At 40.8% G+C, this 72,089-nt stretch overlaps 1 protein-coding gene across 1 annotated transcript; it reads right to left on the bottom strand.

Annotated features, from left to right (window-relative positions):
- Positions 1-16,946: 16,946 nt before the first annotated feature.
- SI (sucrase-isomaltase) lies at positions 16,947-60,307 on the bottom strand. The gene is made up of 47 exons (XM_054283066.1): positions 60,181-60,307; positions 58,683-58,756; positions 54,034-54,154; positions 53,253-53,362; positions 52,429-52,580; positions 50,839-51,010; positions 48,465-48,564; positions 47,748-47,860; positions 46,654-46,779; positions 46,045-46,176; positions 45,758-45,874; positions 45,037-45,150; positions 44,725-44,809; positions 44,012-44,129; positions 43,467-43,638; positions 42,778-42,894; positions 41,768-41,922; positions 41,408-41,492; positions 40,584-40,640; positions 40,090-40,214; positions 39,640-39,728; positions 38,361-38,410; positions 36,817-36,987; positions 36,196-36,345; positions 34,713-34,919; positions 33,742-33,896; positions 32,552-32,720; positions 31,606-31,702; positions 31,095-31,207; positions 30,883-31,008; positions 30,012-30,140; positions 29,800-29,907; positions 29,642-29,704; positions 29,257-29,388; positions 28,551-28,635; positions 27,436-27,574; positions 25,321-25,454; positions 24,758-24,792; positions 24,550-24,666; positions 23,241-23,389; positions 22,646-22,730; positions 22,496-22,552; positions 21,773-21,897; positions 21,444-21,532; positions 20,263-20,312; positions 18,942-19,109; positions 16,947-17,478 (listed from the first exon to the last, which is right to left on the bottom strand). The coding sequence occupies exons 1-47, from the start codon at positions 60,305-60,307 to the stop codon at positions 17,404-17,406; spliced, it is 5,439 nt and encodes a 1,812-aa protein (XP_054139041.1). The 3' UTR covers positions 16,947-17,403.
- Positions 60,308-72,089: the final 11,782 nt, after the last annotated feature.

Here is a 72,089-nt window from a genome sequence, read left to right as displayed (position 1 = left end):
CTGGCCTGTATTATCTTCTCAGTGGAAACACAGTTGAGAAATTCAGTTTTATTTCCTTTCTCTTGGGTTTGGAGTGCTGCTTCTCCCAGTGACCTTCAAGGAGCTCCCCATCCCTGAAGTTTAGTTTGAATTTTTGTCCTGCTGTAGAAATTCAGGGTCTAATTCCCATATTAGACTGACTCTCACAGACTTGGAGTCTGTTCCTTCACTTTTCTCCTGGAGGGCAGTCTCTAAGCTTGGTTTTTATTTCATTTTAGGTTTTCAGACCAATCCTCCCACCCTGGGGTTTGCTCCATCCCTCTGACCATCTTGGTGCCTCCTCTGGATTTGTTCCGGGTCCTTCCCATGCTGGACCCCAGGGGCAGAATTCCCAAATATTCCTGGCTTTGTGGTGTGTGGGTAAAAGCAGGGTTGCAGGGGTTTGTCCCTCCAAGGAAGGTGCTGAGAAATGAGGTTTTTGGTGAGGAATGATGTTTTTTGGCTGAGAGCAGCAGCTGTGACCAAGCTGCCTTTGTTGGAGCCAGACAGGCAGGCAGCTCCTTCCCAAAAAACTGCAAACCCCTGAGCAAATGGGTCATGGAATCTGAAAAGGAAAAAGATTTGGAAAGGAAAGGAAAGGAAATAGAAAGAGAAAAAAAAAACAAAAACATTTTAGCTCCCAAACTGTGCCATGTCCACCTCTGTGGCCCAGGCAGAGCAGTGAGTGGGAACCTCAAAAATTCAGATTTACTCTCCACACTTCTGTGGTGTTTTGTAAGGATGTTGGTGTCAAGGGGCTGTAGTTATAATAAATATGTATATAATAATATGTTATAATAATACAAATAAATTTAATTCAAATAAATATTATTATTTATATTACATAAATAATATAAATAAGAATGCATAGCAAACATGCATATTTGCATATGTATTACAGTGTTTAACACAAGTGTATAAACTAAAAGGTGCATAATAAATATTTAACTAATATATATATATATATAAAAATTTTAATATTCATGCCTAATACCAGAACCTGAATATCATCATAGACCAGCAGGTGTTTTCATGGATTCCTGTTATTTGATATTAACTCCATAAAAACTAAGAAAATGAAAACAAAACTTAATTAAAGTATAATTTGAGGACAGGGGTCACACACATTACAATAATTTATGATCATTTAAGTGTATTTTACTCATTTTACATTGTTATCAAGTGATGTGCTGTGTGTTCTCAAATTTAATGATTCCAGTTGAGTTGGGAAGTTCTGAAATAAATCAGTAAATGCTGCTTGCTTTGCCAGGTGAGCCCAAAATGCCTGAGACAGCTCCTGGCTTGTTCTCTGTCAGTCTAAACTATTTTCATTAGCTCCCGTAACAAAACAAAAATCTTCAAAATGTCTTCGTGTTTTACTCTTTAAGAAAGGAGTACTTTGAAATGAAACATGGGAAGTAAAAAATAGCAACAATTTTGCTTTGAAATGTTGAAACAAGGAAAAAAAAAGCCTTTTGATGTTTTTGCTCAAAACTTTTTTCCCCTCAGATGAGACAATCTTGTGAATTAGATATAAATAGTTCTGGTGACCTGGATCTGCATTTTTGTACAAATGTGTTCTTGCACCTGCTTGTCTGTGCTCAGCAGGGTTAAAAATCCCTTCTCACCCAGAGGGAATGGCACAGAATTCATGAGATTACAAATATTGCTGTTAATGGACCAGGTCTTCAAATACCTGTTTGTATTATCTAAATATATCTTAAAACACTGAATCTTCCTGCTCACTGCTCCTGAATTGGGTTTCCTACTGGCTTTAAATTTGTTTAAGCTTTAAATTTGAAGTTTTTTGGGTGAGATCTCTGAAAATTCTTGAACATTCCCAAAATGCTCTTCATTCCCATCACCAGTGTGGGAGGCAATTGTGTTTTCACAGTATTTTTTACTAATGAATAAACCCTGTTGGATTTCCAGAAATTTCTAATCATTTTCCAGGATATTTCTAGTAATTTTCCAGGATATTTTGTGCCCAAATTTTTCCTTTGCTGGGGATTTCCTTCCTGAAAGGTTGAAGTTCTGAAATTATATCATATATCAATTCCTGTGTCTGTCTGTCCTTCCTTTTCCTCCCTTTCCCTTCTGCCATTCCCATGGAGATCAGTCCAGGATATTCAATTTTTGCCTGATTTTTCCCAGGACAAAAGAACCAATCAACTCCATGGGTAATAAGGATAGGAATGTACCTGGGGGTAGAAATCTACCAGGATGGTAAAAATTATTCCCTTTGATGCTGCACTAAGTCAAACAGAATTGGTTTTAGTAGAATAAATAAATTTATAAGAAAAACAAAATGCAGAATTATTTTTAGTAGAATAAATAAAATTATAAGGAAAAAAATCACCATATAGAGAAGATATTTTGATCTCTCCATTAAATACTCAGTGCAGGAGGGGTTGATTTTTCTTTTTTTAAATTTGTTTTGAAGAAGAACGAGTAGAAATAAGAACAAATATTTGTTCTGCAGCAGGAATTGCTGCACCCAGGGTTTTGTGCACCCATTCAGATGTACTTTGTGATCTGTATTGACACCTCCTCTGTAGTGCCTGGAAATTCCTGTACCTCCAGCTCTAATTAAGGCTACACATGCCAGGATAAAAGACTCATTTGTATTTATGTATATGAAAGCAAATCTCTCCTTTCAAAGCAAGAGATTTGCTGGCTTTCTATTTTTTGGTTTATTTATTTTTCTTCTATTTTTAAGACTCTTTTTGGCTTTATGTAATGTATGTATCTGACAAGAATCCCTGGCTGAGGCTAATTTAGTGGGAAAGGCAGACATCTTTATATTTAGAGACCTGATCTGAGTAAATGTTGAGGAATGTCTGCTGAGCCAAGGTTTTCTCTTGCAGCATTTCTATTCTTGTGCTCCTCCAGAAGGTTTTGCCTTCCCTTGTGAAGCCAACTCACCTTGACACGTTGACAACTGGCAGGGTTTTATTGTTCAGGGGGACACCAAATGGCAAAAATGCCCACTTGGATGTGTCTCCCAGTCACTCCTGATGAACGTCACAAAGAGGATTTTTAATCTGTCCTTGATTGCATTGTGAGATTTCAATCTGCTGGAATCAAAATTCCATAAAATCCCTCTGCACATATGCAAAACCCTGTCAGAAACAGATTGATCAGGATGGCCCCAGCCTTGCAGAAGCACACGTGGAAATGCTGATTTGAAGTGACAAAAGGCAAGGGATGCCAGCCCAGGCAGCTCCAGATTTGCACATTGTGGAGCACATCTGTTTGTGCAGCATCTCACCTCCCTGGCCCAACAACACCTGCCCTGAACTGGAGCTGGGCAAGGTGGAGTCCCAGGGCTGGGATGGTGCCAAGGAGCAGAGTTTTAGGATTTGAGATCTTGCAATTTTTGAGGAGTCAAAAATTTTTTCTGGAATTGAACTGTATCCAAATGGTAGTTATTTTAAAATAATACTGAAAAATATTTTAAAATAGAGTTGTTTAAAAAATATTTCCCTTCAAATGCTTTCCTTTACAGCTTTGTTTGTGTTTTCAGGGTCCTCAGCAAAACCCATCCCATTTTTTCTGAATGTAGAAATGGAGAGGACAGAGGGGGAGCGCATTGTTCATAATATTGATTCTTTCCTATGTGCAAAAAATTTATTTCAACGTAAGGAGTGGACAAACATTTTCCTGCTTTATCCACTTTGGTGATTTTGGCAATCATAGCCACTGTCTTCTTTTATTTTACTCTTTTTTCCCAATTAATAATAGAAAAGGAATTTCAAAATCCATTTGGGCAATATCAATGTGAGATACAATTCAGTGCAAAAGTAAAGGGGAAGGTAATAAATAGGATTCTTTATCTTCTTCCTTTTACATGTGGGGATTTTTATATAATTTTGTTCAGAATATTATGAAAAGTTTAGAAAATTGCACCTGGGTTGGATCCACTCCACAGTAGAGCTGCTGGAATGGGATGGAATTGAGGGATGGGGAGAAGAGAAGCCACCAGCAAGGCGAGGGGGACTCCGTGTTGCATTTAGGCACTGATTAGTTCTAGATTTTAAAATTCCCATCCTACATGCACACCCACACATCTGTAAGATTGTCCTCTTCCCTCTTATTTACTTTTCTTTGAACAGTTTTAGGTTACATGAATTAAATAACATTTTCACGTATTTAAATGACCTGTCAAATCCCAGCATTCAGTATTTCAAACCTGCTGCCTTAGGTTTTTAATTTCCTTGAAATGTCCCTTTTTTTTCTCCCTTTCTTTCCCTGCTAACAGCAAGAATGTGCTAAAATGTTTATCAAGCCTTGCTCTTTTCCCTGAGAAACTCGAAGGATAATTACATTTCATAATTATCCACCGCTGCCTGGAAGAGCCGTGTTCACCCTCTGGACCTGTTGTTCTGTTGCTTTTCTATCTCGTGCTGCAAAATTCTCCTCAGCTCCCATTAAACAACATTAATCCCATCAAAAGTGGCTCAGATAACGTCTTCAGCTCTGACACAGCATTCTCAGAATTCCTGCCTCTGCTGAGGTGTAATGTCCTCTTAGGTGTAATTAAATTATGTCAAGAGGATTTTCTTGGTGGGAATAGAAAGGGAACGTTTAGGTACAAGATTGTTTCATTTCAGCCTGAATTTCAGCTGCTGTGGGTGATTGTTTATCTCCACCTCGTTCTTGTCAGAGCTTATCCTTCTCCAGACTGAATCCCAGAATGGTTTGGGTTGGAAGGGATCTCAAGGATCCTTCAGTGCCATGGGCAGGGACACCTTCCACGAGCCCAGGTTTGTCCAAGCCCCATCCAGCCTGGCCTGGGACACTTGGAATAATGAATCTGCAACTTGTGGGCAACCCTTCTGCTCCCCTTCTCCTCATGAGACACTTTGCTAAATCAGGAGAAATGATTTTTGCTCTAATGCTCTAAATGCTCTAATTCTGGCTGATTTCTTGCAGCTGGAGAAGCTGGGGAGCTTTGTTCAGCTTGAAGCTGTGTGAGCAGCTGAAAGGAGGTGAGGAGAACCCCAGAATGGGTTACTTCAGCAGGGACACAGGATGGAATCACTGAATCACTGAGGCTGGTGCGGATCAGGACAGGGAGGAGAGTCTGGAGCCTTCTCCTGGGAACGCTCCCAGAGGAACTACTCTGGGAATTTTGATTCACAATCCCTGAAGATGACCTCTCCCAATCCGCACAACATAATTTTAACTCATATTTGCCTCCAGTGTTCCAGACTTTGCTGCTGCCTTCCTCTTGGGAGTGAGTGACCCCCCCATTCCCGGGGAGAACATCACCAGTGGGGTGAGTAAAAGCGCCGGAATCCGGCCGTCTGTTAACTTCATTGGCACAGTAAATCCTGCTGCTCTGAGCTGTGATTTATGGAGCCCTGAGCACAGGAACTGCTGGATCTACTGCCTCTGGTTGCTTCATTATCTATTTAAGATGCAAAGCAAACCATTACTGTTTGTTGCATTATCTTCGTCAGACTTTATTGCTCTCGTCGCTGGCGAGAGCTGTAGCTCCGTTCTGCCACGTCTGTGGGAGCAATAATTCTCCACAGGATTTTTCCAGCCATATACTTGGTTTTTTTTGGAAGTGCCATGGAAGCCTGATAGCAGCAATACTTGTGCTCACTAAATCATTAATTTGATCTAAAATGTTATGGAAGGAACGGCTTCGTTTTTAACGGAGCCGTTGTCTGTTTTCTCCTGCAGTCAGCTTTTGTTTAAAAGCCTCTCAGGAAGGAAATGCACATTTCTGAGGGATTGGAGCTGTTTGAGCTTTGTTCTGGTTGCCTCTAGATGCATCCAAACAAGGAAAGAGGTGATGAGATCCAGAGGTGACACAGAGTTTCAGGTGGATCTGGAGGCTGAGTTCCTTCCTGCCCATATTATGCATGAGAGTTGAGTCTTTACCTGATGTGTTCACCTTCTCAAAGTCAGTAATTCCTGCTAAAAGAGCAAAACTTTGAATTTGCAGTGAAGGCAAACAAGTTCCTGGTGAATGATAGGCTCTGCCCATCTCCTTTTTGAAAGACAGGATTTTATTCACCTCATTTATTGGAGATCTACAGGAACTTCTGTGGGTGGCATTTCAAAACAATGCACTCAAACCTCAAGGCAGCTTTCATTCCTGTTCATTGCCTCCCACAGAACTTCAGAAATGGGTGAAAAATGTCTGAAGTGCTCTGGTATTGAGGGAAATACAAAGATTGACAAGGTGCATTTGTACCTGGAGAGCCCCAACATTCTCCCATCATTCCTCTGGACTTGCTCTCTGTTGTGATTTTCAGAATTGGGATCATTTTTTACCTGCCAGTGCAATGTTTTCACCACCTCAGACACTCCATAATTCTTCCTTTTCAGAACAGTTTATTAGAATGATGGAAAACAGTCAAACACTTCCCATCTTCTGACTCTGCATAGGGAAAAACCATTAATATTTGATGCTAATCTTTCTGCAGGAGACCAAACACAATTCTCTGCAAAGTGGAATAAAATACAGCACAGCTGAGCCTGCAGAGGAAATGCCCAGAATTTGGTGTGCAATTGTCATTATTTTTAATAATTTGCTAAATTGCATGATCACTATTCCAAAAAGCAAACCTGAATGCTCCATACATTATTTTTTGATGCAAACTACGACGTCTGCTGGCCTTTTTTCATAAAATTTTTCATTATTCCCGTGGCAAAATCATCCAAACTCCTCAGCCCAGCCTTTGGAGATTCAGAAATAAAAAGAAAGTGTCAGCTTTCCCCTAAACAAGGCAGATTTTATTGCCCCTCTAACCAGGCCGTGAGAGTGGGTTGTAGCATGAAACTGGGCACTAAAATCTCCATCAGTGCATTTTGTTTTCTATTATTGGCCTCACTGGTGGTAAGTTCATGGAGGATTGGTTTTTATGTGAGACAGAAATAAAAATTGGGGGGGAAAAAGCCACTGGAGCAGTGTTCTTGCATGTTAAGGTAGAATTTTAAGAGCCCTCTTGGTACAGATAGACACAGGATTATTGCTAAGTTAAGGGGTAAAAAGCAGCAGAGTATCTAATCTGGATGCCATAGGCTCTCTGATTATAATAAAAATATCTGATAAGAGACTGTTAAATCTTGAATCTCTTTTCATGTGATTTGTAATCATTTCAGCTGAAATTTCCAGTGTAAAACCCGAGGCTGGTTCATGGTTGCAGAGAGAATGAATTTAAAAAGGGTTAATAAAATGCTCAATATTTTTCAGATATTTTGCACAAGACAAAAGCTATTGGCTGCTATAATAGTGGGATTTATATCTATAAATCTGTATAATACATGGAGAGCTCTATAGCAAAGATATAAGGTAATTACTGATCTCAAAATGCTGCAAAAAAAAAGAAAATCCCCATTTTAAGGATTAAATTTAGCATTTATTATTAAAAACAGTTTAGGATTTATTTAAAACCAGTGAGTCAGCAGAATCACAGGATCATGGGATGGTTTGGGCTGGAAAGGGACCTTGAAGCTGCTCTGGTTCCTCCCCTGCCATGGACAGGGACACTCTCCATAGCCCAGGTTGCTCAGAGCTCCAGCCAGCCTGGCCTTGAACACTTCTGTAGCCAAAATTTCTGGATTGTTCTCCTAACAGGACTCCTGGGTGTGCTTCAGTGTCCTGAATCCAGAGTGGCTGAGTGCTGCCTCCAACATCTCACCCTCCAAACTTCCACCTTGAAGCTGTTCCCCACTTGGCTGTAATAATGCAACATCACTAAGCTGTTAAATAAGAAACCACAGAGCACTAAAAACATTGAAAATTCTGCTTTTTCAGCCTCCCTGGCTGCTCCTTGTGGGCCTTCAAACACACCTGGGTTGCCTCTTGCATCTCTTTGTGCTCTGGCAGCCAGATCCTTCTGCTCCCCCTCTCGGCTCCGAGATCAAACCCGAGCTGATTGCAGCTCCTGACAGGCTCCAGGCACCAGAGGAGCAGCAGAACTGTCTCTCTTTTTGTGGCTTTGTTTCCCCAAGTTGTCAATTAGCAGGAGGGAAAGTGTCACTCTCACCAGCACCTTCAGTTCCGTGCCCACATTTTTTGGGTTTGTTGGTTTTTATTTTGGAAGCGTTGTTTGTCAAAGTGTCACTGGTGGAAGCTTGCTGGGGGTTTTTATGTCTCTGGAAATATGCTTAAAAGATGTTCTTTCATTATCTGGTGTTCGTTTAGACCAAGTGCTTTTGAAGTGATGTTGTTAGGCATTGGAAATTTCTGAAGTTGACAACAATAAAGAAGGCTGGGAAGTTGAAATTCTTTGGTTTCAACAACAATGTTCTTTCCCCCTGCCTTGTTGTTAAAATCTGTGACTTAGCATTTAAAATAGAAGAAAAGACAGGAGAAGTTTTCCCAGTTTTTATATTTTTCATATACTACAAGCAAACTTTTTTCTCCTTTGTCTGCAGCTCTTGGTGCTGCTCCCCTGCTCGTGGCCTCATCCCTCCCATCCTGCTGAGGAGCTGCAGGGATTTAGGGATGTGGGGAGCCCTTGGGATTCAGGGACGTCGAGTTGGGATTTTGGGAGGACCTGGGCTGTCCCTCCTTATCTCTGTTCTCATGCTGGAGCATATCCAGGGAAGGGAATGGAGCTGGGAAGGGCCTGGAGCACCAGGAGGGGCTGAGGGAGCTGGGAAGGGCCTGGAGCACCAGGAGGGGCTGAGGGAGCTGGGAAGGGCCTGGAGCACCAGGAGGGGCTGAGGGAGCTGGGAAGGGCCTGGAGCACCAGGAGGGGCTGAGGGAGCTGGGAAGGGTTCGGGGCACCAGGAGGGGCTGAGGGAGCTGGGAAGGGGCTGGAGCACCAGGAGGGGCTGAGGGAGCTGGGAGGGTTTGGAGCACCAGGAGGGGCTGAGGGAGCTGGGAAGGGGCTCAGCCTGGAGAAAAGGGGGATCAGGGGGGCCCTTGTGGCTCTGCACAGCTCCTGACAGGAGGGGACAGCCGGGGGGATTTGGGATCAAAGACAGGAGGAGAGGGAACAGCCTCAGGCTGGGCCAGGGCAGGTTTAGATTGGATATTTGGGAAAATTCCTTCATGGGAAGAGTTGTAAAGCATTGGAAGGGCAGTGGTGGACATGCCATCCCTGGAATTGTCCGGTCGCCATCCCTGGAGTTGTTCAGAAGCTCTCTGGATGTGGCACTCAGGGACAGGATTCAGTGAGAGCGTGCTGGTGGTGCTGGGTCGTGGTTGGACCTGATGATTTTAAAAGTCTTTTCCAACATTACCAAGTCTAGAATTCCAAATTTCCTGCCCCTGCTCTTCCAGTAGGGTGGCAATAAACCTCTGATTGTCCCTGCAGGTGAAACCCCCTGGGTCACCTTGTGCTCCGAGCTCGTTGTGTTCCATGGGCTCTGCTCAAATTAAATATTTATTACGTATAAATATTATGAAAGTAAAGTAAACAAGAACAGAAGTGTGATCCTTGCAGGAGAGGCACTGAGGGACTCACCTTGTTTTTTCTCTCTCTGTAAAACATTTCTTGCTGCTGTTTGGTTGGAAAATTCTGTGTATTTGCTGCCGCACTGTTGGGTTTGCAGTTCTGCGGATACTCAGTGCTGTCTCAGGGAGCACCTCAAGATGCTCCCATACTTATTTTGTACTAAGAACATCTGTAAGATCTTCTCATACTCGTTTTGTAATAAGTCCACAGCTGCTGTTTTTACTTTTCCAGGATACTGAAAACAACTGAGGGCTTTCAGGGGTTTTTTTTCTATCACAAAAAATCAAAAATATGTGAAAAAAATTATAAAAAATCAGACTGCAGGAAAAGAAACATTTATTTTGTCCTCATTCTTGAAGGTAATTACCCAGATATTCAGTATATAGTATTTTTAACCTTGTTACTGCATGTGTGCTACATACTTTATTTTATTTTATTTTATTTTATTTCATTTCATTTCATTTCATTTCATTTCATTTATTTTTACTTTTTATTTAATTTAATATTTTACATTTTATATTTTATATTTTATATTTTATATTATTTTATTTTATTTTTAGATGTGGTCTTACATTGCTACTTTATTGAGGGAATTCCTTTATTATTTAAATAATTAAGGAAGCAGACTGCTTATATCCATCCTACACAGGTGAACATATGTGAACAGGGCATGTTGATGAAGCATAAATATGAATAAAAAATAAATCTGAATAAAAGTAATCTCTGAACGTGGTGACTTTCTACAGAGTCTCCATAGCATGAAGATTCTACCATTGAAAGATGCAGGAATTAATGATAAAATATATTTTATGTAATACACATTATATATTTTCTTTCATTTATAAAGAAAAGAAATGAGAGAAAAGAAAGAGGAAAGAAAAATCAAGAGTGGAGGTTTTTTTGTCTAGTACAAGTGGAGGTTTTTTTGTCTAGTACCCAAATATTTTCCTTTGACATAATCAGTTCTGCAGGATATGGAAATTTATGTCTGCACATGTAAATATTTATCATAACAAACACATCCTCCATAGGTTGATGCTATAGATGAGTGTGAAAGCCACTCACACTCAGCTGAAAATATTTCCAGGAGCTGAAAATATTTCCTCTCTCAGGTGCTTTTTCTACACCAGAACAACAAAAAAATAAAGTTCTGATTTATTCCTCAATATGGAATTTGAATATTGGAAATATATAACCTGAAATGAGACATTTTCACTGCATTGTCATTATTTTAAAAGCTTCTTTTAGTTTTTCTCCCCTGTTATTTAAGGAAAAAAATATATTTCGTTTTGGCCCATATATGCATTTGTATTCTATAAATTGCTTTATGCCACAGTGGGAAGTGAATTCCCTGTCTGACATCTAGAAGTAATAAATACAAAAATCTCACAGGAGTTATCTCACAGGATGTGGAGAATTCCAGCTTTTGTTATTCCCCTATGAGGAAATAGTGAATGAAAGGGAAATCTGAATTACCTCTGCAGAGCTCTAATGGAAGACTCAATAAGAAATGCATTAAAATGCTTTGTAAGAGGCAAAAAGCCTGACCCAAAATTATTCTCATAAGATATTAATGAGTGGTTCTGTTTTCTAGGTCCTGGGTATTTAAATCATGGAATTTCTGAAGTTGGGCACTGATGGCAACACTCACTCCTAGAATGGCAGGAAAGCAGAAAAAAGGTGAAGAAATAGCCAAAATTTCAGTTTGGGGAAAGTGAGCACAAGAAGGGCTGGAGTGATGTCCAGGAATGGGAATGTTGGGCTGAATTAAGTTTTTGGGGCACAGAGGAGACACAGCAAACTCTGAGAAACAGTCGGGATAATTTCTTATGGAAATGAAATGGAAGTTCTCTCCTGGTAGGTTTATCTGTGTAATTCCAGAGGTTTCTGGGGTGACCTGCCTTGCATAAGTTCTGGGAAAATCCAGCTCCAAGGAATGCTGAGGAAAAGCAGAGTTGTTGCTCCTGCTCAGTGCAGGATTTGCATTTTGCTGGTCTTGCTAAAACCGGTTTTATTTCTCTGCATCCCTGGGTAAGAAGATGTTCGCTTTCCATCTGGGATATGACAGGGAAAGAAGTGGGGTGGGATGTGGGATGTAAGGATATTCCCAAAGAAAAAGGAAAAAAACACTTTGGGATGTGCCCCAAGCCTGAGAGTGGCACAGGATTTATAAATCACTTAGGTCTGGGTAGCTTGAAATTATCTGGGGACAGAGGTGAGAGTTTGTTTATCTGTGCACCCTGAGTGCAGAAATTCTCTTCTCTCTTTGGAATTCATTTAGGAACAAATATCACTGAGGAAGATTTTTACCTGCATCACTCTGCAGCAACAAATCATTTAATGCAAGCACTTGAAATGAGGTAATTACATGATTTAGAACATTCTAAGTCATACTAAAAAAGGAACATTCAGACCATGACAAGATTTTTAATGTTAGTTTTTAAATTTACCCTGATTTTGAGTTTTTCTTTAATTTTTATTGTTTGTGCAACCACACATTCCCCCAGTGCTGAATTTGATTTAAAACTGTACAAACATTTTCATTATTGTATTCCAGATCTCTGTGGTGCTTACATTAAAAAACAAAAGAACAAAGTGAAGCCATCCCTGTGAACAAAAAAAAAAAAAAAAAAGGAAAAAAAAGTTATTTCAGCAAAGAGAGAATTTTATTTTGATTTCTGAGGTTATGCAAGAGCTCCAGGAGAAGTGGGACAAGGATAACAAGGAGGGGGATCGATATCCAGAGTTCAAAGGTAGGCAGCTGATCAAAGGTTAAATACAAGAAAAGAAATTATTCCATTCAAGTTAAATATAGGACATCGTAACCCAAATAGGTGCTTGGCTTCAATTAAAACCCTTGGAAAAGGCTTTTGTGCTGAGGGGAAGTTCTCAAAGTCAGGCAAACTTTGTTTTTCTTGCTTGGAAAGATGCGTGGGAAGGGATTAGACTCTCCAAAGGATGGGATGTCTCCATTTTCCCTCCAAAGTGGTTCTGGTTATAAAGGGCAGAGGGCAGAACTGATGGGATCCATTTGGGATTGCAGCGTGCAGAGGTGGCAAGGAAATATTTCCTGTTCTAATGTGTTTTGGTTTGAAAAGCCAGGTGTCTGCTAGGAAAGCAGGAACCTCTCTTGAAATGGAGAATGTAAACCCTCTCCCTCTGAAATGTTATAAAACTTTTGAAATTAAGGGGTTCTCAGGCAAATATATGGGAATAGGAATAACAGTTCTTTACTAGGAAAATTAAAAATACAAATGCAGTAGTTAAAAAAAAACAAACAAAAACAAACACAAACACTGCCAGAGTCACTCTGCAGCTCCAGGGCTGCTGGAGATGGGCCTGGGCTCCTCTGGGAATGCAGGGCAGCACAAAGCTGCTCCTCTGGGAATGCAGGGCAGCACAAAGCTGCTCCTCTGGCAATGCAGGGGGCAGAGGCTGCTGTGCTGTCCCAAAGCTCAGATTGTACCCAGGTAGGAATGCTTGGCTCCTCCCCTGGGCGGAGCATCTCCCCATGGGATGGTGGAATTGGATCAGCCATGCAGGGACACTCACTGGCCATGAACAGAAGGTAATTAATAATTGATGGCCCATGAACAGCAGAGATCTCCTGGAGGGAGGATTGGCTGTGGGAGAGATAAAACTGCCCAAAGAACAGCAGAGAACTGCCCCAGCTCTGACAGATGGGAATTGAACACACACCCAGCTAAACCTGAGATATAATGTAGAGAGATGGAATAGCAGAGCTTGGAAAAGAATTTTATCCAGCCTGGCGCAGCTCAGAGCACTGAACAGAGCCAAAGGTGGCAGGAAAATGGGAAAGGGAGAGCTGAGGGGAATAGGAGTGCCTTGGGGGAGGGATTTCATGGAAGCAGTTGGAATATTGTGGAGGAAGCAGGAGCTGCCTGGGTGGAAAACAAAATGCCCTTCCCAGCATCCCTGCACTGGAGCCTGGCTGGGAGTATTGGGTAGCACAGGGTAGTTGGAGAGGCTGTGTATGCAGAGCAGGAAATTCTGTTTTCTTTCATCATTGAACATGAGAGAAATGTGGGAGGAATTGTGTGGGTCAAAACGGAGAGGAAAGGAGAGGAGATTTTGTGGCTGTTTTCTTCAGGGGATGTCCAGAGTTGTGCTGCTCTGAGGAGAAGTGTTAATACAGAGAACATTATTAAATATTTATCTGACAGTGTAAACACTGATAAAAATGGCTTTTAATTTCTCATTAATCTGTTAGAAATAATAAGCAATATAGTTAAATCTATTAGTGAAAGCAATAACAAGAGGTTGGACTTGAAGCAGAGCCCAATTCTTTGCAGGGTTCCCTTTTTTAACTTAATTCAAACACATCCCAGTTTGTAACTCACCAGTACATTCAAATTCAGGAGAAAATAACACAAACCTGCCGACTTCTGTCATTTTTAGGCAGCAGCTCTTTTGCATTCCACCCAAATCCAGTACTCCTCAGTCCTAGACTTTTATCCAGTTATCAAATCAAGATCTCAAGGCCAGGTTGGACGGGGCTTGGAGCACCCTGGGACAGTGGAAGCGAAACAAAATGAGCTTTAAGTTCCCTCCCAGCCCAAACCATTCCATGATTGTTAGGAAAGCAGCCGTGAGGATATTTTTATCCATGCATAACAGCTTCCAGGGCATTGGAAACTGTTATATCCGCTCCTGGGCTCACCTGATTTAATGCCAGCTGCTGTGGCTGTGTCCTGATGAGGTGGTTTGGATTTTTTAATATTTTCTGTTTTTCAGAGAAGATTCTTCCAGTTGTTCCCAATGCAGGCAAAGAAACACACGGATCTGGAGGGATCCTCTTGAGCAGATTCTTTGCTCTCCTCCAAGCCCATGGTACTTTCAAGGCTCAGTCAATAATGTTTCTAAGGGTTACTTTTTGGATATTCTGCTTAAATGTCCTTTTATTTGCCTTTCCTGTACTGGGTACTCGATGCAAATTTTATCCATTTTTAAAAAGAGCTGGGATATTTCAGTATCAGCTGCTTTCTGGGCTGACCCTGAGTGTGGGGTTTGTGTCAAGGGGAGGAAATGCAGCTCTACATCCACCTGAAAGGTCTCCTGAGATGGTTAAAAGGGACCCACTGGTCAGGGATCATTTCTGAATCTCCTATTCCATAATTATTATAATGTGCATAATGCATCATATGCATTAAACATTCAGCTGAAATGACTCTGAATGTGAGAGCAACCATATAATAATGGGAAAAACCCCTTATTTTACATAATAGAATTTAAAATATTAATAATGTAACTAATATACATAGGGTTAGTTTAAGTGTGTATACTTAACCATGCAGTTATGAATTATATATGTAAATACAGCACACACAAATGTGTATTTAAACACTTAAACTTTCCACATGGGCTAATTTGAAGTTCACTGCATTGGATTAATTTTTTAACATTTTACTTGCAAATAATCATAACTCAAAAATTCGTATTGCAATATATTTGTATTCGTTATTGAAAACACCACCAAGCTTGACTGAATCACAGGAGATTGATATTTCCAGGAAGTTCTAACTCTGCATAATTTATCAGAGATTTCCTGGTTTAGCTGAAAGGAACCCAGAAGTTCCTCAGCTGAGAGGACAAAAATCACAAAAGAGATTTTTTTGTGGGGAGGGGAAAGAGGAAAGGAAAAAGGGGAAAGGAAAATAAAGGAGAAAGGGGTAAAGAAAGGGGAAAGGGGAAATGGAGAATGGAAAATGGGAAAGGAAAATCCCCAAAGGTGCCAAACCCTCTTTTTTCCTCAGCCCACCACGCTCCAGCTGTGCTGCCAGATGTTGCCATCCAGCTGCTCCTTCCAGCTCCAAGGAAAAATCCAATTTCCTGTGCATTTCTGGCAGCTTCATCAGAATAGGCGCAGCCAAGTGTGACATGGTTTTATCTTTTCCATGAGTGGAATTGTAATTCCAGGGGCATCCGTGGCTCTTCAGTGCAGCAATATCTGCTCCTGTTCTACCCCATCCAGTCTCTCCCAAAATCTGGGTCCAGGAGGAGCCTTTTCAGTGCAGGGATCATTTGGGAACCCTTTGATTTTCCATCATTTTCCATCATTTCCTGCCCACATCAATTAGTGGTGGTTTCCCTCCAAGCTGTCCCAAGTGGGAATTTCTCTTCAGCTTCTCTGAAACCTCAAGCATTCCAACAAAATTCCAAGAGTTCCAGAAAATGAAGCTCAGAAAAAAAAAGATTTGGAATGCAGAACTTTGTGTCAGGGAAGACTTTTTGCCTTGAGTGAGGATTTTCTGGTGGTATGTACAGCAGGATTGTGTCAAGCTGGGTATTTTTATTTTACAAATGCTGGAAAGTCAAAGTATGAGGAGAGTGAGAGTTAAAAAATTCCATCCCAACAGAAGCAGGGAATTGTGGAATTCTGTTGGAAACTCCCCCTTGTTCAGGATGATGGATTTTCATGGGATTTTCCGCAATGGGACACGTTGGGGCTGGATCCAGGGTCTCTGTGGGGCGGGACAGACTCCCAGGGGTGGCCAAGAGAGTTTGGAGCTGGGATTTCTCAGCCTGGGTGCGTTCCTCAAGAATTCCTACCCTGGGGACTCAATAAAAACTTCCCCAGGGCTGAAGCACAGGATTCAATTGATGTGCTGGGATTCTGAATGCTGGAAAACTTGACAAGAATGAGGTTCCCCAAATAAATAAGGAAAATGTCTTTTTTGTTTGGAAGGGTCTCACAGCTGAAAGAAAATCGAGTAACAAGGTTGCCCAAATAAATAAGGAATTTTTTTTTTTTATGGGTCTCAAAGCTGAATAAAAGCCATTAACAAGGTTCCCCAAATAAATAGGGAAAATTTGAGTTTTTGGAAGCCTTTGGCTCTCCCTGATGTTTCCAGTGTCAGAGGAGAGGGTGCAAAATGGGGGGACAAAGTGAGAGGGAGTGGGCTGAAGGTTCTGTACCCCCTCACCCCTCTCTGCAGCAAAGGGACACATCTGCAACAGCTCTGTGAGAAACGGGGAAGTTCTATTTGTCAAAATATAAAGGATAAAATTACTCCTAAATGAGCATTTTCTTTGCCAACATCATTATCATAGTGAAATTTCAATAAATCCAGCCCCTGTAATTGCATTAATCCACCTATGAGATGTTGGTTATTGCGTTTTGTACCCCAGAATTTTAAAGCAAAGAACAATCCTTGAAATGAATGTAAAGCTCAGTCACTGGAGATTGCCACTACCTCCTGCAGCATTTCTTCCCATCAAATTTAATTGTAAATATGTTTTCCCAGTCTCTTTAGTTCATATGCTGCACTCTTGGGATAAAAAGAGGCTTTAATGTGAATTATTATTATGGTAAACACACAACAACAACATTTCATTGAGTGAAATAAACAGAGACCAACATTCATTAATTAACCTTAAAATTTCAGGTTTATTTTTACAACTTCAAGTTAAAACACAGGGAGCACAAATCTGAAGTCATACAACCCATCAACTTCAAATTATTCTTTCAAGTATCTGAATATTTTATGGACCAACATCTTGAAACATTATTTCATGCTAAATCTGTCATCTCAAAACATTTGCTTCTACTTTATCTGGCCTTAAATTCTCCATAATAATGACCTGCATAGGTATAATTAAAATTAGGATGGAAGTTAAATATAGGCAAAATTACAGCTTCAAATCCACTTTGGTAACATCAACTGCATCTTTTTTACAAAATTAATCAGATATGAAGTCAGACGGGAATTCTACTCTAAAAAACAGAGTTTTTCCCTTCAGTTCTCACTCTGAAAGATGAACTTTATCCTAAAGTGCTCTGCTGGCTCATGGCTGCTTTGTACACAGAACACCTGGCTGTGGACTGACTGTACTGCTGTGTTGGGAAGGGAAAAAGCATTCCAGGGTGACAAAAAAGCACTTTGGAAATTGAAAAGTGGTTTTAAAAATATGGGAAAATGCAGAGGTGTGGCCGATTTTATTGTCCTTCCAAGCTCCACTGCAGGGTGTAGTTCTGGCCCAGTTTCAGCTGGAGATTGGTGATTTTCAGGACCTGGGAATAAAACACAAAAAATTCACATTTAGTAACTGAGCCCTGAAGATCCATGGTGTTTTTTGTGTTCCATGGAGAAACTGGATTCTCATTTAAAACTGCAAGAATTTATTTCCCTTTTTTTATTTAGATTTGTTTATATATCACTACACACACAGTTTAACCAGCACAGATTTGGGAGTCTGACCTGACTCTCTGATCCCTTCCTTCTCCCATGGGCTCATTTAGAGCTGAGATTCCTTTTGTTTTAAAAATAAAGGAATTTTTTAAAGTGGAAAAACTTGGAATACATTGCAATTCAACAGTGCATATGAATTTTTTTTCCATCAAAAAGTCAACAGCAGAATCTCAGAGCAGGTTTTTCTCCTGTCACATCTCCCAGGTTGCAAGGAGCAGTTAGGGAACAAAATCCATTGCCAAAAATGGCATTAAATGGTATTAAAGTGCCATTACCTGATGGCAGTTTGTGCCTTTTTCTGAGATATGGTTTATTTTAAATATGGTAAATACTTGCATTTTTAAATACAGTACATATTTTAAATATGCTAAGATAAAAATTCCAAATATGCTAAATAGATAGATATTTAAAATATGGTAAACATACAAATATTTAAATATGGTAAATATTTTAGATATGGTAAATATACAAATATGGCAAGTAAGATATATTAAATATGGTAAACTTATAAATATTTTAAATAGGCTAATATAAAAATTTTAATATGATAAATATATATTTTTAAATATGGTAAATAAAACTATTTCTAAATGGTGAATATATAAATATTTAAAATAGGCTAATATAAAAATTTTAAATATGCTAAATATATGGTTTTTAAAATATGGTTAGTAAAAATATTTTTAATTTGGTAAATATATAAATATTTTAAATATGGTAAAAATATAAATATTTTAAATATGATAAGTAAATTTTTTAAAATATGGTAGATATATAAATATTTTAAATAGGCCAATATAAAATTTTTAAATATGCTAAATATATATATTTAAACTATAGTAAGTAAAATATTTTTAATTTGGTAAATATATAAATATTTTAAATATGATAAATATATAAATATTTTAAATATGGTAAGCAAGATATTTTAAATATGGCAAATATATAAATATTTTAAATATGTTAAATATATAAATATTTTAAATGTGCTAAATATACAGATATTTAAAATATGCTAAGTGAAAATATTTTTAATATAGTAAATACTTTAAATAGGCTATTATAAAAATTTTAAATATGCTAAATATATATGTTTAAAATATGGTAAGTAAAGTATTTTAAATTTGGTAAATATATAAATATTTTTAAAGGCTAATAAAAAATTTAATATTCTAAATAAATACATTTTTTTAAATATGGTAAGTAAAAATATTTTAAATATTTCAAATCTCCAGAGCTTTAAGAGCACAAATGCAGGTTTTTAACCCTTCCAGCAGCATCTCACCTGGTTGTTGCTATAGCCGTGCTGGTGGTTGGATGGGATTGCTGCCCCGTTCTGTGTCACCGTCACCTGAGTGACGTTCCTGGGCACCCCCAGGACCCTGACCTCAGTGAACATGAGGTTGTTTGGGTCCATGTAATTCTGGTGTGTAACTGTGATCTCCAGAACGTTCTGGAAGGAAGAGGGAAAGGCAAATATCAGAGATTGGGATAAGGCTGGTACAAATCCAGAGCAGCTGGGACAGTGGAAGGCGTCCCTGCCATGGAATGAGAGGATTTTTGTGTCCCTCCCAACCCAAACCATTCTCTAATTCTGTGAAGTCCACTTCAGCTTTCCATTTGATGTTCTCACCCCAGGTTTGGTATTTTTCTCAATTTTTATTCCCTAATACCTGTGTGTTGTTATATATTTTTCAGATACTGAAAGCTTTTCTCCACTTTGTTAACCTGGGCTCTGCTGTGCTTGAATTGCCACTCAGCTGATTGATTTGAGGAGTGAAGAACAAGAAATTCTCAACCCCTGGCTGGGCAGCAAGAGCTGCAGGACAAAGCCGTCCTTCCCTGCCCTGTGTCACCTCCCAGGTGCTCTCAGAGCTGCTCCAGCCTCTTCTCCTCCTGCTTTTTTCCCTCCCAGAACAGCTCCTGCCTCCCCATCCCCTCCCTCAGCACTCACAGCCCCCCCTCATTCAGTTACTGGGATTTTAAGTAGATTTTGGATTTCTTCAGGATGCACCCAACAGTGCTGTGACATAATTCCATGTATTTGGTGCTCAGAGGGTGAGTGCTTCTCATTGTTGGTTGATTCAAGACCTCTTTAATTGGGCTTTTCCTTAGGAGGTTTTTGTAAGAGCCGGGAAAGGTGCTTTTATTTTATAATCTCCTTACAACTGCAAATATTGAGTGTTAGCAAAACAAACTCCTTTCCTCAGCAATTAACACCCTTTTATTTGACAAAGACAGAATTAGATGAGAAGAAGGAACAGTGTGGATAAAATTAGAAGACATTGTGGCACACTGGAAAATAATGAAATAAGAAAGTGTGTTTTCTCCTGCAATAGAAAGAGCTTTTCTTTTAAGCCAAAAGTCCCTGTAATTAGAGCCTAATTTATTTCCAAGTATTCCACTGGTTATGGAAATGAAATCTGACAATTGTGCTTAACAATACTCTTCAGATTCACTCCTAAATTCATTCTTAACACAATTTAATCACATTTGTAGCCTAGCACAATTTAGTATAAGGAATACTCAAATTGAAATACCCATAGTTAAAAATATGAAAAATCACCTGAAGTGACTATTAAATAAATATGAGCTAATGTGATTACCTGCTTAGCAGTAAATGATGTCAGCAGGTAAACACCATCTTCATATGCATCTGTCAAAAAGAAAGAATGAAAGAAATTGAATAAAATGTCTTTGCTGGTGACCTTATTTAACACATTATCAAAATTTCTGTCCACAGACAGCTTACAAATACAAGGGATGTATTTATATGTAAATAGCGAGAAGTTGTGCATTTCCAGGAGATGAATGTTATTAGACATAAAATACTTTCAGTGTATGTAAAGCTGAAATGAGGATAAAAGGAGAACATTTTAGGGGTGAGATATAAAAGCAGGCAAAGAAACAGCACTAGGGAGATCAGGGGAGTTTAGAGGAGGAGAAAAATGTTTGTTTGAAACATTGAAGGAATGAAGAGTCATTTCCACATCCCCCTCCATGGCCAGGTGACAATTCCAGGTGACACCTGATGGAGCTGCTGCCTCTCTGAGGTCCCTGCTGCGTTTCCCCAGCGCTGTGGTTCAGCTGTCACTGCCCTCTGTGCCTTCCCACACTCGAGATGCCTCATCCAAATTCCATTCATCACCAGCTTTCCCTAAATGTGGCCATCCTGTCTGGATTCCAGTGCTGGGAGAGGCTGTGAAGCACCTCCACATCCACCTCCAGGTCCCCATGCAGGGCACATTTCCTGCATTCCTGGTGGGAATCTCACTGTTATTACAAGGGTAGTGCTCTCTGGGTGAGGAGGAGAAATGCCAGCTCAGTGTCTCTCACCTGCAGACAATTCAAATTTAGCCATGTTGAGGAAATTAATGAGAGCCTCTCACATGATCTGTGCTTATGGTTCTCACAGGTTTGAGGAGGAATCTTTGTTACCTGCCTTTCCCCAGGCCCAGGGTATGAGTTCATTTATACAGCACATTAATTAATAAATCACAGCGTGGTGTGGCTTCAATCAGGAAGGATCACGTTTCTGTAATGTTGGCCTGCAGGTTTCATTTCAGTTTTGCCTCTGAAGGTGAGCTCAGATCTGTGCCCCAGAAATGGCCTTGGCCAAGTCCACCCCTTCCACCCCAGAGTTTGCTCCCTCTCTCCCCAGTTCACATCCGTGGGTTTGGTTTTGTCTGCTTGAACTGGGGCTTTGAATGTCCCCAGGGATGGAGCCTCCCTTGGCAGTATCCAGCAATAGAAAGGGTTTTATGGAGGGAAGAAGGGCTGGCCATACCAATGCGAACCCCATCGTCCCAGTAAAGGTGTCCTGCTGCAGACTGAGCATCATCCAGGGCCACCGTGAGTCCCATCGGGTTCTTCCGGCTGTGCAAACACAATTTCCTCTCAGTTCCCTCACCTGGTCACATTCCGTATTCCCCAAATGGTAATTCCTTTCCAGAAAAGTCATGTACCACCCAACTGACCTCCCATTTCCATCTTCCCATCCCATACAACTAAAGACCATTAGGAAAAAAAAAAAAAAAACAAAACCAGCAAACAAACCAACAAAACCAAAAACCCGCAAAAAGACAAATAAAATTCAAAATCTGCACTTGTTCCTACCTGAAAGCAGTTGTTCTAGCAGGTGCTTGCCAAGGCAGGATGTATCCACCTCGGATGTGCAGGTTGATGTGATCCAAAGGAGCGGATAGATTTTGGAATTGTTTCCTAAAGCCAGTATCTGAGTTCTGTGGACAAAAAAAATAGGAATTTTTACAGAGTTTTCCTTCAGAATAAAATGTAATATTTCTCTAGACAGGTTAATTAGGAGTTGTTACTACAGGAGTAACTATTAATAAGAGAAACACTGAAATTTTGGGTGTAAAAAAGCCAGGCCTGACCATGGGTGATGGCAGTTGAACCAAAGGGGCCAAGCAGGTGAAACACAAACCTGTGATTAAAGAAGGGAGTTTTGATCCTGCTCTTCCTATCTCCAAATCTTTTACTATTTTCCAGGAAAAATTATACAGCTAAATCTGGTTTTTTCTTTCTTCATTAGAGCATTCCATTACAAAAACCTTCTGTGTATCATTTGAGGGTTACAAAAAGTGAAAAGAATTCTAAATTAAAGGTATTAACTTTGCCTTTTCATTTCTCATAACTCTGGCCATGTTATTATACATTATTATGAAGGAATCGAGGATTTTTATTATTTCTTTTTATGTTTCTAAGAACTTATATTAAATGCAAATTAGGCAGAGTGTTCCCACCTCCCTGCCATGCTCAGCACTGTGAAAAGACAGAAGATCCCAAGTTTTAAAATACAGTTTTTTTAGGATGACTTACTGTGTGGTAATCATACCAGCGGGCATCGGGGAAGTAAGCCACCACACTCCGATCATTCTGCAGTTAAACACACAAATTTTAGGCACCTCAGATCAAAAAGTGAAGCTTATTTAAACTGCCTTTCAGTGATAAATCAGTTTAAGAGCTCACCTCTCTCATCACAGGGCTGATGAGCAGGGCAGGACCCCAGAGGAACTGCTCGTCGATGTCCCACGTGTTCCTGTCTCCCACAAACCTGCCAGGAGGAGAGAGCCAGAGCTGAGCTTTCCCAGAGAGCTCCTCCTTGAACACCCTTCTGGCACTAATTTCACCTACTCTTTCTAGGATCTGTTTCCTCATTATTGCTGTTAATAATTCAGAGATCAGTTAATGGCTGCACAAAGATCCTGATGTGACACTCAGAGAAATGAAACTTAGTGCTTCGATTTAGGGGTTTTGGTCCATTTCTCTGCTTTTGCTTTTCAGTACATTGGGACAACAAAATTCTCAAGGTCTTGCACTTATTATTTACAGTAATAAAATCTTGGACAGACCGGGACAGACTTTTTAATTTGAGCCACTGCTTTCTGAGCTTTGTAAAAAGTAAATCGCTACATGCAAAATCTCCATTTTTCCCAGCAAAGACTTGGTATTTTTTGATTGAAGGGTGAATGCTGTAACAAAGAGACAACTCTGTTGTTAGGGGTCACAAGTGGAGGAGTTTTATGGGAATTCTTGGTGATGAGAGCAGGGGAATTGCACTTACTCGTGGAGAACGGGGCGGACCACGGTGCTGCCATCGGCGTGGGCGTCGTGCAGCAGGGTGTATAGGTAAGGTAACAGGGTGTATCTTATGTTCAGCACATTCCTGGACATCTCTTCAAATTTTTTATCCCAGGAAGCAGGATCTTGCCTCTGAAAGAGAGTGTTGTTAGAGAAGCTGGGTTGGACTGCGTGAGAAAGCTAAAAAAAGCAAATCCACACAGCAAAACAAACCGAGGGAATTTCCTCTCTGAAGCAGAGCATCTTCATTTGTTTATTCTTCACCTCAGGAGCAAGTGAAAACTGTTGCTGTCACTGTCAGCCCCAGGAGGGGAACTAGAAAGAGGAAGGCTGATAAAAACCCAGGGGAAACAGTAAAAATGTTTAATGCAAAGTGTCCCCAGGGTGTGACACATCCCAGGGCACATCACCCAGGAGCCCGAGGCACCAAGGACTGGTGTCAGGAGAGCCTCAAGTCTTTATTAAATGTAGGAACAATACCTTGGCAAATTGGGCAGGGCTGGAAGCACCACGATAACCCTGAATCTGCATTTTGAAGCTTTCAGGGCCCGTGGAAGGTGTGTGCTGTGAGATAAAGCAGCTGCCTTTGAAAAGGAGACTTTAATCCATTAGATATTTGCCATCTAAATAGCTCCACTCTGCTGGACCTGAAGCTTTCCCTGCAACACAAGTGCTGTTTCCTTTTTTTTCATTTTCCCAGTTATCTTGTTTTACAGCTTTCTCCACTCCACTCCTTAGCCTACATTTAGGCAATTATTTCCCTTTCCTTTCAGCAGAAATACAATATCTGATGGTGGCAAACAGGCAGAGCACACAAATCCCTGAGTCTCACTGCAGCATCTTATTACACTGCCCCATTTTCTCATTTGTTCTATAATTATGGGCAATTAGGGCTGAGAGCACCGAGGTCAGTTGCCATAAAATCTCCATTTTAGCCCTGCTGTAGCTCATTGAAATCCAAATGGCACAGAGGGGAAAATATGCAGAGTTCAGATTCAGTGAAAGCAAACTTAGAAGGGGCTTCCTTCAAGCGTCCAAATCCCAGAGCAGCCCCTCTGTGGGCACAAAACCTCCCAGGTGATGGGGAGGCTCACAGCAGAGCCAGCATAGAAATGATGACAATTTTCATTTGATAAAGCGCCAAAAGTGTTGTGTTTTTCTCCATTTGACTTGGAATGTATTTTTTTTTTTTTTTTTTTGTGAGCCAGGGCAGTTGTGCAGTGTTCTGTCTGGTTTTGCCTGTGTGTTGCAAAGGCCCAGCTGCTAAGAACTATTAAAAAATTGCAACTCACCCGTGTTCCTTTCTCGTTGTGATTCCTGGAAAATGGGTAAAAGGCACCCAGCTGCATCCAGCGGACACACAACTCATACTGTGAGTCTTTGAAGAAGCCACAGATATCAGCTCCCGTCTGAAATATTCAGAATAACCCAAATGGAAAACTGTGTTATCATGTACAGCATCATGGTAATTAAATAGAAGTTAATAACTCATTAGCTTACATAAGATATTCCAAAGAGACTGAACTCCATCATGCCTGAAAAGAGAAATAAATTGGAGTTACTCGCTGGGTTTTTTTTACATTTTTGTTGCATAGACAGTGTTTATTACACTACTGATTCAGAAGAGAAAAAACCAAATCCAAGCCCCATAATTTCTCTAATGTTTTGTGTTTTCCTGCTACAGAAGGAGATGGAATGTGGGTGAACAGGAGCAAAGAACAAAAAATGAGTGGCAGGACACAGGGCATGGAAGGGCCTGATCCCAAGGGAATTCAAGGAGTTCCCAGCACCTGGTACAGAAGGAAGTAAGAAAAAATGAAAAAGGAATTGACCACAAATTCTGGTTGCTGAACAATTTTTTTCAGCTAAAATTCACAGGAATACAACAAGCAAGGAGGTGAAGGAGAAGCAAAGCCAGGTTGGATAATGCTTGGCGGAGCCTGACGTGTGCACGGTGTCCCTGCCAGGGCAGAACTGGATTTAGGGCTCTAAGGTCCCTCCCAACCCAAACCATTCCATGATTCGGTGCTCCCAGGCATGCAGCCCCTTTCCCTGGCACGTACCAATAATGGATTTGTGCAGCTGGTCCCAGGCTGCCGTGTTGTCCCCCAGCCAGTGTCCCACCCATCTGCCGCTGCTGGGGTACGTGGAGCGGCTGATGATGATCCCGCGCTCCTGCGTGGCAGCTTGCAGAGCCCTGCGTTGGGAACAGCACAGAAACGGCTTACAGAAGAAACACTGCACCAGAGCTTACTGCAGGAGAGCCTCTGAGAGGAAATATCTGGGTTTGTGTCGTCCTAGTGAAGGGCTGCATCATAAACATCCAGCCTTTCGTGCTTTTTGTGGCAATTCTGCACGATCCAGACACAATCCCGGCAAAGTGGCCAACCTCAGCTGCAAAGAACTGGAAAACGTGAGGGATTAAAAAGGAGTTTTCCAGCTCAGGCTAAGTCCTCTGTGGGAAAATTTGAATGTGGCAAAACTTTTCTAAGCGCTCCACAACATGTGCAAAAGCACGTCATTCCTTTCTTAAAGTACACAAAAAGTTGATGCAGCAGTCAGGAGTAATTTAGCAAAAATCCAACCAAAAGGCTCACAAGAGTGAAAACAGAGGTAGCAGGAATATTGGACCTCTCAGGATAAGTTTAGTTGATTAAAAGCTGCTGAAATAAAAGGAAAAAGGGGTCAGGGATTTTTAGTCCCTTCTTAAAGGCCAAGGTGACAGGATATCAATAAGAATATTAGTCAGAAAATCATCCTGATTAAGTCCCACTGCTCTCCAGTGTGAGAGCCCCATAATTGCCCAAACTGCTGCTTCAATAAGGCACTATTTGCTTATTTTTCTATAGGATTTGCAGCTTTAGTGACACCATAATTACAGCAAAGATGCACAAGTCACTTAAATTACCACAGCAATTAAACCAGACTAATGTGGCACAATTATTTCCTCCAAGACAAACAGTAACTCCTGGGATCCTTTATTCCTTTATAACATATTTTCCAACACTTTAATTCTCTGCTCGCTTTCCCTGTGTCAATAATGCTTTGGAGGTGGCAGCTAAAATTCCAGAAGTGAAGACAGCAAATGTCACGTGTGGAACTGCTCAGGGATGAGCAGGACCCGAGTGTTCAGTGCCTGGAGCCTCAGCCCTGCCGCTCCGTAGCTCTATCCATGAAAAATAATTATTCAGGTCACAAAGGCTACCTCCAAACAGTTCCTGTATTCACTAATAGGGACTCTGGCTATGCAAAAACCTCATTACAAAAGAACAGCATCGAGGCAATATCCCAAAGTTCTTGTGTCTAATGGATGGAGGACTGAAATGACACCAGGTTACATAAAATACTGATGTTCACTTCTCAGTTACAGTCTTTTGTGAGTTTTGTGTGCAAATAATCTTTCTGTTTGGGTGGTTTAGTATCAAAATAAATTATTGCATTTCTTCAGTTTCACAAGTACCCCTTCAGTTACTGCCAAAACATAAATTTGGGACTGAAATAGATGTATATATATATATATATTTTGTAGATAACATTTGCTATAAATTTCCAGTGTATCTGTGTGAGCTGTGAGATTTACTGGAGTGATTTCTGTTGCAGTGCCTCACAAAACAGAGGAAAACAGTTCATATTTAAAACACAGGAACGATGGTGATATTCCTTTTGCTATCAAATTCTTGTCTGCTCCACTGGGTGTGTACAACAAGGTCTTGGCAGGGGTGGCTCCGATGAGAAACTTCTGGAGCTTCCTCTTTTCTGACAGAGCCAAGAGGGACCTGCCCCAGGCTGAGCCCATCACTGAGTGACTTTGGGATAACAGGAATAAGAAAGGGAAATTCAGCTCCCAACAGCAACTGGAGCTGTTCAAACTGCAGGCCCAAAGCATGAACAACGTGAGAAGAGAAGGGCAGGCAAGCAAGGAGGATGAAACTTCATAATTTGAAGCTATTAATTGGACAGTTAACTCCTATATGCAAATGGACTAAAACTTACGAAAATATGAGATCTTGTGACCAAACCCTCTTGTGCTCCCATCTTGGAGCCATCCGGGTAGCCTCTAAAGGCTCTTCAATAAATATCCACTTTTTTTTCCTCCTAACTCCATCTAGCCTCTGTTCCCACTCCTTGAGGCATCAGAGCATATCCTGGAGGCAGCATGGAACATGCAAAGCACTTACTCCAGGCTGGGTCTGGCTTGGGACCATCCATAAAGGCTGTGGACGTCGTAGTGTCTGGCTGGGGTCCCATCTGGGAGGTAGTGCTGACCTTCCATGCATGGAGTTTTGTGGATTAATCCTACATCCCTATATCCCAAATCTTGTGGAGAGGGAAGAAATGTATTTATTATTATTAATAATAATCATGTTGTAATCATTTGAATTACTTTTTCTTCATTTTCATAATCTGTTAGGCATTCTGTCTCTTTATACTGTCATTTATTAATAATTATAAAAATAGCATTTTCAAAAATTGAATATTTACAATATTCCTATACAGGTGTCTGAGCCTGTCACTTATTTATAATTATAAAAACAGCATTTCCAAAATGGAATATTTCCAGTATTCCTATGCAGGTATCTGAGCCTAATGGTTCAGTTACAGATGCTCTTACTACAGAGGCTCAAAGAATAAACAGAGTAGATCAGAAAATACTTCAAGTCTTTTTGAACGCTGTCACACTAATCACATAAACAGAAAAATGGATGTGATGGGGGTATGATCTGTCTATATGAATATTAATTTCCTGGAAATTCATGAGAAACCACTCATGAAACCTGAATACAACAGTAAGCAGTGAGAGTATGCTAATAAACCATTAATAAATAATCCTAATTAGTACTACTTTACACCAGTACTTCAGGAAAGCCGAGCTAAGAAAGCGAAGCATTTCAAGCATTTGACTGCTCACATAAATGGTAATGAGAGGAGACACATGGATATTTTCTAAATATTTAATTAATTGCATTATTCATCTGAGAAAAGTGCAAAAACAGAGAGCTCAATTCTCTGGCATGCCTCAAGCAAAGCACTTAGACACAAAATAGGGACCAAAATCCATATGCAGCGAGGAGCTGGAAAGAACTTTTTTTTTTACAAAGTGCTGCACAGCTCCTGCTGAAATGCCTGGGCTTGCAGTGTGCCCATAATCTCAGGAATAAAGGGCCACGTTCAGTGAGGATCTGTGGGTTTATAAATCCATCTTTATTTCAGCTTTTTTGCCCCATATACCAGATAAGAATTTATTTGGGAACCAGAAAAACTTAAAACTCTTGTAAGGACGAATCAGACTTACGAGGCATGTAGGGAGGATAATTCAGGAGCTCGTTCCTACAGCCACCCATGGCACCATTCATAAATGCTGCTGGTTCATTCATGTCCTAAAAACAGAGTAAAACCCCTTAGTTTGCTACAGAACTCCATAAATTCTGAATTACACACAAGCAGCGTTGCAGGGTTCCTCAGGAGCCTCAGTTGGAAATCCCATGTTCCATAAAGGAGCTTGCATAAAAAGGCAGGAAAAGGACTTTCCATGAGGGCGTGGAGTGATAGAAAAAGGGGGATGGTTTTGAGCTGAAGGAGGGCAAGATTAGATGGGGTTTTGGGCAGGAATTGTTCTCTGTGAGGGTGGGCAGGCCCTGGCACAGGGTGCCCAGAGCAACTGGGGCTGCCCCTGGATCCCTGGCAGTGCCCAAGGCCAGGCTGGACATTGGGGCTTGGAGCAACCTGGGACAGTGGAAGGTGTCCCTGCCCATGGCAGGGAGTGGGAATAGAAGATTTTTAAGATCTCTTCCAACCCAGACTATTCTGTGACTCGGCAATTCTTTGTTTCAAGGGAACAGCCTCCAAGATCATCGATTCCAACATTTCCCTAGTGGGAATTTAACACAGGATACTTCTGCCAGAGCAGTGCAGATACTGGGAATCAGGAACTGGGGCCCTCTCCACCAGTGTCGGGCAGAGAAAAGCAATCCTGAAATCAGATGCATCTCCACACTTACAGTCCACAGCCCATCAAACTTGAGGCTTTTTGAGGGGTCAGAATTATTGTAAACCTCCAGGATTTCCCTCTTGTACCACTCCGTTGTGGCATTGCGGAAGAAGTCTGGGAAAGCACAATGGGATACGTAGTTCTGTAAAAACAGAAGGAAAACAAGACAGATGAGGAGACTGAAGGTATTCCATAGTTAGAACTCTGGAATTAAAAAAAAAAAATAAAATTAAAACACAACAAAAAATAATTGCTTGTTCTATAATTTTTTTGGCTTTTAGGAAGGCTAAACCAGTTTCTGCACTTTATTCCTGCCATGAGATTTATCAGTTGCTGCTATTTTAATTGATTAATGTCTATATTTGAGTCCAGAACCAAACCATGTCAGTATTTACCTCTACTTGGTCTTCATGAGGCAGTGACTCATTGATTTGGACATTGGGAAGAAACGACCAGACCTAATGGGACAAAGAATATTTTAAATAATCAAGCCACACTAAATACAAGCTGAGCACCAACAACACACAGTTAAATACTCATCCCTGGACAGTACCTTGGAATATAAAATTTCATTGGTACCAGGCCATTGTACAAAGATATTTTGCTCCACACCTCTGGTGAAGGCAGGATAATTGGTTTCATTCCCAGAAATAGCTGGATCCTACAAATAGAAACACTTTTACTCTTAGGCTCAAAACTCACATTGAATATATTCTCCATTTTGGGATGCTGCATTTGAATTTAAAAATGATATTCCAAACTGACCAGGATAATGATAAATCTCATTCCATCTGCTTTGATTTTGTTGATCAGAGCCGGTAATCCAGCAAAACGTGGGGAAAGGGTGAAGTCCAGGTTCCTTTCCATGTAGTCAATATCTACATATTGGACATCCTGCAGTTAAAAAAAAAAACAACAATTAATTTTAAATTATTTACTCCTCTTTTTTGCCAAATACTGAAAATTGGCCAAAATAAGTAAAATATGGAACTTTCAATGTGTAAAATTGGAAGCAGTGGTAACTTCAGGCTGAAGTTGTTAAATGAATATTACACAATCTGTGAGCAAGTCCAAACCGAAATAAACTTTTCACTGCTACATCTAAACTAAAGGGAGAAATTGATAACAAAATAGAGAAAAAAATTGATTTGTCTATACATATGTACACAGAAACTGCACCTGTATTTCCATAGCTATAAGGAAACTGTGGGAATACCTGTTCTCTATTGAATAATTGATATTATTATATTTAAAATGAATCCACGTTCAATTTATAGCCTAATTTTGTTAGGACTAGGTGCTATTCCTACTACCCCGACAACAACGTGGGCCAAATCACAGCTGACTTGACACAGAGCATTGTGGCAATGAAATTATGCTCTTCATTTTTCTCCCTGCTGGTTTTTCTTAATCACTGCTCCTTTCTGTCATTTTTTTGGTGTGAATAATTAAGAAAATTAAGCAGCTTTTAACACAGCCCAGAGTCTGTGGCACAAAACCTGCTCCTCTCTAGCGCATCAAGGGTGTTTTTGGGTGGGTTACTGCTTTAGTGTTTAAATGGATTTAGTCGATGCTATGAAGCCAAAAGCTCAGATTATTTGTTATTTGCTCCCAAAGTTATTTGCTGCCAACGTACATGGGGAATCTGAGCCGCCTTCATCTCCTCCACGACCTGGGCGACCTCGGAGTCGTTGGCGTACCCGTAGCGGCACAGCTGGAATCCCAGGGACCAGTAGGGTGGCATGACCGGGCGCCCAATCAGCTGCAGAGAGGAAAGGATGCTCATGGTGAGGAGGGGAAGAGAAACCAACCCGACCCAGCAAGGCCCAGCGGCAGCCAGGCTCCTACCTGGGTGTACTCCTGAACCACGAGCTCGGGCGTCGGGCCCAGCACCATGTAGAAGTCGAGGATCCCTCCGATGGTGCGGTAGGTCAGGGCAGGCGTGGGCTGGAAGGTCACATCTGGAAGTGGAGGGAGGGAAGGGAGAAAAGGAGGCCTGGATTTGCCGCCGGTGCAAAACACTCGCTGTAAAAATGGAGCACGCGGAGGAGGATGGGGAGAGACAATTTACACAGGTCTGGAGGGACCAGACAAGGGGTCCCTCAGACTGGCAGAGAGGAGGCTTAGGTGGGATATTGGGAAAAAATTGTTCCATGTGAGAGGTGTGAGGCCCTGAGGTTGCCCAGATCCCTGTTGTCCCTGGATCCCTGGCAGTGCCCAAGGCCACGTTGGACAGGGCTTGGAGCGGCCTGGGACAGTGGGAGGTGTCTCTGCAGGCAGGTGGAACAGGATGAGCTTTAATGTCCCTTCCAACCAGACCATTCCATGATTTTGTGAGATAAAATGGAGGTTTTCTTACCCATTGCATTGCTGTTAAGCAAGAGAACTCCGTGGGCATTGCCATCTTCTTCAAGAGCCATGTAAAATGGATGAACACCATAGGAATTCAACTTGTACTGCAAATAAAATATATTTTACTGGAAAAACATTCAAACATTTGCTTCTTAACATTTGGTAATAAGTTGCATAAAAGATGGGACAACTGCCAAACAGCAAATAAACCTTAAATTTATGCACCTAAACCCTCCCTAACCACAAAACAGACCTGCAGAAGGTCACTTGGAGCTTCACAATTTGTCAGGCTTGTATAGGCTGCTCAGGCAGGAAGGAAAACAAAGGCATTGCTGCACTTAAATTTCACTAATGAGAAGGTGCTTCCTCAAGACAAACCTTTCCCTTCTTTGCAAACAGAACCAGGTGTCTGCGTGCTCAGGAGGTGCTGGTGACATTATATTTAATTTTCTCAAAATGTATTCCAGCCTGAGCTGGAAGTTAGAGATACAATTAGCTGCTGCTATTTCATTGGCCATTCCCTGATAATTGGAAATTTGCTATCTTGTAGGAAATAAGACAAATAAACAGAGATAAGATTTCTGCTTTACCTCTGCAAGTACTAAATTAAACCCCAAGCAACAGGAATTGTTCTGACTCATGTCTAATTTTCAAAACAATGAGGAGAGGAGAATAAAAAAAAAGGAGGAACGTGCTGCCACTCCTAAGCCATCTGTCACCGTCCAACATCTGACTGAGGGCCTGAGCTCCTCACATTGTACTTGCAGGTCACAAATAATGGGTTTACAGAAGACATTTGCCATGGAGACACCATCTAAAATTGCAAACTCTGAGAAATATGCTCAGTGTCATTGCTCAACACCAGCAGACGTCCATTGGATTTTAAAGTCGTGCCAAACAGTTCTGCACTCATTGGTTCAGAAATCACATTTTCTTCTCCTTTGCCCACTCACAGTTGGAGGCTGGTCCCTGGTGAACATTCCCCAGGTGTTCCAGCTCATGTTGTGACGGAAGTTGCGGTGCTCGTGCTCCCCAAAGCCATAGATGTACTGGGATGCCAAGCGGGTGGAAATCTGGATGAACATGTCACTGAAGGTGAAGGTGGGCAGGGCTGAGTTCCAGCTGAAGTGGGAAGAGGAAAGGGAAAATCAGAATAGAGCATCCTCAGGGCCGTGCTTCTGGCAGACAATTCCTTTTGAGCCACTCTTTTTCTCTGGAGATCTCACTCTTCAGTAGAAGCAGGCTAAAACTGTTGTGGTTATCAAAAAAACTTAAAGGAGATGAAATGGGGGTGTGCAAGAATTGCTGAAGAGTTTAGGGACACCAAACCCTCTATCTTTCAAAAAGGAATAGCACATCGTGCCCAGCAAGTTGTATCATATTTTGACAATTTAGAGAGAAAATGCATTGCAGTACACTGCAATCCTATTTCTCTCCCAGACCAAGCACTGAAGCCACATGGAATATAGTAAACAAAGTGCTTTTTACAGTTCACTGAGCTTTCTGTGCAGATCACACTGGAACTGCATTTGCAGGTCACATTTATTATAAGTCAGCATCTTTGCAGTTAGAAATCAAACTGCAGCCTGGTGGGCTCTGCCAGACAATTTCATCATTCCAAGAGCTTCAATTGCATGTTGAATTATTATTCTGGTTGGCAAAGGAAACCCAATTCACAATTAAGTTTTGAGTACTTAAAAAAAATTAAATAAAACTAGCTTTTTGAATAAAAAAACCTAACACACTTAACTGTTTTCTGTGTTCTAGCTCTGACTTAATCAAGGAAAAATGAAGCTCTTGCCAGACTCATCTGTTGTGTTACCAAAACCCATCTTGACTTAGTTGGGACGCCATTTCTTTCTATTTTTTTTCCCTAACTATTCCCCAAACTGACCCAAACAGCCAATCCTTAATGAGCTGTGGTCAGGCCAGTCCTTAATGAGCAGTGCTGTGGTCACCCAAGGAATATTTTAGGAACTGCAGAAAATCCTTTTGCCTCCCAGAAACTCGGGGAGCGCACAAGGAGCAGCCTTCAGAGCCGCCAGTGTTCTTCACTCCAACCCATGCACAGAGAGAGGGTTTGGCATGAGAAAGGCCACCAAAACCGTGCGGCACGAAGTCCCAAAGGGTGGCAGTGGCTTACATGACCGCCCCCGTGCTCTTGCGGCGCACTTGGATCCCGAAGGGTTTGATCTGCACCGAGACGTCGTAGAGCCGCTCCTGGCTCGAGCTCGAGGGGGAGCTGGGCAGGTTCAGGGGCACAGGGACCTCGTACCGTGAGTTTTGGTAATCATAGATCTGTGAAGAAAAATCAGTTTATTTAAGCAAGCCAGTTGTTTCAAAATCTATATCAGATTCAGATTTCGAACACCTGCTGTGGTATTTTCTTTCGAATGCATGGTCTTGATCATTCACAGGATTTTGTTGGGAGGCAAAAGAATCCAAACCAACCAACGAACCAAACTCAAAGATTTGTTTTCTATCAGGAATGGCTCATCTAATTATCTACATGAATTTAAAGTATACACTTATATTCAGAATATAGGTGTATACACTTCATTGTGTATGCTTTGTACGTAGGTGTATAAACTTTGCAAGCGTGATAAATAATTTTCTAGTTCTTCTTTCACTCGACTTTTAGGATTCTTTTCCAGGTTTTCTGTATTTTGAAAGCTGATAGAAGTTAGTTTTTGATGTCTGACCACTTAGCTCAATATTGTTAAACACATGGCAATAAATTGCAGTCAAACAAAAGTGCGTGGACAATTTTAGAGTAGAAGTGCAATGGTGGATGTAAAAATAAACTGTAGAGTCATGAGAGCACATACAGATAAATTTACCTGCATATTAACAAAACACTTTCAGTTTCAAAGTTCCTGGTTGACATTACACATATACACTACTATTATACCTTTGATTCATGTAATTTCTTTGTAAAATTGAGTGCTAGGATGTTAGGACAAAAAAAATTCAAGCTAAGAGCAATAATAATTTCTTAGGAGGAGAGACATATTTACACAAGGCTGCTTCTGTCTGTGAAATATAAATTTGGCCATAAAAAGCCCTTTGAATTTCCATAAATAAAACATTTGAGGGATTCTGGGCCGGCTTTACCTTAAACTGCAGCATGTTGTTGAGATGATATTTCACCTCCAGGCGCAGGGTGCTGATTGGGGCAGTGTAAGCCTCGTTAGCCCTGACCTTGGAGTCATCCAGGTTGAGGGTGGCCACAATTCCAGTGTCGGAAAAATCAATTTTCTCTACCAGGTAAGGATTGCTGGAGCTGTAGTAGCAGGAAGGAATATCTGGATTTGATGTCTCCTGGTGCAAACAGAAAGGAGTTTCAGGTTAGCAAATCTGCTGGATTTTTTTATTGGGTGTTAGCATGGAATCCTTTTTTTAATCAGATCTGTGTCAAGTGTGGAACTGGGGGGGAAATTAATGGAATCCTGAATAAAGAAATAATACAGAATAGTCTCTATGCTGACTCAGGTGTAATGAAGCCATCCAGTGAAGGCTGCACAAATAGTTCAGTCAGGAAACTGACTCCTCGTGCAATTAAGGAGGATTTAATTTCCCCATCTCTGTGATCTTCAGATCAGTCCCTCAGCATGGTTTAATCTTGGCTTGTGGGAATTCCCAAACTTCGTCCCTTTTAATCCCATTTCTCTCCGGCCGCCTTCAAGGAGATGTGCCCAAAACCCATTTCATACTCAGGCAGCATCAGAGCAGACCTTTCACTGGCTTTATTCACACAAATTATCCTTAATATATCCAGTGAAAATTACATCCTACTCATCTGAGATCTCCTGACATTTGCAAATGTCCAAAATTACAAAAAATCCTTTTAGTAGTGCAACAAAACCAGAGCAGCTCATCAACTGCTTCAGCAGGTGCTGGTGCTGGAGCAGCCAGCACTGAATTTTGGATTTCATTCCTATACAAATGGCCCAAAAGGGGCATTTTAGATTTAGAAGAACAGGCAGTAATTTAGTTGGAGGCACCCTCTGAAGTTCAGCCCTGCCAGGCCACGTTGCTCCCACATGTTTATTAATAATTGATAATATTTATACATAAAACCGTGTGGTTAAGAACTTCATGTTGGAGATGAAGGTTTAGAAGTAGCTCCTTGATGCAGATATAAACAAGTTTACAAATGAATCAAGATTTTTTGTGGAATTCAAGGATTCCCTGTCAAACTGAGATCCAGAGGAATTAATTTGACTAAAATGTCCCTGGGTGACACAAAAGTGACAAAAAGGGGGTGAACCTTGCAGGCCATGGTGCCACCGAGGCAGAAGGGGTAGCTGAAGATGCTCTTCTGGTTTTTAATTAACTCTAATATTATTTCTGTTCATCTTTCAAAAAAATATTCATTTTTCCTCAACTCCTGATACAATGTGGTAGAATTTAAATGGTTGTCAGCTACTGAGGTAAATAAATTCCATCAGTTCAGTCCAGCTGAGGCCCATTTTACTGAAACCTGACAAATCTCCCAGAGCACTTTTGTTCTGTAACAACCACAAAGGAAATCCTTTTATTCTGGATTTTATTTCTTTTTTTTTTGTCTAATTAGTTTGGAGAAATAATGACTTACTTCCCAGGAACAGCCAAGCTGTTGACATTTTTCTAATGTTGCATTAGGGCCAGGATGACAATCAAATCTTTCATTGACATTCATCTTTAGAGTCCATTGGATTGTGTAAGATTTTCCCAGCTCAAGCTGAAGTCCTTTTATAACAGCAACCTTATAAATATGAAACAATAAACAGTTATTAAATGCTACATCCCATCCAGCTTTCCTTCAGTCAGAAGAGGTGCTGGTCCTTAAGTATAATATACTAAAAACTGAAAATGCACAAAATCCCATCCTGTAAGATTTGATACTGTCTCACTTTTACAAACACACTTAGCTGATATTTTTACAGATTTAATCTGAATAATTAAGACTCTAAAAATACGGAGTTAATGCCACAGCTTCATTGGAAGCAAACAGGAATAAATACATGAAATAAGCTGTCTGCTGCACTGTGAGCATAACTTAGATGAACTTCTATGCAGCAGAGTTGAATGCAATTGTACTTTTATGCTGTAATAAAATTCACATTGTATTTCATTGAAACAACATTGGCAGTGAGTACTGTCCTGTACAATATATAAAATAAAGTTGATGCAAGTTTAAATACGTTTACTTTCCATTTCCCTGTTATTGCTTTACCTTTGTTGCAGGATTATAGGAGATATCAGAGATATTATTCTGCACAGCATTGTTCTGAGACACATTAACTGATGCTATTTCCTGGGACAATCCCAATATCTTGATTTCCTCAAATTTCAGGTTGTTTGGATCAACATAATTGCTGTGTGTAGCAGTCATTTGTAGAACATTCTGAAAAATAATACAGTGGTCATATTCTTTTTAAAATCTGCCGAAAGTCCTCCCGATTTAACTTTTTTTTTTTTCTATTAATATTTTCACATTGTAGCATAAATAAACCAATATCTTTTTCCAAACACATTAATTGTTGCTCTGCTTGTTGTTATCACAATAAAGCTTTTATACCATGTATAAACCAATCTTCAGAATTGTGTTTCAGCTTTTTTTCCTTGCTTGGGAAGTAAAGAAAGGCTGGGGTGGGTCTGTGACAGGGCAGATAAACTCCAGACTCGCTGGGTTCCAACATCCAAAGGTTCTCACTTCTCTTGATATAAAAACACCACTTACATATAAAAAATACCACTTATATATAAAAAATACCACTAATATATAAAAATGCCACTAATATATAAAATACCACTTGCTATTCCGTGCCATTAGTTATTTTTCAGATGGAGAGAGCAAGCAGAGGAAATGCACCATGGCTGTGACACGTGTGTGGAACTTCCCCATTGCCCTCCCTGGGAACCCTGAGGTTAATTGTTAATTGTTAATTCAAACGTCATCACAGGCAAGCCATGAATTGGCTGCTGGGGTTTCAAACTCCAACAGCAACTGGGGTGTCTTATCTACAAACGATTCTTTGATTAGTTATGATTTAAAACATTGCTAATTTATGAGCTTCACTCATGTTCCTCTGCATTCTCTCATTTAGTTTATGTTCTTTCATCATGGCAAAGGAATGAATACCTTTACCCAAGATTAACGTTATTATTATTATTATCATTGTACAGATAATATGTTACATAATTATTACATAATATGCTCTTGGCAATCCTTGTTTGGTGATAGCTACTATCAATATTAGATAGAAACACTTTGGGGACTCCACCCTGACGTCCATGAACCCTGCAAAGGCACTTTCAGCCTAAAATAACACAATAAAACTTAATCCCAATGTAGTTTCTGAGGGTTCAGGCAAGGTGTGGGTCTCCCTCACTCTTTGGAGACATTCAGCTGTATTTTCACAGTATAAAAATATATATTTTTTACAGTGCCACTATTTTGAGAATCACACACACCATGCTTGTCCTTTTTGACACTGCTTTAAATGCCTCTTGTGCTTTAGAGTTCTCTTGTTCAGTGAATATTGCTGCTGAGTTTATCACTTGGAAGGAAATAGGAGTTATTTAGATATTTCTATTAAATGGGAGAAAAAAACACCACAGATTTCATCCCAGTTAAACGGGAGTATTTTGAACATGGTTCCTCTTGGCTTTGGCAAATGTTTTGTTTCCCAGCAAATCTTACAGGAGAATAAAGAGAGAAAAGAATGCTCTTAAAAGATCCTGGATAAAAATCAGAAATTAAAATCAAATACTTACGTTGGAAACTTTAAACTCATAGTAAATGTAGGCCTTATTGTCAATTGTGCCTAAAAGGTAAGGAAAGAGATTACAGTTGGAGTGCAGAAAAGAATAAAATTAAAGTAGGGCTGTGCCACTGCTAGAGACCAATAAACTTAATTATTAGGACTGCATTCAAAGCTGCACTAAGCAACTCAAATATTTGCTAATGTTTCTTTGAGGAACTGAAATGGCCCTTTTTCCTTTGGCCAGCCTCCCAGAAGGCCTAATTGTTTCCACAAAAATTCATTGAAAGCAGCTCTTCTAAAATGTAGTGGTTTTTTTTTTATTGTACCGTTATTTCTTCTTAGTTTGTCTTAAATACAAAAGTTTTGATCAAAACTAATCCTTTAATGTGATCTAAGTAAGGGTTCTTCATATAAAGATAATGGTGATGATGATAATAATAATAATAATGATAAATGCCATGGAACTATAACAGAGGAAATAACACATGACCAGGAAAAAGAAATACAAAATGTGGTCAAAGTCACTTTTTTTTTTTTTTCCCCCCTCCACATACGAAAAGACAAATCCTGCCATCACAAGCCAATTGCAAATGGTTCCCCCTGTAAAAGTGCAGCCTGTGAGTTTTGGGCAGGCCATAAAGTGATGGAATGTTTTATTGCTGTGCTGGGCAGCAGCAGGGAGGGCAGCTTTGTTATGGCTTTGTCACTCCAGGCCAGAGCAGCACGTGGGGCTGTGGCCCCCATGCACAGCAGCCACCCCAGGCCTGCTGGACTTATGGCAGCAATGATCAGCTGAATCACTGCTCTATTTCTGAAAAGCAGCCCCAGCTTCCACTAAATTCCAACAAGCAGAGGCCTGGGAGTTTTCCTGGGAGGTGCTATTGGTACAGGCCACTAGGGAAAGGAGATGTCCGAGTGGAATGTATAAAGTTTTCCAATATTGATGTTCAGACACCTCCCTGGGTGGGCAGTGGTTTGCCTAAATCCCATGGGTAAACCCCATCCTGTCACCTCTTGACAATCTAAAGATTTCTTCTGAAAACCAGAGGTTTGACCTTAGAGTAGAGATTTCTGGTTCTTTTTTCTTTACTTCTGCAGAATTAAGTCGTGACTTCAATCTTACATTAATAACAGTCACAGTTTTCTGCTTCAAAGTGATGAAAACCATTTGATTTATGAGCAAGTAGCAGCAGTGTGTTACAATATCTTCTCTTCCAGCAGGAACACTGAAATTTGAGCACATTAGGTCTTTGTTAACCGTATTTATTTCACTGTTGGTGGCTGCTCACCTGTGGATTCTCCATCATCCCAGAACAAATCCCCAGAAGCTTCATTGTTGATATCCAGGGCAATTATGAGTCCCATTGGATTCTTGCGGCTGTGGAAAGAGATTTATGTGTGTAACAAACACCTGAACATTCTTGGTGCACTCTGCACGTTCATGCAAGAGTGAAACACCCAACAGGGTCACAAATCCTTGGAGAATTGCCTTAATTAAGTTTAATCCTTGGTTTCCTTTCATTTTCATGCAAATGGATTAAAATACTCGGTGAATTTTAAAATTTCTATGCAAATAATTCATTGCTAAAGGTGTGGAAGTGAGGTTTGGATCACAGCTATTCCCACATTTCAAGGTGAAAATCCTAAATACAATGGGCTGCTGTTATTTGCAGCCTAGAAATCCTCAGCCCCATTATGGGGGAAAATAAATGTTAAAAGTGTTCTGTTTGGGATCCTACCTTGCCTCTGTGGTGGTGTTTGGTTTCTGAGTAGGGAAAATGTATCCTCCTCTCAGGTGCAGCCCCATTTTTTCTTCTGGGGTTGGTAAATCGTGCCACACTTTCTTCAGTTGCACTGGTTCACCCTGATGGACAGAGATTGAGAAGAGAGCAGGAATTTTGCATTATCCACTGCTGGGAATGTTTTCTTAAATCCTGAGTTTCATCAAATTGTTCCTTATAAAAAAGGCTTAAGTTATGTAAATATCTATGGGCTAATGGGGACATAAAATAATATATTTGCATATCATTCTGATTTAATGTCATAATCCGAGCCCTTTCTTGAGGTGTCAGTTCTTGTGCTTATCCCACTGACCTTCATCCCTTTTCTCCCAGATAACCCCAAAGTCCTTCCTTCAGGTCTCTGTCCCCAAAGCAGGGCTGACAATCCTATTTCATCACAATTCCATTTAGAAAATGATGTAATATCCCACAATATCCCTGCACTCCCTTACCGTGTCGTAGTCGTACCACTCTGCCTCAGGAAAGTACACACGAGTGGACTGCACACCCTAAAAGTGAATAAAGAAACAAGGTGCATATTTCAACTTAATCAGATAAACTCAATTTTCCAATAAAGCTGAAGTTCAGTGTGAGAGCAAAATCACTGCAATTCCTGCACTTTGCTGTTTCCTGGTGTTTAGGATGGTCCAGACAGGGGGAAGGGCAATCCAAGCAGATTTCTGAAAAGCTGCTGGGGTGTAGCTGAACTGCTGCTCTGCAAAGTGGCAGCTCATAGAAAGCCACCCAAAGCCACAGGGCTTCAAACCCAGTGAACCAGATCCTATCCACAGGTATCTCTCTATCTCCTTTATTTCCATTTATTTTGGGGCTGGCACCTTCCACATTCTCGCTTTCCCTTTCTGTCTTTAACAGATGTTTCATGTTTCTCCATGGCAAATGTGTTGCTGGCAGGAGAAATCATTATTTACAAGATTCTGCCACAGAATAAGCCACAACCTTTTTTGTTTTCTTGTTGTGCCACAGGGAAGCTGAAATGCAGCAAGAGGAGCTGACTCCAAAGAAAATTCAGAGAGGAATTCCAAAGGAAATTCAGAAATGATGTGAAGATGAGGTAAAGCAGAATATCAGACCAGATATCCCTGGCTCCATAGAAGACTGGAAAACAGGAGCAGGATTTAACTGCAGGATTTTCTGTTTCAGCAGGGATAAAAATGTGCTGTGGGCTCTCTCACTGGGAGCAATAATGAAGGAGAGGGAGCTGGTGACCCAACATGGCCCGTGGCCACCAGACAGATCCCAAACCAGCCAAACCTACCGGCTCAAGAACAGGGGAAATCAGCAGCCCAGCGCCCCACAGGAACTGCCTGTCGATGTCCCAGGTTATTTCATCAGAGTAGAACCTGAATAGAAGTGAAGGACAGAGCAGAAATTGAGTTTTTTTTGTGATTTATATCAGCAGCAACCCCAAGGTTTCAGGGTACTGATTGTTCACAGTCATGACTAAAGGATGCCATATAAAAATCACCTCCTGATTAGGCCAAGATGGGGTTTCACCAATTGGGAAGTCACCTACGGATACCCCAATGTGCATTTTCACAGGATAGAGGTTTAGAAAGTCCCCTAGCAGTATGAAATGAGTCAGATTTCCCTACTGATTATAAACTGCCAGACTCACTCGTGGAGCAGGGGCCTGGTGACCGTGTCCCCCCGGGTGTGAGCTTTGTAGAGCAGCGTGTACAGGTAGGGCAGCAGAGTGTAGCGGATGTTCAGGTAGTGCTTGGAGCTGTTCACCAGCGAGGAGTTGGAGCCAAACACAGCTGGATCTTGATGCTGCAAACAAATATCCACTGGTTTTATTGCCAGGTTTTCAGAAACACTTTGCCAAAGGTGTGAAAAGCTGTTTCAGAGGGGCTGGGGTGTGACCGTGGTCACAAGGGTTTTCAGGATGAGAGAGAAGAGAATGTTGACTTCATGATCAGAAGGCTTGATTTATTATTTTATGATATATATATATATATATTACCTTATAACTATACTAAAAAGAAATAGAAAAGAAAAGACTTCTTCAGAAGCTAGCTAAGAATAGAATAGAATAGAAAGAATGTTGACAAAGATTTGTGTCTCGGCAGACAGCAAGAGCAGCTTTGCCATGAGTAGTCAGTAAATCTAAACATCTACAAGAGATTAATCACAGATCTACCTGTTGCATTCCACAGCAGCAGATAACCATTTTTTACATTTGTTGCTGAAACTTTTCAGCTCCAGCAGGAAAAATCCTAAGAAAGGATTTTAAGGAAAAGATGTCTGCGACACTGGGGTTCCGTGGGGCAGCTCTGCACTGGGGCTGTGACCAGGTGTCCTGTCCCTCCTTGTCCATCAGGGTTATTCCAGGATTCATCCTGGCACCCATGTTCATGCCGAGGAGCTCCCAGGGCTCAGCCTGGTGGCTCACACAGACCTCAATGTTCCTTGGTGGTAGGAGCAACAAATATTCATAAAACTGTTGCCAAACAGCTGCATTCTCAATTAACCCTTATGGAACCCAGCCTCTCCCATCTATAATTTCATAAAGACAGCTTCAGGTTCTTTTTTCAAGATGGTCAGTGAGAGTGAGGATTAGAAGTGGTATTAAAGGAAATGTGGTCGTGCAACACAAAGCAGTTTTGAACAGAAAGCACAACTTACTATGACGAGTTCACCATTGTGGTTCCTGGAAAATGGGTAAAATGCTCCCAGTTGCATCCATCGTCTGCAAAGCTCTTCTGTGGTGTCTTCAAAGAAACCACAAATATCTGCTCCAACCTTAAAAAAAAAAATTAAAAAATCAGAATATGTTGGATGTACAGGGCACCTCAAAAGGTACAACGTATTTGTAACCTTCCTCTCCCAAATCCAGCTGTGCCAAAAATCAAAAAAATTAAACTGACTATCACTCACTAACACTGCCCATCATTCTGCTTCTTCCAAATTTTACCTTCCTATTTGGTGATCATATGCACGGGAAAAAAAGCTTCAAAGCCAAATTTAAATCACAAAAAGGATTCTGGTTATTTCCCTTCTAAGTGGATGTCTCTAATTTGAAATTATAAGAAAACCAGGAATTGTTTCACATCCCTTACTGGTGTTTAAAAATTACTAAAGCAAGAGGTAGATTGGGATATATAAGATAATAAGTGTGTTACCCACTTTTATGTCACCACAACCACAAAAATCAAACAGCCTAAATCAAAAACTGATGATTGAAAAGAAATGTTCAAAGGAGATTCCTAAAAAAGGGTTGATTTTGACGTGCCAGTCTAAGCGGTTATTTCGAGAGTGCTTGGTTAGGTGATCTGTTCTCTGATTCGAAAGGATGGCAGGAACTGATGTCCTACATAGGGAATTCCAAAGAGGTTGAACTCCAGCATTCCAGGGATTGACCATCTCAGCTGGTCCCACGTGGCCGCATTGTCCCCCAGCCAGTGTCCCCCGAACTTCCCTGACCCTGCAAAAGTGGACCTCGAGATGAGGAAGCTTCTGTTTCCTGGGAACAATGTGTCGAGGGCCCTGGAAAGGAATGAGGCTGGAATCACACAGAGGAAAACACAGCTCAAATATCGAAAATTCTGAACAAGGCACATTCACACCGATTCGCACTGATCATTCATCCCAAGGATGGGGGTCCCTTTGCAGGTGTGTTTTAGCAAGGTTCAAGAGATTAATCTGAAATAATCTCTTTACACAGCTCTGGCAGCCAATTTGTGGCTTTTCCTACCAGTTCCAGGCTGTGGATTTTGCCTTGGCTAAACTGGCTCGGAGGTAACACAGAATTTTCCAGGGATCTCGTTCCTTTAGCAGCCACATCTCGTGGTGCTTTTGAAAACACAGGTCAGGGACTGTTCTGAAACCCCCCTGCAGGATTTTAGCATGCATTCCTTACTTCCTAGTGGACAGGGTCATGGAATATCCATAAAGATTGTGGATATCATATTGCTTGCCCCAGCTCTGCACTGCATCCAGGCAAAGTGTCTTGGCGTACATGAGTCTGTCGAGGATCTCTTGAAGGAAGGAATACAAACAGCACTGATAAGGTACATTTTTATTATTAATATTTCCAATCTTTAATGCACATTTATGATATGCAAGCCCCTTTTTTCTCTTTATTCTTTGACTCAGGCAGTTTAATTACTCCAAAACCAAAATGCTGCTCCTGGCTGTTGGTTTGCTCTGTGATATTTCCACTCCTGAGCTTTGCACCCATCCAGGGAACTGGGAGTTGTGCTCTAAATTCCTGAATCACCATCTGACAGCACACTGGCAAAGGTTACTTAAATCTACTATTAATTCAAACTATGAACTCCATTTTAGTTCTGCAAATATCTGAAAAACCACTGACAGTGCAAAAGGATCATTGCATTATCAGATGTAATTAAGGCAATGACAATATCCAGTATTTATTTGATGAGATAAAAGAGGCAGCTCTATAAACCACACCTGAAGTATACAAATAGAAGCACATAAATACTGTTTTCTGTCAGTAGGAATGTCCAAACCCCACCCATAAGAACCACACTAAAATCATGTTGTAACCTTGAAGGCAAATTAATATTTTATTTCATATTTTATTATTCTGATTAAAGTAGGTGGACTTACTGGGAGTGTAAGGAGGGTAGTTTAACTTATTGTCTGCACAACCTTTGTTTGAGCCTGCAACAAAGCTGCACACTTCATTCATGTCCTGGAAAGGGAAGATGCAAGATGTAATAAAGTTGCCTTAAGTACATTTCCCTAAAAAAGTCTTCCACTCTATTCTGTCATCCTTTAAGGAACCACTAGTAGCTATTCTTCCATGTCTCCTTTCTGATTGCAAAAATGCCTTTCAATCCAATAAAAATTAAATGTAATAAACATCTGCTATCACCTATATTTTAAAAATAAAAAAAATTAAAATCTTGAATTACTCACAATCCATATTCCGTCATAGGGCACCATGTCATAGAACAGTTTGCACTCATTCACCCACCAGTCCGTGCCCTCAGCACTGGTGTAGTCTGGGAACACAGTTTCCCCTGGCCACACCTGGAATATTCAAAGGAAAATAATTAATAAAACCTCGAATTAGATTAAAAAATCCTGTCATAGGATCACAGACCTGCTCAGGTTGGATGGGAGGTTGAAGAGCACAAAGAGTATGAATTTCTTAACTTTGAATTTTTCAATTGCTTTTCTTGTGAGTCAACAATACACAGCCGAGAAAATTCTCAATAGAAGTTAAGTTTATAAATTAAAAGGATAATGTGGGATCTGACTCTTCAATTGCTACTGGAAATAAATAGGAGCTTGTTGATGAAATGTCCCTTGAGGCTTCAAACTACCCTTTGATGTAAAAAAGAAAGTTAATTAAAAACAAATAGGGTTAATGTGAGCAAATTAACAATTGTAATTGCTATTTTAGTTCTATTTCTCTTTAAAAAACTAAAATGAAAAAAAAAATTTTGATGTAAAATCCATGAAAAATACTTTTAAATGTAAACAATTGGGAAAAAAAGCTAAGAAAGGTTGAGAATTATCATAGCCTACAAGAGACCTTACAAACTTTGCTCTCACTGAGAGACAAATCCCCTGAGCTAAAGTAAATCACAACAGTGACAACAGATGAAATTCAAGTGTGTAAAAGCACAATTACCTCCCCAACCAGCACTTTTCCATCTGAGTGATTGACCCAGACATTCCTGTCCGATCCCCTGACGTAGCTTCCATAGGGACTTCCATCAATCATTTTTTGGGTGCTAATAGCAGGATCCTAAAGAAATTAGAAAACCACAAAGAGAAGAAGAAATCAGGATATTCCATCCATTATTACTGGCTGTAAACAAAGTAATTGCATAGAGTAAGTAAAGAATAATAATAATAATAATAAATAACTGTAATGGGAGTGTTCAAAAAGGAAAAAAGGAGTAAATAAGTGCTTACCAATATGATGACATATTTTTGTCCATGGGCATGCAAATAAGATGCAAATTGAGGGAGGTCTTTGAATTTCTCTTTGTCATAAGTAAAATCTTTCCTGTTCTCCATGTAATCAATATCAATGATTTGGATATCCTGAAAGAGAAGGGACTTCAGCTTTTCCATGAGAAGTGATAGGTAAGGATTTTTATTATTTTTCTTCCCAAATATTAGCTGAATATTAGGCTATTTTTATTCTATTGAAGACATGAGGTTCACGTCCCCTAAAGTCTAATTTTAAAAGTTAATTGTACTTTGCTTTTGACTGTCAATTAAGAATAATATACGGTTCCATAACTATCCACAGGAAAATAAAAAATGTTTCAAGAGAAAAAAAACTGGATAGAGTTGGAAAAAATAAAAGAAAAATTATTACAAGAAAGTGTTTGAATAAATCTAAGTGCAGTTAGATGGGATGAGACAATTCAATGTTCCGCCCCTCATCCAACGTTCTGATAATGGGTCTAACATCAAAATGAACAAAAACCTTTGGCACCGCAGGTTTCCTAACCCAAGCTCATGGAAGACGAGCCGGTTGTGGGATCCCAGAGCGCTCCCCAGCCCCATACTCACGTGGGGCAGTCCCACAGCTCTGTTCCTCTCCACGACCTCCTTCACCTCGTCCAGGGACGCGTACCCATAGCGGCAGAGCTGGAATCCCAGGTTCCAGTAGGCGGGCAGGGCTGGCAGTCCCACAAGCTGGGAGGGGAAAACACAAACCCCACGTGCTGCTGGACACCCCGGGTCACCTCATTCCCCTTCCCTGCTCCCAGTGATGCCTCAGGATTTGAGCTTTTCTATTTCCATCTCTCTGTAGCCCTGCAGTTCTTTAGTGTGTAACTCTGAGCTCCACACCCAGTGCCAGCTGCTGCTCTCCCATTTTGGGCAGACACAACAATTCCTCTCCAGGCCTGGCAATCAAGGACACCTCACTGCCTCAGGGCCCAGAGATGGGAACAAAAGTGAGTTGGGGCAGCAAACTGGGGCTCAGTGCCTTCATTACCTGAAGCTGGAATTGGGGGATGAACCCCCAAAGTGCAAATGGCCCAAAGTGATAAAAGTGTGAAACCCGCGAGCCGTGGGGCAGTTTGGGTGTAGGCCCTGGGGGGCTTGGTCTGCCCTGGGTGAACCTGAAGGGCTTCAATCGATAGAACTGCTTTTTATTCCTTTAACTCTGCCTGCCCTCTGGTTTTAGGTAGCCCCACTAAGGCATCACCACATTTCCCAAATTTACTCCAATAGCCCACTCCTAAACACAATATTTTTTCCCTATTATTTATTTATTTTAGTAAATACTGGTATTTTGGGACAATGACCATTCTTTAAAGCGTCACTGGAACCACGGAAGATCTCGAGACGTGCAAAAGACACTCAGTGATATCTTGTGATCATAAGATCCAGACATCCTGTAAACACACTCTCTATCCCATAATATTGCCATATGAACAGGAATTTTTCCTCATGACAAGAGCAAGAAAACATAAATTATTCTAGAGACCATCTCCAGCCCTAAAAGCCACGGTGTAAATTACAGATTTATGAATTTTGGAGCTCTTGGACCTGGAAAATGGTCTCCTCTCCAGCACCCAGACAAAAAGAATGTGATAAAATAAACCCCAAGAACTTTGAAAAAAACTGCCCAATGCATAATCTGTAGGTAAAGGTACCTGCAGGTACTCCTGGACTACTTGCTCTGGAGTGTTCCCCACGAAGATGTAGAAATCCAGGATGCCTCCAATGGTTCTGTAGGTCACTGCTGGAGCAGGCTGCACCACAAACTCTGCCAGGCAAGAGGGCACAAAAACAGTTCTGAAGGACAGGAATTCTAAAGTAATTTTCTAATTGATGATTAGAGAGAATTTACTGAAGTAAAAACCACAGAATGCCTATGGAACCCTAAACCATTAATTGAACTTGCAAAGAAGGGGAAATCAGACAACTCTTTATGTGTCCCTATTTCCATTCCTTTACATCCTCCAGAGAAGAGCATCAGAAGAAATCCAATGGTTCAACCTTTTATCTTGAATTTTTAGTACAGCTTTCCAGCCCAAAGATGTGCAGAGCGCAGTACACATAAATACAAATACACTTATCTGAAGGGATTAAAGGACATTTACTTCCAGGTGTTGTTCACTCTTATTCCAGTGCAGATCTGTACAGCCTTTGGATAAATTCCTGACCCTCAGATTTCCATCAAAATCCTCCAGTTAACTGGGAGCTACTCACTGCTTGTGTTTGAAATATTATTAGACACAGGGTAATGACTGCCCTCAGATATTGGGGGTGTTTTTATGAAGGGACACTTACATCAGCTCAGTTTTATTGCAATAATTTCAAAAGGAACTCAAGTGCACTGCTGAGAGCCCCAGAGAAATGTTCCTTACCCATGGCATTGCTGTTCATCAGGAAAACACCAAAGGAGGCTCCAGTGTTGTCTTCCAAACACAGGAAGAAAGTATGGGCTCCATACAAGTTATCCACTGTCTAAAATAGAGGGAACAGGCAAGGTGATCAACATCTAATAACAGGATTTGCTCCGGAATATTCCAAAATATGTCTGTCACAGGTAGAACTCAAAACGTCTCAAAATGGAGTAAACAGCAGAAATTTAAATCCTGAAACATTCCTGTTTTATATGTTCTGGTTTTCCTGGTGTTATTCTCCTTTATTTTCCATTAAAACAAGAATTTACCCAATAAATAGATAACAGATCTGATGGATCTCCCGGAAGGCTGGCAGATATTGCAGCTCTATTTCTGGGGAATAAATGTGCTCATCAAGAACTTGAGAGGTGCTTCCCTTTCACCACAGATTAGGTTTTACATCCAATCTATATTTCTATTCATCCTACAAGGCAATAATTTTGATGCCTAATCTATGGAAATAGGAGAGTGCCTCGCTGCTTTTTCATTTCCTTTCTAATTCTTTTTTTATTTCTGCTGTTATTATTAGCAACATAACCCCTGAGAGATGCTAACAATTGTTGCAGTAGTTGTGTTTTTTCTCCTGAAAAAGCAAATTCAGTTCAAATGAACAAGAAACAGAGCCTGAGCAATTTGAAACTAGACCAACTTGGTGCTGTTCAGTGTCATTTTAGCTTAATGAGTCTGCACTCAGTGGAGCCATTCAGTCAAGAAATATCTTCAATCCAGAGCAAAGAGTGAGGAGGAACCTCAAGGCAATGGGTACAAATTCCAGATTATTAATTAACTACATGCAGCCCTCTCACCCTCAGGTTTCAGTCCATTTATCTCCCATTGCAGGAGAACAAAAGTTCTCTTTCAAAGCAAGGAGTTACTTTATGAAGCTGAGGCAATGGTGAAAAAAATCTTACAATTACCACAAAATGGGTGTCACCAAAATTGCTTCATAAAGGGAGAGCCAGAAAATGATAGCAACAAATAACAGCTGACAGACATATTTTATCTTGGAAAGAAGCAGCTGTTAAGGAGAATTTTTCCATAATTTGAGCTCCAAGGATGTTGCTGAGGCAGCCTGTCCATCGGAACTGAGCCCTGCCCTCAGCAAAGCCTGTTGTTATTTACTAGTATGTTATTTATTCTGATTATCAGTAGAAGCTGAAGAATCATCTATTAAGGTTTATCCTCTGGTTTTCCACTGCACAGCAACATAAAAGCCAGGGAACACCCATCACTACCATGGAGCTGTTAGCAACAACACAGTGCCTGAAAAACCTTCATGGAAAACTCCACAGGCCGAAGTGCTTCAGTGGGCTGAGTTTAGTACTACTGAGTTATATTCAAATATAAATTATGTTAGAACAAGAAACAGAAGGAGAACAAGCTTGTTACCCAGGTGTGTGAAAGTGCAAATATCTCCTCTTTTGACCTGAGCTCCTTCCTGTTTTCAAATAACAGTAAATTAATAAAATGAAACATTTGTGCCAAATGTTTAGGCAGATATGATGTCTATCAAAAACAATATCTTGGGCTGAATTAAATGGATGAACATCCTGACCTTGTCTCAAATTCAATCCTTCAAGACAGCACTGCTATGCAACCCCTCTGTTTTATGGCAACAGTCTCTAGTAAATCCATAAGAAATGCTGGAATTTTCACCAAAGAAGGATACTGATAAAGTAGCAAGGAAGTTTTATTTCTCACACCAATTCTATTGTTTCAGTAACTTCTGTCAAACCCAAGACTAACTGAATCCTTCTTTTTGTCCTTTCCTTCAGGTGTTTTCTTCTAAATCATAATAATCCATTGTCACAGACGTGTTTTATGAAAAATCCTTTCCTTAGGATTTTTCCTCCTGAGAAGCTGGGAGGCCTCAGGAACAAAATGTAAACATTGGTTATCTGCTGCTGTGGAATGCAACAGGTGCATCTGTGATTGGTCTCATGGGGTTGTTTCTAATTAATGGCCAATCACAGTCAGCTGGCTCAGACAGAGAGCCAAGACACAAACCTTTGTTGTCATTCTTTCCTATTCTATTCTTAGCCAGCCTTCTGAGGAAACCTTTTCTTCTATTCTTTTAGTATAGTTTTAATGTAATATATATAATAAAATAATAAATCAAGCCTTCCTAAACATGGAGTTAGATCCTCACCTCTTCCCTCATCCTGGGACCCCTGTGAACACCATCACAATCCATAACAATTTATTCTCATCCAAACACAGAATCAACTTTCGACCCGCAACAATTAATTTCAGTCGGGTGGATTCACGAATGTGCTCCCAGCCAGGTTTGGGTGGCAGAACTGAAAAGACTGAGGGGAAAGAAGCCCAGACTCACAGCAGCTGGGGGAGTGTCCCTGCTGAAGAGGGGCCAGGTTCTCCAGTTGACATCGTGCCGGTACTGCTTGTGCACGTGCTCCCCAATGCCGTAGATGTTGCTGCTGGGCAGCCTGATGGAGAGCTGCAGGAACTGGTCAGCGTACTGCAGGGGCCCAATGGTGGTGTCAAACCTGGCGGAAGAGTGCAAAAAACAATGAGGAAAAAAGAAAGGGTTTTACCAACGGTTGTTGCAAGGAATGTTTCTGGTCATTTCAGCTGGAGACGGGTGGCACAGTCAGGTCTCCACACAGATCTTTCAGGTTTTCTTCCAGCTGCTGCTGGAATCAGAACTCTCTTTTGGGGTCACAAAAGATGGTGGAGGGTCACAGACTTTATCAGAATAATCAAGATTTTGGCAGTGAATTGTCATGACATATTCTCCTTCTATAAAAAGGCCTCTCTGTTTAAGAGATGGGGAAAATCAGTGCAAACCTCGTGCAAAGAAATTTATCAAGGATTTATCTCTGCCCTTATCCCATGGTAGCAACAGCTTCCTTTGAGAGCCTCAAACTCAGAGTCCAACATTGATTTGTCATTTTTTTCTTTAGACATTTTTTCACATGTCGTTTTTTCTTTAGACACCCAAATGCAAACACTTGGATGAAATTAAACAAAGGCCTAAGGAAATTTAGACAATATTCCAGAGAATTGTTTCAGTGTGGTCCCTCAGGTGTCTCATCCCCCTCCCTGTACCTGTTTAATCAGTCAGGCACTGCTGACTGCCAAGTCCATCTTCTGTGCCCTCTCTAATTGCAAATCAATCATTACAGAGGATTCCAAGCAAGAAAACAATACTAATAAGAGCAAAAAGCAACCCTTAATTAATGAAACTCGAAGCCTTGGTGGCCCAGCTCTGTGACAGGTAATCATTCCTGGCTGATTTAATTAACACCTTCATCTGGCACTTCCCTGCTCTCAGGGCACTTGGACACCTCTGGGTTGGTGGCTTTGGCTTCATTCATTTATTTTTAGAACATGAATGGGATGAGACAATCCAACGTTCAAGTTCATTCAATATTTTACACACAGCCTTGCACAACCAGCTGTCCTTGGATAACACAGGTGTAAAGGGCAGCCTGATTTTGGCGGTGATACAAAGGGCAGCCTGATTTTGGCAGTGATACAAAGGGCAGCCTGATTTTGGTGATTCAGGGCCTCAGCACAAGTGTAGTAAAGAAGATAAAAGGTAAAAGAAGGTTAAAAAAAGGTTAAAAGGTAAAGAAGATAAAAGGCAATCAGGAAAAAAAAAACCACATGGTTTGAAGAACTGGCAGAGTCCCACAGGCAATAAAATTTCCCCATATTGAGATTTCCCCTGCACTGGGGCAACGTGATCAGAGAGCCACACCTGAAACCCTTCAGACAGAGCTTCCCACCTCAGACTTTGCTCCCAAAGTCATCCCAAGAGCCCTCGAGGCACATCCAGCAGCCAAGAAGAGGGAAGAAGTTGAGTCTGTGTCCACGAGGACTCCTCCCAGGTGGCACCTGGTGTGGCTCTCAGGGAGCCCCAGTGACAGCTGTGTCACCAAGGAAGGCCACCAGGACTTACAGCACTTTGCCATTGCTGGCTCTGGTCACCACGAGGCCGAAGGGGTTCTGCTTCAGCTCCACCTTGTAGCTGGGGTTGGAGGCCTTGGATCCCTGGAAGGGCTTCACGTGCTCGTGAGGGACCTCGAACCTTTTAGCACTGGGGTCAGTGATCTGCACACATTGACACAACACAAGGGTTGGGCCTTGACAGAATTAATCCCCAATACAGATATTTTCCAGCATTATCCACAGTTCTGACTCAGGGTATTTCCATCCAGTTCTGACTCAGGGTATTTCCACCCTTATCCCAATCTCCTCCTCTGCTTTTATTATTATCCACTTTAATTTTCAGCCATTTTCTTCAGAATATTTGTCTCTGTGTTTCCCTGGCGCATCAGGAACCCACCACAGGAAAAGTTTCCCCCAGAAGGTTCTCAACCCCACATCCATGGCACAGAGCTTGAGCTCTCCATGGAAAACACAAACCATTGGAAAAGCTAATATTGTCTGTCAAAATGATTGAGAGATGTGATTGGGCCATCAACAAAAAGTGTAAGTGTAAAAGCAAATACATTTATCCCCCCAAATCTTCCTGTGATGAGGACAAATGGTGGATAATAGGAAAGCTGAGCTTTCCAGAGGTCTGGGTGATTTTTCATGCAGAATTCCCAGTGCGCCAAGTCCCCGTTAGCCTGAGGCATTGCAACAGCAGGGAGGACAATGAAAGAACTCCACTGGAAACCTTGAGAGTGCTCCAGAGGCACCAATCCTACACTCCCTGCACAGGCAGCCCCACATCTTGCAGAGCAAACAGGCCGTGGGGCAGCAGAGGACAAAGCTGACCTTGAAGTGGAAGCGGTTGTTTGTCTGATACTCCGCCGTGAGCAGCACGGTCTGGATGTCATCCCCAAAGAGGGAAGGGGATGGCAGCCTGTCCAACGTGGCCTCAAACCCTTGGGAGACAAACAGAGGGGTGTGGCAGAACCCAGGAAATTCCTCTGACTGCCCTGGAGGGCTCAGAGACCTTGGCACAGAGCCCAAGGACCCTGTGCCTTTGATTTAGCCCTTGGAAAAAAACAATTACCAACCTTTATATGAAGAATTACAAGTCAAGAAAGTTTAAGTAGAATGATAGTTTGTCACGGGGTGAAAAACAGGTTTTTGAGGGTTTTAGAATGGGGGCTCGGGGTCCCAAGAGGAAGAAATTTGGGCGTGCCTTGTCCTTTTTCCTTCTTCTTCCTAGCCTCCATCTTCTGGGTGATGGTGGCACTTTTTGGCTTCTACTCTAAACCAAAAGCACTTCTACTTTTGGTTTAGAGTAGAAGCTCACTGTCTAACATAGGTGATGGGTATTGGGAAGTTATTGTAAATAGTGTAGATGTAGTTTTTAGTATAAAAAGGTAACACCAGTGTGCCTCAACCCCACCTGCCAGACAGACCCTGGCGGGTCAGAGAAAGAATGTAATCAATATGAAACAATAAACAACCTTGAGAACCAGAACAGAAGAATTGCGACTCCTTCTTCGACTGCTGGGCTGGGAAAAGAGGCTGGTACGGATCTCAGAGTCACCGTGACCAGCGGAAACCCCGAGATGGGGGAGCTGGGGCCCAGCCCAGAGCTCACCTGCCTGCGTGGACCTCTCGGAGCCGCGCACTTTGTAGCCGTGGTTGGGCGAGAAGTAGCACCAGGGCACGTTGGCGTCGCTCTGGGGGCTCCAGCAGCAGCCACGGCGGGAGCAGGTGCTCTGAGCAAGGACAGCAGGGCACAGATCAGCGGGGTTACACAAACATTCCCACACCAAACCAGTCCAGCGCACATTTCACCCCAAACACCAGAAACCTTCAGGATTTCTGCACTCGGGTCAAGCCCTGCTTTGAAAAAAACCCCATGGAGTGAACTCAGTGGTGGCACAAAAAACACTAAAAAGGTTTTTTATGGATTCAGAGAAAACTTGCCTATTGGAGATGCAGGCTTTCCTAAGACTAAGACAAGATCCACAGGTAAAATAAATATTTTAAAATAATTATTGAATAATTTAAATATTGTAAAAGAATAATTGAATAATTTTAAATATTTTAAAAGAATTATTGAATAATTTTAAATATTTTAAAATAATTATTCAATTATTGTTCAATAATGATTGATTATATTATTCAATAATATATTGATATAGTATTGAATTATTATTCAATACTTAATGAATTATTATATTATTCTATTATTGAATCATATATTATATTAATTATAATATATTGATTATAATATATCACATTATAATATAATATATAATATAATATAGAATTATTGATTATGTTCAATAATCTACATCTCTCTGCTGTGACAGATACAGCAGAGTCTGACCAAAAGTCACACACTGGAGAGGGGTTGAAATTTATCATGGGATTAACATGTAATAAACATCTAAAAATGCATAATTAAACACCGTGTCTAATATCTACATTTTAATGTAATTTTCCAGTACCAGACTGCTTCTTCATAACCTCAAATTGAGATAAATATTTTTTTTAAATAAACCTATTTTTTCAAGCCTCTGTCTCAGTGCAGTGGCACCATGCTTTACACACCCATTCACCAGAAAGCTGGAATTCCTTTGCTCTGCTGTTAGAAATGAACTTGTTCATGTGCTCTGGGTGTGAGGTTTATGTTTGGAGATAAGACTGGGGCAATGAATCACAAAGTTTCCACCCATTTTCTCTCCTCAAACCCCCATTCATTACTTAGGGCAAAGAACAGTGGCAAAACAACTTTCACTGAGGGCAAAGGGTGATTCCATCAGTGACCTCAGGTACCCTGCTCCAAAAGGGACACCTTCCAAACCTCACTTTCAGCTCTCCACTACCAAAAGCTCTTTCTGCCTTCATCTGAATGTGCAAAAATGCTTTTGGTGTTTGTAATAAATATATAAAATATTCTGCAGCTTGAAATAGGTGGACATGAGCCCAAACCTGCACTGCTGCTGTCCTTGCTTTGGGGTTGGAGAGCCCAGACTGCTCAGTGCAGGTTAAATTACTTTCAGAGGCTCTGGGCAGATAAAAGATAAGGCAGCTCCAGCCCAGCAATCAGGAGGAAGCACTGAGGGAGCTCGCAAAGCCACTGCCTTGGGAAGTCCCAGGGCATTTATTTGGTAGTGGTTTTACAGAGCACAGAAATCACTCAAAACCACCCAAAATAAACCCCAGATTCACCAAAGAGGTGAATGTTTTTCCTATCTGTCATAGAATCATCCCATCAGAAAACATTTTCTGCCATTTCCATCAGGTTCCAAGCCAAAATTAAGGGTTGGAGGAGAGCTGTAGGGGCTCATTTCCCCCTTTGACACACAAAGCCTTTGTAAGGCTGTGAAAAACCCAGGCTCACTTCCCACCTGCCCAGATGCCAGCTGAGAGCTCCCCATTTCCCATTTATAAACCAGGGTAAAGGAGAGGAAGCACAGCCCCCCAAGACTGCGGAGATCTCAGCTTTATCCCCTCACTTCATTTCCTTCATATATGGGGGAATATCCTGAATATAAGAACAGATTCACTACTCCCATCCTCTTCTCAGACCATCCCATAAAAAGCAGAATAAACTGATTTTCCTAAAACCTGGCACTTCAAGGATCCACATTCCCAGCTTCCTAAGCACCTTTTTCTTTTCCCCAGCAATTTCTCCTGAATTCTCCTCAACTATTTTCAGCAGCTCCTTCACAGCCCAGTGACATTTTTCCAGCTCGACCTTATCCTGGCAGATCCCTATTTTTGTGGCATGTTGAGCTTTATTTCTGCACAAGGAAGTGAACACAGGAGCTGTGCCTGGCACAGGGGAAGGAGCAGAGTTCACCAGAGACACGGGGGAGCCTGTTGTAAAAGCAATCATCTGCTATAAATAACGCTGTGATCCCAGCCTGGGGGCTGTAAAAGCAGCACAATAGATACCAGCACCCGAAGCTCCATTAGGAATTACCCTGGATACAAGGAAGCTGTGTGCACTGGGGTACAGCATGGGCTGAGCACCAAGGGCTCCAAGAGGAGCCTGGCCACGTGCTGGGCCTCGATGTGCATCCACACAGGCCTCCTCCAGCAGGGCATTTTGGGGAGAAAAGCACAGAAACCAAGCCCAAAGCAGCAATTCCCCCTTCCCTGACCTTTCAGAGGTGTCAGCCTGGCCTACTCCAGCTCTGCTCAGTGGAATTCTTGTTTTACTGCTGTGTTCTGCTTATCTGAGCAGACCTCCAGGCAATTTTCCACAGCAGTGAATAGATCCTGAATATCTTCCTTCTTCCAGCAGCTCTATCTTCACCAACCACATCATCAAATAAAAAAAATCTATTTATTTTCTTTTGTTATTTTCTTCCTTTCTTTCTCTTTTATGCATTTCTTCCTTCCTTATCCTTCCTGCCTCTCCTCTTCTCTTCATTTCTTTCTGCCTTCCTCTTGTCTTCATTTCTTCCTGCCTTCCTCTTTTTTCTCCTCTCTCCATCTCCTCTCTATTTCCTCCTTCTTTTCATTTTCTTTCTTTCTTTCTCCTATTTACTTCTCATTTCTGCAATCCCACTCATTTTCTGGCTCCACCCTGGACATCCTCAGTGGCCAAGGCACTCAAGGCAGACACCAATCCTTGCAGATCAGCTCAGCCAAGCCATTTTCCCCAGCTGCTGTTTACTCTGAAAACCACAAACACAAACCACAACCACAAACCGCTGCAGCAGAGTGATGCAGGGCCTGCAGTTTCACAGATTCCTGCATTAGAGGAACCAAATCACAACCAGGGCAAAATGTGCCCAGGAGTGAATGGAATCACTGGGATGGGATTCTGGCTTTCCCCATGGACTAAACGTGATATTTAACCCTGTCAAATCTGCTGCCTGCTCCTCACTAATATTCAGAAATCATTTATTTTACCTCTAAATTCCATATCAGGCACCCTCAGCGTTGCAATCTGCATCTACTTTTCTGCTGGGAGCTGTGATTTGGTGGTTTTTAATTCTCTCCCAGCCCCAGCCTTGCAGCTGCAAGCAGAGCAGAGCAGCACTGCTGCCCTCCCTGCTCGTGGGGTGACCGGTTCAGAGGCATTAATTACAGATTTAAATGATGTGCATGGCTTCTCCTGCAGGGCTCTGCCTCTTCCTGGGGCAGGGAAGGAGCCTGAAGAGGCGAGGAACAGGCTGGGATTTGAACCTTTCCTAACCCATCCCCTGCAGGACTTTATTGAGCTACAAATCATAACAAAACCCATGGCAGGAGAGGCTTTAACAACAGCCAGCTCTGGAATTAGGTGGGGATTTCCTCCAGGTTCAAACAGCTGGGTAACAATTATTATACCTCTGTGAATGACAGAAGTAACCCACAGCACACTGGGGGTTTTTCTCTCCTAAGCTGCCCCTCCCCAGATCAAAGATAGATGCCAGGCATCCACCAGAAAACAAGACAATTCATAATAAATATGAAAATAATAATTATAATAAATAATTGATATTTATAATTTAATTATAATCAGTAAATAATAATTATAATAATAAAAATTATAATAATGATAGTCTTTCAGGAGTAACTATTACAAAAACCTTCTCAATGTGAAAGCACTGCAAAATAAAGGGCATCACAAAATCATGGAAGGGTTTGGGTTGGAAGGGACCTCAAAGCTCCTCTCATTCCAATTCCTCCCATGGGCAGGGAACCTTCCACCATCCCAGGCTGCTCCAAGGCTCATCCAGCCTGAGATTATGCTTTTCATGGGAATTTGAACTCCAAGATTCTTAAGCCAAAAGGTGTTTTCCATAGTCTGCTCTCTCAGACACCCCAACCAGGATGAGGTGAGAAATGAGAATTTGACTCCATGCTCACAGAAAGCTGATTTATTATATTATGATATATATTATATTAAAAGAAATGATCCAAAGTGGGTCTGAAAGGAAGCTCTGACCACACCTTGTAAAATGGCACATCCCAGTAAAGGCCATCACTTCTGAATTATTGTAAATGCTGCTTTTTGGTCATCACACCAAATGAAACCATTCAGAAAAAGCTGTTAAAAACCAAGGGTGACTCTTCTAACTGCTTGATGTCTGACCAATATTTTTGCCACCTCTGCCCAAACCAGAGAAATCAGACCTGCTATCAGTGGGCTGAAATCCTGCAAACACTGGGGAAATCACACATTTAAACAGGTTAAGGAAACACCAGAGTTATAGAGACAAATGACGTTTCTATAAATAAGCAGGAGGTTTTATGGGATAAAATCTCTTTTCTAGTATTTTCCAGAACGTTACCAACCTGTGTTGCAAGTTCATCTGGGATGCAGTCAATTCTCTGTGCTACTGGTGTGTCCTGACATTGTGGGAAAAAGTCTGCCAGGGAAATAAAGGAATGGGTTAACACTAGGAATAAAGGAATGGGTTAATACCAGGGAAATAAAGGAACGGGTTAATACCAGGGAAATAAAGCAACGGGTTAATACCAGGGAAATAAAGGAATGGGTTAATACCAGGAAATAAAGGAATGGGTTAATACCAGGGAAATAAAGGAATGGGTTAATACCAGGAAATAAAGGAATGGGTTAATACCAGGATCTCTAAACTGCAGGAATAACTTGATTCCCTCTAAACTCAGCTCCTGCTTCTGCTGCCTGCTTCCCTAACAATAACAGAAATCCAAATCACTATCAACCATGGCTTTTGTCATTCATTTTTATCTTTGGAAAATGGCACACAATTATTTCAGATATGAAAACTTCATCATCTTTGAGCACAGAGGTAATTTTGATAATTTTATTTTATTAGTCCACTTTTCAGTGACTCCTGTCAATGTGCTCTGCTCCACTGAAAATATGTGAAAAACTAAAAATGGGAAGAACTTTTCTTAAATTGGACTGTCCTGGTGCTCTTTCCCCTGAGTTTTCCAGAGGAGCTGGAATTGGAGCATCAGGGAAAATGATGCTACTGTAGATTAAAAAACTCCTTTAGATTTCAGGTTTGTAGGACTGAATTTAAGGTGGGCAGCTTTAACTGATTAAAGGGAGCACTGAAAGTTATTTTATGTATTTGGGAAATGTTTGGAGCAAGGACTGTGAAGTGCCCTGGGCTGAGATGGACACACAGCCCCAGATTTGCCTCCTTGCATCAGCTGCACTTGTGCTTTTTGCTCAAAAAAATTCCTATTCATGACAGAAACAAGAAAAATAACATGCAGATATTAGTCTGGATGGGCAGTTTTACTAAAACACAGAGTTGTTTGCCTTGTATAAGCAATAATTTTTATTTTTCTGCCATTTTCACCTCCAAGGTTTTTACTTCAGTCCCTGTGTGTGAATGGAATTACACAGAATGGGACTGGAAGTAAAGCAGGTGCTCTGCATCACAGCCCTGGAACACGAGGGTTTCCTGATTTATCAGTGCCTCAGCAAGAAACACCGGAGGATTTTAGGATTATTATATTCCGCACAATTTGTCCACTCCCACACAGGGATCAGGCAGAGATTTTTTTTTCAGAATTATCTTTTTTTTAATACTCCAAAAATTGAGATTATCTGAGCTCCATGCTCCCAAAGAAAGTCCAATCAGGGGAGGGAGAGATAAGAGATTTTTCACGACAATAAACCCTGACTCACACCATGTATTGCATTCATGATAACTGTGATTGTATCACCCACAGCCAGGACTGGCCAGGATTCACCTTTGGGTGATGATAAGAGCATTTGGGTACTGATAAGAGCAGGAACCCTGAGGCAGATGCCAGAGGGGTTTTTGTTCTTGCAGCAGCAGCCAGGGGAAGCTCTCACCTGGAGATTTGACCCCGGGCTCTCCTGTGGCCAGCAGCCCAATGAGGACACAGGCAATGATGGTCACCACGGTGAAGAGGGCAATGAGGGTGAGCTCCAGCCCACTGAACTTCCTGCCCATCTAGGAACCCAGAGAAACCCCATCAGACAAGGAGAAACACGAGCAACAGCTCTAAATTATAATAATATATATATATATTTATATTATATTTATATTTTTATTATATATATAATATATATATTTTACTATATATATAATATATTATATATATTATTATGTATATAATTATATAATAAATTCTATATAATTATATATATAATTATATATATATTATATTTATAAATGTTGCTAATAACATTTATAATTTAATAAGTTTTAATTAAGATATGATTTTTAATTAAAAATTTTTTTAATAAATTGTTCTGGTTGTAAGCCACATCACCTAATCCCGAGGTTTAAATAAAACTCTACTTAAATGCTATGTGCAATAAGTCTCCAGTTCAGGATAATTCGCCCAGTGCAGATTATGAAATTATTACACTCAGAAACGCATTTTGGTCCCTGCAAATCACTGAATACAGAACAATTTACTCCTGAAATTAACCATGATGTTTCCTACAGGTTACCAAAATTCCTGAAACAGACAATAAATTCACTCTTCTTCCCCTTTTTTCCTTTTTAAAACGTTCTTTTCTCCCATAGAGCAAACATAAGGCTATTCATTTAAAAAGGAGGAACTTGATTGGTTAGAAATACACCTGAGAAAAGCTGGAATAAACCCTGAGGGCGTGTCCAGGACACGTGGGGAAGGCAAGACAGAGATAAATTGCTTTTTTGTGCAGTGGCAGAACAGCGTGTGTATAAGCTCATGGCACAGTGGTTGCTGCTGGAATCACAACTGAAATATGGCAAATAACTCAATGGAGTCAGTGCCTTCAAAAGCTGTGGAAAACACGAGGTTTTCCCAAATTTCTTTTTTATATTTTTGGTGAGAAAGGTGTGCTGAGCCAAGGGGGCTGTGCTGGCTCCGAGAACGACCCAGAGACATCAACACTGAACTGTGCACCAGCAATCAAACTGATTAAAACTAATTAAAACTAATTAAAACGAATCTCAGCAGCCAGATCAATACACATTGGCAGCTACCATTGCATTTAGCTTGTGGTTGAGGGATTTAACCTCTTAAAACAGAGTTAAATACAGAGAGATAGGTTCTTTTCAGTTAAGGAAGTGCGGGAGCAGGTGTGCATTGCACTGGAGCATCAGAACACTTTCACATGTTTTAGTGATGACCCACAGAAGTGAAAAATACTTTAGAATGAGCTATTTTGTGTGTGAAATAACAGTTTAAATCATTGTGTGCACCTGCTGCCATTTTTAACCCATCCTTTTCCTCCATCACAAACTAAAATCCCCTTTTGCTGTGTGGCCCCAGTTGATACCCTCCTAAAACTTAAAAACCCTAACGTTCATTTTTCTGAAAAGCAGGATTTTATAAAAGTTCTTGTCATTAAAGCCTTCTATCTTATTGAATTTCAGTTCTTTCTTTTCCTGGTCTCCCTCCAAACCCTAAAACATTGGAAATAAATCCTTATCATTTATACATCTAAGTTATGCTATGTGATGAGCGTTCATCAGTGAGGCAAAGCTCTCCAGAACCTTGAAATAAATAATATGTAATATAATATATATAAAAATAAGAAAATGAGAGCCTTACCTTAACGTTTCTGTGGTTCCTTCATTTGCTGCTCCTGACTGTGAAGCTCAACATCAGACCTGGGGCTTTATGAGCTGCTGTTATCAGTTCTCAGCTGTGTTTGCAGAGCCCTGGGCCAATGGCAGGCACAGCCAGAATTACAGGAAGATTACAGACACTCTTTGGACTAAACACTCTTTGGACCTCAATATGAAGCATCAGGTTCTGCCAAGGAGTGAAGAGCAGCCATGAAATGCCAGACAGCTCATCCAGTGGCATGGCTGGGGTTCTTTTTAATCTGTTCTTCTCCCATATCTCTGTTACTTTAACCTTCGTGGAACTATCATGTTCCTCTTGTAATATTTCTGCTTAATCACCACAAGAAGTCATTAAACACTCTCAAATGAGGGAAAGAGCTGTTGAACATGTTGCAGGGGAGAATCTAATTTATGGCCATTAAAATTTTTATTGGAATTAACTATAAAAGATTAATCTTAAATCAATATAAACAGATTTCAGGGGATATTACTAATAAATGTCAAAAGCAGATGAAAAAGATGAAAGATTAACACAGAAATATTAAAATTTTATAGCTAAGAGGCTTCAATCATAACCTTAATATGAATGCTTCACACCTAACTGGTTTTTGTCTTTTTTTTTTGCAAATGATAGGTGGGATTCTAACATTAAATCTGCATTTTCCAAAAAAAAAGCTTTCAATTAATATTTTCATGAATATTTACAATATTTTCAATAATAAAGAAATGGTTGAGAAGTTCCTTCCTTCCTTCCTTCCTTCCTTCCTTCCTTCCTTCCTTCCTTCCTTCCTTCCTTCCTTCCTTCCTTCCTTCCTTCCTTCCTTCCTTCCTCATCCATCCATCGTGCCCATCCATCCCTGTCCATCCATTCATCCATCCCTATCTGTCCATCCATCCATCCATCCCCTCATATCAATGCCACCACCCCCACGGACTCAGGTGAATCACAGGCAGAGTTTCCAAACAAATCTCACCCCTCCTTTCCATGGGAACAACCCCCAAATCCAAGAGAAAGCTGGAAACATTGCTAAAAATTGCCAGATATGCTGCTTTGTGGGCGTCCATGAAAAAACCAAAATGGTTTAGTGAATATTATGAAGACGACAACGGTTGGGGAAGCCTGAGGGGTTTGTTTGATGGATATTTGTTCTCCAAAGTTTATTTATTTCATTTGACTGTTCCAGGAAAGCCCAGCACAACATATTCCAGGGGTTCCATTTAACAATCTCCCTGCCCTCAATAAAACCATTTGCTTAAGTGCTTCCCCGAGCTGGCAGTGCCACAAAGCTCGGTTATCCATCACCCAGGGAACGCTTCCCTGTGCTCCAGAGCACACACCCAGCAACACCAGCTCTCCAGGAGGGTTTCCCAGCAGCTTTCCTGTGCTGTTGTGAGGTCCCCAGGATGAGGTGAGATGAGAATTTGACTCCTTGTTCTCAGAAGGCTGATATATATTATATTAATTATATTATATTATATTATATTATATTATATTATATTATATTAATTACATAATATTATATAATATTATATAATATTATATTACATTATATTACATTACATTATACTATATTATACTATACCATATCATATCATATCTTATCATATCCTAAACTATACTAAAGAAAAATAAAGGAGACATCCAAAGGCTAGAACAAGAATGAAGAATAAAAACCTGTGACTGACCAGAGTCCTGACACAGCTGGACTGTGATTAGTCATTCAATTAAAACAATTCACATACTGGGTAAATATTTCTCCAAATCATACTCCAAAGCAGCAAAACATGGAGAAGCTGAAGCTTCCCACCTTCCCAGGAGAAGAAATCCTGGCAAAGGGATTTTTCATAAAATATCACGGTGACACTTTCCTTTGTTTCCTTTCCAGCTCTGTTACCCCGCAAAGGAGATCAGGGCAAGGTGTGAGATAAAGCTGCAAGGGGGAGGAATGAGGAAGGGACACTGAGAGGCCATAAAGACAAGGAGAACTCCATTAAGAGAAGAGCTGGAGCAGCGTGGTCTCTGCTGGCTCCTGCTTTGGTTTCCAGGAATTCAGAGCTGATTCCTCTCTGACAAAAAGCTGGGAAGAAGAATTGTTGGAAACCCAGGGGTACAGGCTGGGCTGGAGAGAATGGCACAGGAAAGCAATCTAGGAAATGAGGTACCGTTAAAAATGCAGTAATTTTAAAAGAGACATTTATCTCTTTGCTTTGAACAGGTCCATTTTTAATTAAATCACACACAACTTGCAAAGCTCGTTAGCTGGGCAGAGTGAGCTCCCTGACTTTCCTTCAGTCAGCAGGGCTAAAAATTGGGGTTTCAGCTACAGGACCATGCTAGGAAATAGAAATGGCTAATGCTTTGTCTACAGTTTAGTAAAGGAAATAGAAATGGTTTATGCTTTGTTTCCAGTTTAATAAAGGAAATAGAAATAGCTTATGCTTTGTGTACATTTTAATAAGGGAAATAGAAATTGCTTTGAATTGCTTTATTTCCATTTTAATAAGATTTGTTTTTTCACTGGTTTGGTGTCAAATATTAAATATAAGTTAGAGTTACAGCCCTTAATTTCTGTAAGACTCTGTTGGCACATTTCCAGTCCCGCCAGGACCATTATCCTGGAAGGATGTGTGGCACAGACCCAGCAGGAACACACCCCTGTGATCCCACATTCCTCCTGTGCGTGGCTGAACCCACCCTGCACTCCCTCTTCTCCAGGCTGGGAGCTCTCCAGGCTGGCTCTGGCCACGTCCAAGCAAGAATAAATAAAAATAAATAAGAATAAATAAAGGCTGAGCTGTTTTCAGGGGCCCAGAGTCTCCTGCAGACATTCAGCTGAGCAAGGCAAGGAGCTGTGAAGCCTCACCAAGGCGCTGAAAACAGATTTTCCCCCAAAGAGGCTCCGGAGAGAACGAATTTGGATGCATCCCATGTTGTGTCATTTTCCCAAAGCACATCACAATTCAAGATCAGATGCTGTGAGCTCCGACTCAGACAAAAGCAGTTTTCATTTTACAGTAATTGACAACGAAAATATTTTGATTTTGTTTACCAAACAGACGGAGAAATAATATCAACTGAGTCATTTCATTGCTGTGGAAAGGCAGAACATATTTGAAGTTCATTTTTGAAGTATGTGCAGTCCTTCTCAAAGAAATGCAAATAGACATTCTTTAGAAATGATTTTTCTAGATAAATATGTTTCCTTATGTCTAAACAATGGATCTTTATTCTTATTCCAATACCACTTTTGATCCAAAAAAATATTGCAGAGGTGATGAACATTAAAATTTAATGCCAGTGGAATTTATGAATTTTTATTAGGTCAAATTAGAGGCCAGCGATAATTAGAGATCAGTGACCCTGATAATGATGACAAAAGTAAGAATTCCAATGGATCTATGGCTTAGAAAAAGAATAAACTTTGCAGGTCTCAGTGCAAATGAGGAAATGACTTGCTGGGAGTCTCTAAAACACAAAAATAATTACTGGAAGTCAGTGCAGAACATACTGCTCAGGTGATGACTCAGTGGGTAAGACCTGAAATCAGAGGAGAAATGTTATAACAATACTCCTAAAAACCCCCAAACCCTCTCATTCTTATTTTAATTGCTGCTGAACACAGAAAGCACGAAGCGAGAAGGCGTCAGATGTGGAAGGAACAAGTGTCAGGATGGTTTGAACCATAATCATGAATATAAATCACTTGATTATGTCTGAAAATTAATAACTGCTGCTGCTCAAGATAGCAAAGGGTAGCTCTTAGTACAGCCAAGTCTTATGTATTGCCAATATTTATTATCTACCTTCTCAACTGACACAGAAATTACAAGATTGCACGAAAAAAAGAGAATATTTTTATTTTGGCCATTCATGCATAAATATCAAAATGTGCCTGGCATTATTACTTGATCAAAATCTATAATCTGCTTTTTGATTTTTTTTATTTTTTTTAAGCTGTAATAAGAGAACATCAGGGATATTCCAGAAGGGAAATATCCTACAAGCAAGAGATTTGAACCTGGCATTTGTAGCTGACAATGTTCACTCCAGGATAGAGTTCGCTGCCTGTAAATGAAGGGGAAAAGGACAATTAATATTTGCTTCCAGCTAATTGCTGGCTCCAGATAATGCACCAAGCTGAAAGTGACTCTCAGCTGCTTCCCCCCAGCTCTGCTTTGGGCAAAATGGAGAGAAAGGAGAAAGAAGTTTAATAAATTAGCAATTATCCTTCCTCCTCAAATATCTGAATTCACAATTTGTTGATTTTCCAGACCAAGCCCACTGTAGGTGCTGGTTTTGGGGTCCTTTTGATGGGAACAACTGTCAGGTTTTACTGTCAAATCATCCTTTTCTCGACTGCTTCAGCTTCATGTGGGGTTTTTTTTCTCCATGTTCCTTCCTACCTGGAATGTACCAGCAGAAAGGAATTTTCACTCCTGCTGGCAGACCTAGAAACAGCAGAGATGTTTTCTGCACGGGGACATATCAAGGTTAATATTGAAGTTAAATCTGAATAAAGTTTCAAATAAAAATCTAGGTATTGCTTCCTATGAAACCTAATTGGTGACAAGTTGAAGAACTGGTTAAGAAAGGATGCATCATGTCTCAAATCCCTTTAAAAAATATCCTTCCTTCTCCTTTGATTCCTTAAAAACAGGGAAAATTCTTAAACCTCCCAAGGCATGTCATTAATTTTGTGCCTTCTAGAAATGCATAAGTTCAAATGTGCTTAAGTAAAGCAGATACTCTTCAAGAATTCAAATATGGACAAATGAGAGTGTTGGATTTAAGAGCCCAAATCCCCCCTCTGTATTTAGGCTGTCCAAAAACTGACTAACATAAAATAAATATTGACACAACCAGCTCTTCATGCCAGTTTGGGGACACATATGCACCAGAGCACCAGGACACCCAGGAGGCTGCCAGCTCCAAAGATCCTTGAGTCATACATCAGGCAGGTCCAAAATAGCCTTGGATGGATTTTGTAATGCTAGTTAAGGAAAAAAAACCTCAAAAACCCCATAAACTGGGGACTCTTAATTTCTTAGGTTGTAAATATGCATATTTCTATGATCCGAAAGACCAGAAATTTTAGGGTTTTTTTAAAAAATGAAGGTTAATATCTAGGTTAATAATTGCAATAATAATAATTAAAGCATTTTAAGGTGAAATTACAGATCTGCAATAATGACAACAACCTAAAAGGAATAAAAACCTCCATTTAGCAAATAACACTCAAAATGCACCTTACAAAGTCCTAACTTCATTATCCACCATTCCTACCCTATTCCACTGAGTTTTTTCATGTTTTTACTGAACAAAAGCTGAAATGACAGATTGGAGAGAGGAAAAGATAATTCTGAAAGGAGCTGCTTAATGAAATCAGGGCTCTGACCCCTTGCAGGTTTTTTGTCAGAGCTTTTCTGCTGCTCCCATGACTTTCCCTGTCCTTGCTGCAGATGGTCCAACAGCCAATTCCTGAGTTCCTTGCTGCTCCTGAGCAGGAAACAAAGCAAAGCCACCGTTATTATCTCTTGATTCCTCGCCAGCTTGTTGCTTATTTAGACATGATACTGCTGGATATTATTCAGCTTTGCATTTCTTACCAGTAAAAAAAATAATAGATGGCTATTGTAGGAAAACAAAAGGATTAAAGGCTTAGGAGCTTCGGGTGCATGTTTAATACTGAGATATTTGTAATAACAACTGAAAGATGCACACAACATCAGTGCCAAGAGAGTGACTTCCTTACACCTGGTGTGGTAATTCAGGGAGCACTGCCCAGGAGGGCAAGGGACAATGCTGAGGCAGAACCCAGCACCATCAAAGATAGGGGAAAACTCAAAATTCACAGCTTTGACCTTCATTGCCACTGTCACCTCCATGGAATTTCAGCTCCTAGTTGTTGAGTCTTAACTTCTTTTTTGCCAAGGTTGTGATTAAACATGTGAGATATTTCTTGTTGGAATTCAGAGGTTTATTAGTTCTTATCTATGTCTCACAAACCCTGAGTTCTGCAGCACTTCACTGTAACAAACTAAAAATGGAGCCCCATCTCTCTCTCTGCAAGGCCTTTTAAAGATAAACTGTCCAATTTAGAAATGACACCGAAATTATTTTGACTTTTAACTCAATAACCAACCACCCATGGGCTGCAATGGGGACTTTTTATCCAATTACACAAAACCACCCAAACCCAGGGAGAAGAAGGTGAAGAAGAAGAAGAAGGAGAAGAAGAAGGAGAAGGAGCAGCCTCCACCCTAAAACCTCCATCTTGCTTTATATACATTACTACATTCTAAACCCTTAAACTCTGAGTTTCCCACCCTGTGATATCACACATTTCTATCCAAACCCCACCCTCACAATCCCAGTTCCATCATTCCATTTTGGAAGCTCTCCACAGCCTCAGGTCAATGCGCTGTTCTCTTGGGGGTCAGTGCCTGGCAGCACAGAAAATCCGAAATTCTCATTAACCAGGGTTCCAACACTTAGTGACCTCTAAATTGAACCCAAGGGTAATTCTTGTATCACTGGGATGAAGGATTCCAATCCTCCATGAAAAAATGATCAACCATGCCATTAGATGCCACAAATCCTTGCAGATTCTGATCACACTGGTCCTAAGTTTTCTCTCCAAACACAACAGCTGGAAGATGGATTTGTTTGGGGGTTTTTAATGATATTTTTACATATCTCCTGTAATTCAGGTGGGAATGGGAATGAAGGCATCAAACAGTGTCAGACTTTGAACAAAGCCTGGGGACCAGTGAGGATGTGGGTGTTGTTCATCACATCTCAGCAGTTCTGCTCCTAACTGGAAGATTCTCCATAGGAGTGACACCTCCTCAATATTTGCACACATTTATTTATATAAACACACTTATATACATTTATTTCAGCTGACTTTAGGAGTCCTTGATCATGGAGATGCCCTGGTCAGGCTCAGACCATGAGGATGGAAATCCATGCAGAGATTTAGGACTGAGATTACCGAAATGTCGCTTCAACAAATTATTTAAACACCTCCATCTATTTATTCTTCAATCATAGAGCAAGCAACACTAAAAATAAGATGGGAATTAAAAAGGGGAAAAGCTGATAAAAACTCAGGGGAAACAGTAAAAATGTTTAATGCAAAATGTCCCCAGGGTGTGACACGTCCCAGGGCACATCACCCATCAGCCCGAGGCACCAAGGACTGGTGTCAGGAGAGCCTCAAGTCTTTATTAAATGTAGGAACAATACCTTGGCAAATTGGGCAGGGCTGGAAGCACCACGATAACCCTGAATCTGCATTTTGAAGCTTTCAGGGCCCGTGGAAGGTGTGTGCTGTGAGATAAAGCAGCTGCCTTTGAAAAGGAGACTTTAATCCATTAGATATTTGCCATCTAAATAGCTCCACTCTGCTGGACCTGAAGCTTTCCCTGCAACACAAGTGCTGTTTCCTTTTTTTTCATTTTCCCAGTTATCTTGTTTTACAGCTTTCTCCACTCCACTCCTTAGCCTACATTTAGGCAATTATTTCCCTTTCCTTTCAGCAGAAATACAATATCTGATGGTGGCAAACAGGCAGAGCACACAAATCCCTGAGTCTCACTGCAGCATCTTATTACACTGCCCCATTTTCTCATTTGTTCTATAATTATGGGCAATTAGGGCTGAGAGCACCGAGGTCAGTTCTGTTTCTTGAAGTGTGTTTGCCATAAAATCTCCATTTTAGCCCTGCTGTAGCTCATTGAAATCCAAATGGCACAGAGGGGAAAATATGCAGAGTTCAGATTCAGTGAAAGCGAAGTTTTTAGAAGGGGCTTCCTTCAAGCGTCCAAATCCCAGAGCAGCCCCTCTGTGGGCACAAAACCATAACTGGGACTCACCATTGTTCTTTTCTGGTTGTGATTCCTGGAGTAAGGGTAAAACTCATCCAGGAAGACACAGCTCATGCTCTGAGTCTTTGAAGAAACCACAGATCTCAATTCCTGCCTGAAAGTTTAAAAATTATCTGATTGGAATAAAATCTGTACAGAATCAAGGTAAATCAGTGGAAGGTAATAACTCATTGGCTTATGAGATATTCCAGAGATACTGAACTCCCTCACACCTAAAAGGAAAAAGAATTCCTTACATTTTCCCTCCCTTTGGTGTCCTGATGGTCACATAGATAATGCACATTCAACAATTTACTCAATTTCTCAAATTATTAAATATATCACTCAATTCATGGGAGTTTACGCTCCTTAGTTGCTCCACCAGGGACACAAACTTTTTTCTCTGACTGGTGTGGATGCATTTCTGCTCAACTTCCTTGGAACAATCCCTTTGCACCCTGAATCACTACAGCAAAATCCAAACACAAAACATGTCAGAAACTTGCCCTGACTAAATCCCACTGCTCTCCAGTGTGAGAGCCCCATAATTTCCCAAACTGCTGCTTCAATAAGGCACTATTTGCTTATTTTTCTATAGGATTTGCAGCTTTAGTGACACCATAATTACAGCAAAGATGCACAAGTCACTTAAATTACCACAGCAATTAAACCAGACTAATGTGCCACAATTATTTCCTCCAAGACAAACTTTCCAAGGATTCTTTATTCCTTTGTTTGATGCCATCCAACACTTCCAGCCTCTGTTTGCTTTCCCTGCGTCAATAATGCTTTGGAAGTGGCAGCTAAAATTCCAAAAGTGAAGGCAGCAAATGTCATGTGTAGAACCCTCAGGGATGAGCACAGCTCAAGAGTTTTGCTGTTGGGGTGGCAGCTCTCTGCTCTAGCACTGAATACCCATGGAAAGCAATTATTCATGTTAAAAAGCTTGAATTTACCTCCAAAATGCTCCTGTATTCAGAGCTCTGGCTATGCAAAAACCTCATTACAAAAGAAGAGCATCGAGGCAATATCCCCAAGTTTCTGCGCCTAAAGGATGGAGGAATGAAGTGACACCAGGTTACATAAAATATTGATGCTCACTTTTCAGTTACAGGGTTTTATGTGTTTTGCATGCAAAAGGTCTTCCTGCTTGGAAGGTTTACTACCAGAATAAATTATTATTACAACGTGTCTTCGTTTGCACAAGTGCTTCTTCAGCTGGCAGCAAAGAATAACTTGGGAGTTGATGTACAGACAGTTTTCAAAACTCACATTTTTTCTCGAAAATTTAAGTGCATGGATATCTGCACAAGCTGTGTAATTTATCACAGTGATTTCTGTTAGGGCCCCCCTGCAAACAGGAGGAGGTTTGTCACTGCATTTCAGTTCACATGCAGCAAAGATGGTAATGTCTCTCCTAGTGGTTTATTATTTTTATTATTACTTGAAATGCCCAAATCCCATCAGACTGGGCTGCCAGCACAGGGATCAGCCATTCCCTCCTGTCCTGGCAGCAATTTCACCCCTGCCTTGCCTGGCATGCTGCCATCCTCTCACAAACCCAAGCTGCCCTGATATTTCCTCTCTTTATGGGAATATCAAAATTCCCAAGGGCTTTAAGGTCGTTAAGAGCTGTCCAGAAAATCTGCTCCTTGCTCAGTGGCTGAAGTGTAAATGAAAGAGCCAGCTCTGTTATCATCAGATCAGGTGTTATCTAAAGCAGGTTGGGGACAACTCAGAGGGACAGATAACGATGTTGGCCTTGGAGCTGGGAAAAGAAATGCTTCAGAGTAAAGCTGCGCACTCAACTTTGCATTTTTAGAGCCTTCAAACCTCAATGTTAAGATGAGACAGTTTATAGGAGGAATAATTAGTAAAGCCAGGAAATAAAAGTGATTATTTCTATAACAGACCTTGTTTATCGTGAGGAAAATGTGAGCTAATTCAGGTTTTAGTCCTGCAAAGCAAATTAACTTCATGATGTTTCACCGGGCCAAATCATGCTCTGCATTGCCTTCTTTAGTAATTATATCCTGACAGTGCATAATTAGTGTCTCAGGCTGAATTCCCCCACAGCCATCAAATTGCAAAGAAAATAAAAACTAAAACAAGGCGCAGGTAGAAGGCTCGGGAGGAGCAGGAGTGGGGTGTGTGGGATGGGTGTGTTTAGTGCAGTCACACACAGGGCTAATTTAGAACCATGATTTTCCTGACTCCAGCTGGATCTAGACAAGAACCAGGAGGCTCAGATCTTGTGGAGAGTTCACCAGCAGAGCCAGGAATATCCATTTGCCAAAGG

This window comes from Melozone crissalis, unplaced genomic scaffold (genome assembly GCF_028551555.1).
Source record: "Melozone crissalis strain CALT ecotype California unplaced genomic scaffold, PUWL_Pcris_2 ptg000034l_1, whole genome shotgun sequence".
In the NCBI taxonomy this organism is placed as follows: Eukaryota; Metazoa; Chordata; class Aves; order Passeriformes; family Passerellidae; genus Melozone; species Melozone crissalis.
This window is presented reverse-complemented; position numbering and strand designations above follow the sequence as displayed.

Bases quoted from the DNA above. Each gene is read 5' to 3' on its own strand.
- SI (XM_054283066.1), bottom strand. From the start codon at position 60,307: ATGGGCAGGAAGTTCAGTGGGCTGGAGCTCACCCTCATTGCCCTCTTC. The intron at 51,011-52,428 runs GTAAGTCCTGGT...CTCTTCCGCCAG, and splicing joins GCCAGCAATGGCAAAGTGCT to GTTTGACACCACCATTGGGC. The intron at 36,346-36,816 runs GTAAAGCAATAA...CATATTTATAAG, and splicing joins CCTATAATCCTGCAACAAAG to GTTGCTGTTATAAAAGGACT.